The sequence below is a fragment of the Budorcas taxicolor genome, chromosome 1, assembly GCF_023091745.1.
Source record: "Budorcas taxicolor isolate Tak-1 chromosome 1, Takin1.1, whole genome shotgun sequence".
NCBI classification, from domain to species: Eukaryota; Metazoa; Chordata; class Mammalia; order Artiodactyla; family Bovidae; genus Budorcas; species Budorcas taxicolor.
In genome coordinates, this window is record NC_068910.1 from 181271652 (window position 1) to 181343740 (window position 72089).

Consider the following 72089-nt stretch of genomic DNA (forward strand, 5'->3'; position numbering starts at 1 on the left):
GCATAGTGCTTTAGTGTTAAATGGAGGTGAAGAAGGTTGAAAGCTCTTCCTTTTCTTCAGAAAGTCCACCTTCTCATTTCTGTTTTAACACAGAAAATTCTTTTATTATATAAGTGGAATTAAGGCTCATTTGATCACCCTGGGAGAGGTATGTGTATATGTGTGTATAAATGTGTGTGTATGTGTGTGTGTCTGGGTGTGTGTGTGTGCTGTGCTCAGTCATATCTGACTCTTTGCGACCCCATGGACTGTAGCCTGCCAGGCTCCTCTGTCCATGGAATTTTCCTGGCAAGAATACTGGAGTAGGGTGTCATTTCCTTCTCCAGGGATATATATACACACATATATGTACATACATACCTACACACACACAGATATTCACATTTTTTACAGCATTAATAGTTGTTGTCAGAGCCTCTTCTAATGCCCAGTTTTGATTGGGAAAGATCACGGAAACACAAAAAACCACCATTTACCTTTCATTATGAGAGGGTGAAAAGGCACAGATTTATAAGATGAAAGCACCAAATGTTACCTTCTGCCAAATTTGCCAATAATAGAGTTTCTTAGTTGAGGTTCTTGTAAGGAAAAAAAAAACACTCTAACAAATCAAAGAACAGAAATGGAATATGTTGAAGGAATAAGGCATCTCACAGAATACAAAGACTTGCTGAACTCCAAGGATCCCAGGGTTTGTGATTGGTTCCTACAGACCACAACCACTAACAGGATTCTCTAACCATCATATGACTCTTCAGTTCAAATGCATATTCCCCAAATAAACAGTCAAGCCTACTGGGGACAAGATTCTATGTCTGAACCAGCTATGATTGGGATAAGGTCACACGCAGATATATGGCAGCTCACTCCATGAGAAGAGCAGGATGATCAGGTTTCGAGAAGGTACAGCATACCTGAGCTCCCTCCATGCATTACTTCCCAGCCATGTGGCTCTTCACCCTTTATGAAGTCCAAGCACTTCCCCATGACTATTCTCATCCTCAGTTATCAGATAAGCAGGCTAAGCAGGGACTCTTTAAGATGCAATGTTGCCTTCTTCCAGGTGAGGAAAACAAGGCTTACAAAGCTTAGTGGACTTAACCCAAGATCATAGACAGACTAGGAGAGGAAGTAGGACTTAAACCTATGTCTCTCGAGCTGTAAAACCAAACTTTGTGTGTGAGAGTGGGGGAGACAAATGACTACACGGGTAGAAATGCATGAATAATAGGTGAGTGGGTGTCTGGATTGGAACCACCAGAACTGAAGGAATGTAGTCACTTGCACTCTCAAACTAAGCTATTTACAAGATGCCAAGGAAAAGGGGAGGAGGGACTGGAAGACAGATGGAGGAAAGAGAAAAGCAAGAAATAGATTCAGATCAAGAGGGAGACTTCTGGAATCTGAACATAAACATATCTATCTTTTAATATAAGGTATTAATGGAAGAGGCTATTCACTGTCTCCCCCACCCCACCATGGCCTCTCTCCCCTTACAATATAGTAAAAACATTCTTAGTAGAATGAATGGTTGCCCAGTTAGGGGTTTCATTTCCAATCTTCTTTCCTAGATGATTCTAGCCTTTAGGACATGAGCAAGAGTGACCTGTGCAAATGCCATGTCATGCTCTTAAAGGGCCTGTCCTTTCTTCCTTCCCCTTTCTACACTCTGGAATACGGAGTTAATGGCAGTAGGTGAAGTAGCCATATTGGACCATGAGGTACAAGCCAAGTATGAGGATGACAGAGACGCAAATGGACAAAGCCTGGGTTCCTGATGATTAAGAAGCCACTATACCCATCACTGCAGATGGTGACTGCAGCCATGAAATTAAAAGATGCTTACTCCTTGGAAGAAAAGTTATGACCAACCTAGATAGCATATTCAAAAGCAGAGACATTGCTTTGCTGACTAAAGTCCGTCTAGTCAAGGCTATGGTTTTTCCTGTGGTCATGTATGGATGTGAGAGTTGGACTGTGAAGAAGGCTGAGCGCCGAAGAATTGATGCTTTTGAACAGTGGTGTTGGAGGAGACTCTTGAGAGTCCCTTGGACTGAAAGGAGATCCAACCAGTCCTTTCTAAAGGAAATCAGCCCTGGGTGTTCTTTGGAAGGAATGATGCTAAAGCTGAAACTCCAGTACTTTGGCCACCTCATGTGAAGAGTTGACTCATTGGAAAAGACTCTGATGCTGGGAGGGGTTGGAGGCAGGAGGAGAAGGGGACGACAGAGGATGAGATGGCTGGATGGCATCACTGAGTGAACTCCGGGAGTTGGTGATGGACAGGGAGGCCTGGCATGCTGCGATTCATGGGGTCGCAAAGAGTCGGACACGACTGAGTGACTGAACTGAAACCAATCACTGCCAACCCAGACTTGTTTTCAAGCCCAAGAAATAATTTTATTACAGTTATATTGGAAAAAATAATATAAGACCATCCATCATCCAGGAGGCACTGGTAAATGCTAAATATTTATATGATTAATATGCAAGCTTAATAAAAGCTGGTACATTTGGCTAGGGAATTAGTTGCAAGTTCTGTTTTCTTTTTCTATTTACTGTAAGATTTTACATAATTATATATCAATAGCAAAATTATTAATAAACTATATTTCAGCAATTGAAATTTTTTAATGCTTACAGGTTTTAATACGGTTATTTCTCTTCAAGAATTTTTTTTTCTCATAGTGAAACTTTTTACCAGAAATTTCTATCAAAGACACAATAACTATAATTATATACTTTTGGCTCTTGTGTAAGGTTTTTTGGACTAAATTCCTTTAAAAATACAAATTTTAAATTACTGTTTATGAACACAGATATTTTAAACTTTTTATTATGGAAAATTTCAAATATACACATGATTAAAGAAAGTAATATAATGAAGCCCTGTTTACCTATTACATGTCTTCAACTGCTAACTTTGGACCAACTTTCTTTCATCTATATGGACTCATCCACTTCAGATCCTCCTAAAGTGGGTTATTTTGAGGCATATCCCAGACATCACATCGTTTCACCCGTAAACATTTTAGTATATATCTTAGGATAAGGACTCTTCTTAAAAAACACGATCATATCATTCTATGTTATTATGATCAAACATACAGTATTTATTCACTTTTTAAAACATATAGTATTTAGTTTCCTCCATAAATTTTTTTGTAGGATCCAAATAAATTCCTTATATTGCAATCGGTTGATATATCTCTTTTAGTATATAGGTTACCTGGAGTTTACCAATGATCTTCTGGCTTGTTTAAGCCACATACTTGGAGTCTCTCCATCAAGGCAAGGACATCCTAATACCTTCATGTCTCCTCTAGACCCCCAGGGGGTTTAGCCCAGAATCACTGCAGGTCATGGCTCCCAGAGCAGGCGTGTGGCTCATTACCTTGGTCCCCAGGCCTGGGCCAACCCAGACAAGGGCAGGACCAGAGTCTAGCACCCAATCCTGTCTTGGGTTGAGATATTTCTAGTCCTTATCAGGCCATTCATCAGCCACGGCAGTAATTAGGACTTGTTGGGAGCACTAGACAACCCAGGTCTGTTTCACCTAAAGCCTGAAATTATTTCCCAGGTTAAGAAGCTTCTATGCTGAGACTTAGTCAATTTGTATAGTGACTAAGGCACAGCAGTCCCCAACCTTTTTGGCACCAGGGACCAGTTTTGTGGAAGACAATTTTTCCATGGCCAGGGGGACGGTGGTGGGGAAGGTTTCAGGATGATTCAAGAGCATTACATTTATTGTGCACTTAATTTCTGTTATTATTACATAAACTCAGATCATCAGGCATTAGATCCCAGAGGTTCGGGACCCCTGGTAAAAGACCATCTAGGTCAGGGGTCACTGAACTTTTTCCGTAAAGGGCCAAATAGTAATTATCTTAGGCTTGGAAGGCCATTCGATCTCTGTCACAACTATTTAACTCTGCTGTTGAGTCTAAAAGCAGCCATAGACAGCAAATAAATAAGTGTGGCCATGGTCCAATTAAACTTTATTTCTGAACACAAACTGGGATTTCATATAATTGTCATAAATATGATTGTGCATATTACATAATTACACTATTAAATAGTCAAATATTTTCTGTCATGAAATATTATTCTTTTAATTCATTTTCAACCATTTTAACACGTAAAAAGCATTCTTAGTTTGCTGGCCACACATAAACATATGGCAAACCAGATTTGTTGGTCCATGGGCTGTCATTTGTGAAGCCCTGTTCTAGCCGAACCTTCTCATCTCTTTTAACTGAGAATTCAACTGAGGACCAGAGATGTGAATTAATTCACCCAAAATCACACAGCAAGTTTGATGACAGAGGTCAAATTAGAACCCCCAAGGTACTAAAGAGTAGAATAATATGCAAGAAGAGTGCACTCAAGGACCATTCGAAAAACCAAGGACAAAGAACCAGAGCTTATACTCAATGCCATATGGATACATAATGACAATAGACAGCCTGACTACAGTGCCCGTTTCCTAGTAACCACAGCCTCTCTGATGAAAGATTGCTCCCACTTGTTATTTATAACTTATTTCCCAATAGGGAGGGTGAGTGATTTGTTTATATTTAGTTACAAGAGCCAGGGAAACCCTGATCTACCATCTCAGGATAGACACAAACCTTATAGCCACAGCTGCCAGGAGACGGGAGAAAGCAAAGAAAGCTGCAGTGTACAGTGTGGTCTCTGTTACCAACAACAGGGGTCACATAGAGCAATTACCAACTGCCTGACACAAATAACAGATGGTGTGAGGGGAGACAGGAGGGAATGGATGCATTCCTGTTTATGCTCTATGGAAGCAGTCATTACGAAAAAACCTTTCTACACCTTGTTCATTACTGGGAGCATCTGTTAATTTTGCCTGCCTTTTGACTTTGTTAGCTTTACTTTGCTTCTGGCTCCTAGAATTATGCTTCTGAGAATGAATCCTTCTGTCTTTGAAGGGGTTTTCTTGATTCCATAGAAAATTGGATGACCTAAAGTCCAAGAAGAGAGCTCCAAGCATTACAGAACCATGAACAGCCTATTAAATAGAAGAGAGTTAATAGGCCTGAGTCAAGAGTTTCCAGGTGGAGTTGGGTAGAATTGACAAATGAAGCCAAAATCAGAGAAGGAATGCACTGAAGGGGTTATCTGGATATTACCTAGTGTTGTCCAACATCTTATTTTACTTCTGCAGGCTCAGAGAGGGTAGGTGACTTTTGTAAAATCACACAGCAATTTGAGTATGCTCTTATCTCATTACTTGCTGCCCCATGAACTTTCTGCTGCCTGAACAGCCTTTAAAACAAGGCAGAAAGTATTTCAAAGCAGGCAGAGGTGGAGTGTCACCATGATGAATAGGTGCAGAGCCTTCACTTCTTTTCATCTACAGATGTAAACAGACAATTATGTGTCACTGCACAATCATAGGAAAGTAGTCAAAAAGCAACTTATTTTTACAAGACTGAGAAAGACAAGCCCTAAAACAACAACCCACCACTATTTGTGTGGTGCTTTTCAGTTAACAGAGATCCACATCCCCCTGAGTTTTGTAAAAACTCTAAGAGGTCAACAGAGCAGGAATTGTCCTTGTTTTGAAGAGAATCCACTAAAAGTCACAGACATTTGCTATGTCCCAATGTTCTAAATGCTTCTTAGGTATGAATAAATCCTCATAGTGATCCACTAATGCATTTAAAATTATTATCCCCATTTTTCAAGGTTAGAAAGTAAGGCAGAGAGGTGAAATGATTGGTCCAAGATCACTGCCAGTATCTAGATATGGTAGACACACCCTAAGGTGACCTCCCCACCCCAACAAGTCAAAATTCTGTATGATACTTCTCCTTTGAGTGTCAGCGGGACTTACGACTTGCTTCTTATCAACAGAATATGGGATACAGAAGGATATTACCTAACGATAAAATGGTCAATTCTCCAAGAACACATAATAATTCTTAATATGTATGTGCCTAACAACAGACCATGAAACTTCAAGAGGCAAAAACTGATAGAGCTGCAAGGAGAAATAGATGAATCCACTATCATAGCTGGAGACTTCAATACCCGCTCCCAGAAATGGACAGATCCAATAGGTGGAAAATCAGTTAGGACATAGTTTAATCCAACAATGCCATCAATCAACTGGATATAATTGACATATAAAATACTGCATCCAACCAGAAGCAGAATATATGTTCTTCTCAAGCTCACATGGAATGTTCACCAAGATAGACCACATTCTGGGCTAGAAAACACACCTAACATACTATAAGTGGAGAAGGCAATGGCAACCCACTCCAGTACTCTTGCCTGGAAAATCCCATGGATGGAGGAGCCTGGTGGGCTGCAGTCCAAAGGGTTGCTAAGAGTTGGACATGACTAAGCGACTTCACTTTCACTTTTCACTTTCATGCATTGGAGAAGGAAATGGCAACCCACTCCAGTGTTCTTGCCTGGAGAATCCCCGGGATAGGGGAGCCTGGTGGGTTCCCGTCTATGGGGTTGCACAGAGTCGGACACGACTGAAGTGACTTAGCAGCAGCAGCAGCAGCAACATCCTATAAGATATTAGGTTGGTGCCCACATTCTATTAGGTATTCGATAGGCCATGAAATACATTTACCTGGTCCACCAGTTGAACTTTTACATTTGTTGCAAAAGCTAACAAATTTAAAAGAATAAAAAATATACACTGTCTACTCAGACTACAATGGAATAAAGTGAGAAATCTATAATAGATAACTGGGAAATCCCCAAATATGTGGAGATTAAACATACTTCTACCTAAGACATGGGTCAAAGAAGAAATCTCAGGACAACTAGATAAAAATAAAGCACAACGTATCAAAATCTGTGGAATGCAGCAAAAGCAGTGTTTAGAGGGAGATTTATAGCATTGAATGAAAATGAAACTTGTAGCATATATTAGTAAAAAAAGATCTAAAATCAATCATCTAAATTTCCACTTTAGGAAACTAGAAAAAGAAGAGTGAATTCAATCCAAAGCAAGGTAAAGAAAACAAACAATATATAAAACTAGAGCAGATATCAATAAAATTAAGAACAGGAACTCAATAGAGAAAATCTATGAAACCAAAAGCTGGTTCTTTGAAAAGATCAATAAAATCAATTAAGCCTCTAGCCAGGCTAAGATAAAAAAGAGGATGCAAATAACTAGTAGCAGAAATTAAGGGGGGACATCACTGCAAATCTCATGGACATTAAAAAGGTAATAAAGGAATACTATAAATAACTCTATGCTCACAAATTTGATAACTTAAAATAATAAAACTGACCAGTTCCTCGAAAGACACAATCTGCCAAAACTCACACAAGAAAGAGACTCACACAAGAAAAAGCCAACAAACCATGGCAACGGTGGTAGGATGTCTCTCTCATAATTATGTTACCTGATATGGCAAAGGTGAAGGACATTTGCAGATGTAATTAAAGTCCCTAATCAGTTTGACTTTCAGTTAATCAAAAGGGAGAGTACTCTGGGTGGGCCTAGTCTAATCAAATCAGTTTTATTATAAGAGAACTTAGGCTTTCCCCAAGATCAGAAACTTGAAGCAGCAGAACCTCCCTTTTTCTTTCTGGTCTTGAAGAAATAACTTCTACAGTCACAAGGAGATGAATTCTTCCAACAACTAGGTGAGTTGAGAAGAGAAGATGAGCCTAGATGAGAATACGAGGCCTGGCCAACAGACTTGTGAGACCCTAGGCAGACAATGCTACATCATGTCTAGACTCCTGACCCGGCGAAATGGAGATAATCTCCTTGGGTCAGGAAGATTCCCCTGCAGAAGGAAAATGGCAACCCACTCCAGCATTCCCGCCTGAAAAACCCCAGGGACAGAGGAGCCTGGTCGGCTACAGTCTGTGGGGTCGCAAAGAGTTGAAGATAACTGATGCGTGCATAGAAGAGGAGCAAAAATTCCCACCCACTCTGACCCCAGAACATGTGCTTTAAATACTGGATCTCAGATTCTTGCTGACACCAACTGGGAGACCTTTTCTCCCCAAAGAAACGAATTCTCTGTTTCTCCAACACCACCTAGGTGTTCTACAGCTGAAATACCAAGTATTTTAGGAATTCTTTGGACAAAGACCAAATATATTTCCTATCGTGCCACATTGGTCTTTAAGACCTTTCAGAGCAGGACTATGATCCAACAGGAGTGTCTAAGTGACCAACCAAAGACCACATGCCCACTGGTGGAGGGACCAATGCCCCAGTCTTCATGCTTGAGCACTTTTGACTTCTCATTGTATCCCTAGCCTGTGCTACCACCTGTAAAATGCATATAGGTAGGAAAAAGTAAAACTTTTAAAGGAGAATTTTTAATATATAAGAGGCAAGAAAACATGGATAAAAGGTTAAGAATTTTCACGTAAGTCATATTCATTATGATTCTTTGAGTCAAAGGAGACTCAGAAAGTGAAGCTCATAGAAATGAAGTAACTTCTCCAAGGTTAAGTTCACGAGGGAGGCTCTAGCATTTGACCTTGGGCCTGACACTCTCTTTCTCTTCCTTACCACACCACCAAGGAACAAAAGGGGGAATATATCAGCTATCTTCTAGTTTCCAGGCCTTAAGGAAGGACTTAATCAAAAAATTTCTATCTCCACAGAAAGAAGAACTAAAGAAAATGAGATTAAACTGCAAAGGATTTAACTTAATCCTAAGGAAGAGCTTTCCATGGGTAAGGTTAATTAAAACACTTAACAAGATTTTATTTAAGAAAAAACACCAAAAGGCAGTCAAATTCTCCTTCCAGATTTCTATATATAAAGCCTCCTATGAAAACAGCAAGAAGAAAAGTTGGGGATCATTTTGCAAGCTGGTCAAAACACTTGCAAGCACAAGGTTTTTCAGATTTGACCGTAAGGATGAACTGGGTAACACTATAAAGATCAATCATAGTTTGCTTAGAAACTACAGCAAATAGTAATAACATTAAGTGATCACATGTTAATTTCCAAGTTTGGAATAAAAGCTAGTTTTTCTCATGAAATCATTGGAATTATCATTCAAAATTATCAACAAAGAAAGCAAATGGATTCACGCACAAGTTTCTGTACTTACATAGTGTATTTCCTTTATAGGCAAATGATTTCAGGCCCTCCACCATCCTCCCTAACCCCCTGACTCCCTGCAGGGTTGCAAAACTTCCCTCCTCTCCCACAACCCTGCTTTGTACTCAACTTTTGCTGCTACGCATCCACTGCTGTGTGAGGCCTTGTATTCAGGCAGGATGCTTTGATACACCATAGGCAGTCTAGGGAGATTTAGGTGACTTCACATGGCATGTGGTGGGAACAAAGGTATTAAAAAGTGAGGGGGGACAACCCTAAATTCTACATATTTCTATACCCCTCTCCCACCTTCTCTCTCCAGATCTGGCTCAGTTCAGTTCAGTTCAGTTCAGTCACTCAGTCGTGTCCGACACTTTGCAACCCCATGAATCGCAGGACACCAGGCCTCCCTGTCCATCACCAGCTCCCGGAGTTCATCCAGACTCGCGTCCATCGAGTCAGTGATGCCATCCAGCCATCTCATCCTCTGTCGTCCCCTTCTTCTCCTGCCCCCAATCCCTCCCAGCATCAAAGTCTTTTCCAATGAGTCAACTCTTCACATGAGGTGGCCAAAGTACTGGAGTTTCAGCTTTAGCATCATTCCTTCCAAAGAAATCCCAGGGTTGATCTCCTTCAGAATGGACTGGTTGGATCTCAAGATCCCCCAATTCCATCTTTTCTTTTCACCCTACTTCTTATACCCAAGCTCCTGCTCTAAGTTCTTTGACAAAATGCCCAAGAGAGACTGCCTTCCTCTGAATATAGCTAAATCACATTCTTAACTCCTGATGTCATCTACAGACCAGTCCTTTCCATTCTAGAACCTTTATCAACATCTAACTGCAAAGAAAGATAAGAGAAGTAAAGACAGCACTTTCTTATTTGAAAAGAATGGGACCACAAATTCCATTTTAGGAATACAAGGAACAAGAGGGACTGGGCAAGGGATGCTCACAAACAATGGTAAAACTTGGCATTATGTAGCAAAAGTCTTTAAATAACCATATCATTTGGTTCAGGCACTCTACTTTTTAGGATTAAACAAGATAAATAAGACCTGTGTAAGTAAGTGATATCAGAGAAGGCAATGGCACCCCACTCCAGTACTCTTGCCTGGAAAATCCCATGGATGGAGGAGCCTGGTAGGCTGTAGTCCATGGGGTCGCTAAGAGTCGGACACGACTGAGCGACTTCACTTTCACTTTTCACTTTCATGCACTGGAGAAGGAAATGGCAACCCACTCCAGTGTTCTTGCCTGGAGAATCCCAGGGACAGGGGATCCTGGTGGGCTACTTTCTATGAGGTTGCCCAGAGTTGGACATGACTGAAGCGACTTAGCAGCAGCAGCAGCAGCAGCAGCAAGTAAGTGATATACCATTTTCATAGATATGCAACTATTCCCATTTTACAGATGAATAAACTGGCCACAGAAAGGTTAAATAACTAGTCCAAGGCCATACAGCTAGCAAGAGGTGAAAACATGATTCAAAACAATTGGGGCCCAGAGGCCATGCTCTTTACCACTCTGCTCTCGTACCTGTCCCCTGCATTCCCATAGTTCCAAGCCACCATTAAAACTATAAAGGAGGAAATGAAAAAGAATTTCTTTATGCCTCTTATGTTTACAACAAAAATACTGAACCCAAAGGAAGTTTATGAGACATCTGAACATTAAGTGGTTAAAACAATCACTAAAAGTTAGTTTAAGAAAACTGGAGGTAGAGCATCCTCGAGCAAAAGTGGTTGATGTGGTATCTTGCTGCATTTCCATATACAATCAGTCCCCTCAGCTCTGACCCTCACTCTAGTCGTAATAAATCCACATAGCCTCTTTGCTTTGACCTCTTAGTCTTCCCAAGATTTTACAAACCTTATAATCAGAAATGTCATAGAGAAAGTGACCTCCTGCTTGAGAGGTTCAATTTCAAACAGAAAAGATAGGAATCCTTTTCTGATAACCAGTATTTGTTTTTGATTGGAAAAAAAAAAAACCCACTGTATTTCTCAGCATTCTCCAGAGAAACAGAACCAACAGGATATAAGAATCTCTCTCTTTCAATTTGTATACACATATATATTGGTCAGGGCTTCCCTGTTGGCTCAGACAGTAAAGAACCTGCCTACAATGTGGGAGACCCGGGTTCTATCCCCGGGTCGGGAAGATCCCCTGGAAAGGGAATAGCAACCCAGTCCAGTATTCTTACCTGGAGAATTCCATGAACAGAAGAGCCTGGCAGGCTACAGTCCATAGGGTTGCAAAGAGTTGGACATAACTGAGTGACTAACACTTTCATGTATATTGGCTGCACGAATGTGGGGACTGACAAGTCTAAAATATGCTGGGCTGGCTGGCAGACTGGGGGTCCAGGAAGAGGCTGACACTGCAAGTTCAAGTCTGAAGGCTGTTTACAGGCTGACTTCCCTTCTACTGTTGGGGATCTTGGTCTTTTCTCTTAAGGTCTTCAACTGATAGGAAAAGGCCCACCCACATTATGAAAGATAATCTCCTTCACTCAAAATCTACTATTTAAATGTTCAGTTCAGTCGCTCGGTGATGACCAACTCTTTGCGACTCATGGACTGCAGCATGCCAGGCCTCCCTGTCCATCACCAACTCCCAGAGCTTACTCAAAATCACGTCCATTGAGTTGGTGATGGCATCCAACCATCTCATCCTCTGTCGTCCCCTTTTCCTCCTGTCTTCAATCTTTCCCAGCATCAGGGTCTTTTCAAAGGAGTCAGTTCTTCACATCAGGTGGCCAAAGTATTGGAGTTTCAGCTTCAGCATCAGTCCTTCCAATGAATATTCAGGACTGATTTCCTTTAGGATGGACTGGTTGGATCTCCTTGCAGTCCAAGGGACTCTCAAGGGTCTTTCCAACATCACAGTTCAAAAGCATCCGTTCTTTGGTGCTCAGCTTTCTTTATAGTCCAACCCTCACATCCATACATGACCACTGGAAAAACCATAACTTTGACTAGATGACAAACCATGGTTTTGTCTGCAAGGTAATGTCTCTGCTTTTTAATATGCTGTCTAGGTTGGTCATAACTTTTCTTCCAAAGAGCAAGAGTCTTTTAATTTCATGCCTGCAGTCACCATCTGCAGTAATTTTGGAGCCCAAGAAAATAAAGTCTCTCACTGTTTCCATTGTTTCTCCATCTATTTGCCATGAAGTGATGGGATCAGATGCCATGATCTTAGTTTTTTGAATGTTGAATTTTAAGCTACCTTTTTCACTCTCCTCTTTCATTTTCATCAAGAGGCTCTTCAGTTCCTTTTTGCTTTCTGCCATAAAGGTGGTGTCATCTGCATATCTGAGGTTATTGCTATTTCTCCCAATAATCTTGATTCCAGTTTGTGCTTCATCCAGCCTGGCATTTTGCGTGATGTACATTGCATATAAGTTAAATAAACAACATACAGCCTTAACAGGCTCTTTTCCCAATTTGGAAACAGTACACTGTTCCAATCTGGTTCTAACTATTGCTTCTTGACCTGCATACACATTTCTCAGGAGGCAGGTCTGGTATTTCCATCTCTTGAAGAATTTTCCACAGTTTGTTATGATCCACACAGTCAAAGGCTTTGGTGTAGTCAATAAAGCTAGGTACCATAGCCTAACAAGTTAGGTACATAAAATTAACCGTCACAACCAACAACATTCTTCATTATGCCAGTTATTAAAGCTACAATTCATTCAGCTAACAGGAAGAGACATACTTTTAAATTTATCCCAGAAAGAAATCAAACCAGTCCTTCTTCAAATTGTGTAAGGTTTCTGTGTGCTAAAATCCATATCAAGTTGGCCTTGATACGGCCAGTTTCTTCCTCAGCCAACACTTTACCCAATAGTAGTTGATACTGTTTTTCAATATCATCATGATGGCTTTTAGTCTCTTTGACTACACATTTTCAAGGAGGCAACACAGCATAAGATGCTATCACATTCCACTAACATGATATCTCTCATCAATTAAATTATCCCAGTTGCTTTGATACAGATAAGTAATTGCAGTTCTTTTGTTTATAAATCTGCGTCTTGGATTAAACATTCATGGCATCCATACAGTGAAGAAAAACAGAGAAGTATTCCACCCCTAATGAAAGTTTAATCATGATCTGATAGCAAGGTCTTACAAAAAGCCCAGAGCTGCAACTGCGTGGCATGATCTCCTCATTGGTCAAAAGGTAGGGACTGCACATACGTCACCTGGGCATCTTTGCCAGCCAACTCTTTTCACTGCCAGTCCGCTCTCTCTCCCATTTGAACAACTTCCTTCTTCCAATTCTTTACACTATCTAATAGTTATGGAGCCCTCAGATGAGCCACAAAACTCCCAAGGGCTGGATTTAGAGGAGATAACTAGAAAGATTTTATTTCTTGACAAATGGAGGGAAATCTTCAGTTGTCACCGGTAAGATGTTCTCATTTTCTCAATCCTCTAGAACCAGAGGGATTTCTTTTTTTTAATTTTATATATTTATTTTTGGTCTTTTGGGGGTCTTCTTTGGTACACTGGCTACTCTCTTATTGTGGTGCGCAGGCTTCTGATTGCAGTGACTTCACTTGTTGCAGAACATGGGCTGTATGGCTCCTGGGCTTCAGAGCAGAGGCTCAACAGTTTTGGAGCACAGCTCCAAGGCATGTGGGATCTTCCTGGCTCAGGGATGGAACCCCTGTCTCCTGCATTGGCAGGTGGATTCTTTACCACTGAGCCACCAGGGAAGCCCCCCTAGAACCAGGGGGATTTTACGTGGCTAAACAACCAGCTTTTATGCTCGCTATGTGAGAAGTCTCCATTACAGACTTACATTTAAAATGCTTCAGGTATAACTGTTTGCAGAAAAAGCATCCCAAGCAAAGTGGAGGTTTGAGGGAATAAGGGTTGAATAGACTGAGTAATTTTCTTGATGTTTTCTCTTTCATTTATAGGTTGGGAACCAATAATACAACTTCTCAGGTAATTACTTTTCTCAAAGCCAGAGTGTTTTCCTCTAGTTGCTTCTTCAAACAATCACATTAACAGCATAATCTCCATTTCTTCTGTGCATGTAATGTCACTCGGGCACTTGGCATTTACTGTGTGAAAACACAAAACTGGAAACCCTGTTGGAGATCTTTTCTTGTGCTTTCTTTTTTCATAAAAATCTCTTCTTACTTTTACTAGCTACTTTGCCCATATGGTTATTATTTTCAAAAATAAAAATCATATGAGAATCTAGAGTTCCTACACTTGTGAAATAGCACTAGATTCTGACTTCCAAGTGCTTCAGTGATCCTGAAGAAAAGTAGTTCTGAAAATAGTTATCATATTGATTCAGCTCCTGAAAAATTGTTTTCCTTCACCATCTTCAAATAAGGAAAAGATGACTGAATTCAGCTGTTAAAAGGTATTTTAAAATCTGTTATACAATATAAGATGAAAGATGTTTTCCTCTCCTGTTACCTGAAAAGGTTAGAAGGTAACAGGCTTTGTATTTCAGATATTAATTCAATCACTGAACAATCTCTGCACAAAATATTAAGGTGATTTTCCTGGCATTAATGTATAATACAGTCAAACAACTGAATTATTAATATTTTAACTATAGCACTGAAGCACCTTGCTCCAAGTAACATATGATCATAAACCTTATTATTTCTGCTGAAACTCTCTTAGCCAGTCTACATTACAGTCAGAGAGAGAATACTTCTATTTCAGTCCTAGAAGTATTAAATGGAGCTAGATATCATTTGGGGGAATAGAATAGTCAAAAGATAAAACAATCTTTGCAAGGAAAAAAATAAATAAATGTTGAGTTAAGCTTTCCACAAGGTGGGGGAAACCCCCTGCTACAAATGTAAAGATTTTCCATATGATTTACAAAATGCATCTTATCCCATTAGCAGTCTATGACTGGGATGCTGTGTTTCTGAGATAAAGTATCTTAGCCTCTAGGAATCCAGAAAACAAGGAAGGCAGTTTCCTTCATGTTTCAGCTACCAATTGGTCAGACATGTTTCATGACATTAGGATAGAAGTCTAAACCAAATGGAAGAAGAACTGATGCTATCTTATATTTAAATGCTGTAAGAATCAGTTAAGAAAAGTAAAAATGGATTTTTTTTTCTTAAAGATAGGGAGTGGTTTTTTTAAGGAAGAAAATCATTGCACTCACTTGCTAGGGATCAGGAATCTGAGAGACGAATTAAAAGAAGGTAACCTGACTTTGTTTACTGGCCAGTTAACAATATAATGAGAAATACTTAGTATAGACTAGAGAGATTCATTCTTGTTTATAAAATGTTGTCTCCTCAAAATAAGAGACAGTAACATTTACAACTGTCTATAAACATAACTTCAAGTCAAGGTCTTGAAAGCATTAATTATGTTTCCATAGTTACACTTAACCTCATCGAGTCACATAAAACTTGGGAGAACCCCTTTGACACAGACACTGGGATTTTTCTGCCTCTTTTATATCTATTTATGATCATTTTCAGACATCTCTAAAAGGGAGACAACATTTTATGAACACTGATATTTCAGGGAGAAAGAGAAAAGAAGGAAAGCAAAGTAAAAGGTCATCACCAGCTGTTTGCTTTGTTTTTGGTGGTGGTGGCATTTTACACAGAATCATGAAGGTGACCGTGTATCTGCTGGTGAAACTGAAGATGGAACAGGAAGGCCTCAGCCAAAAGGACAAGGACATTTGCCATCAAGTAGCCTTTGTTCTGTTCCCAAACCCTCTATCATCTCTTCAAAATCGGGCGGCTTTCCTGTCTCCCTAGCAATGGCCACGGTAAGTATAGCTTGTCAATTAAACATGAGACGAAACGTAATCTTCCCCAAACAACAAGGCTGGGGGAATCTAATCGGCTGTCATGTGAGAGTATTATGGAAGATAAGACGACGGACAGTTGTTATTGCTAAAGGAGAATATAATGAACATGACTTATGCATGGTATTTTTCAAGGACACTGGTGATGTTACAGTCTTTCCTTCCCAAACTCTGAGAGTCTCTCTTTATTGACTGCCTCAATATGACAGCTAAATGTGAAGGCATGAAGGTGTTAAACTCAAATAATTGACCATATGAGGTAGGATGGGGTAGATGATAAAGACGACAAAGGTGGAAAAACGAGGTAGATGTGGGAGACAGGACCCCTGTGCTGTGTGGACAGGAGGAAGATGGGGACCCTTCCCCGGCTCAGTCCTGCAGCAAGCACACAATCCCAAGGAGGAAACACTTTCTGGGGTGCCAACTAATAGCCAGATTTGAAGCGAACCTAAAAGTTTGAGAATCCAAGTGGATCTGGAAGCTGCTGTTACCAGGGACCATTTGCTCCATTCAGACCTTGACCAAGGTGGGGGCGAGGGGCTGAGGCAGAGACCCAGCCACAGCTCCTTGTGTGGGCTGGGGGCAATGTCTTGGCAAGTGGCCAAAGAACCAGCTGTTATGGTAATGAGGCATGGTTGGGACCTGGGGAAGCAAAGCTAGGGATAGAGGAAAGGAAAAAAAGCACCAGTGAGGCTGAGCGATCCTTCCAACAGGATTGTCCTCCAATATCGCCCTTTCAATCACAGTGAACATCAGGGATCATTTCTCCACATTCAGCCCATCCCCTCAGACTATATTCTAGAGACCTAGGCAGAGGCCTCTCCTTGAGGCCCTAAGAACAAAAGTAGGAAGAGGTGCTTTCTTCCTGAGGACACGCTGCCCTGCACCTGGATGTACTCTGAGAACACACCCAGGACCAGCCTGACCGTCCAGGCAAAGACCAGCAAGGCTGCAGTCAGGCCACCATGGACAGAAAGTTCCGCAGTCTGTGCCCCACAGGCAGGATCCCTGCTGGGAGGACGGGGTGGGGGCCGGATCCCTTTATGGGGGAACCTCACAGTCTCCACCTGCCTTGTGAGCCCCCAGAGGCCAAGCTGGCCCTTACTGCAGTATTTCCAACCTCAACATAACCCATAACTGTTCCTCAGACTCCCAGATGGGACATCATCACACACAGACTATAGCCCCCATGTTCTTCACCTTCACGCACATCCTCACAGGCTTCACGGAGCAACTCTCTCCACTGCCGGAGTTGTGGTACAAACGTGCTGGGAGGCACACATGCTCTTTTCCATCATCACAGACCTTTCTGCCTCAACCCACCTTCCCCCTTATGCTCGAATGCCGGATGCCCCAGGCAGACAGGCTGGCAGGGCCCTCAGAGATGCGGTACTTGGCTCATTGGTGGCCCAGTCCCTGGAAGGTGCTTTAACTTGTATCTCAGGCATCTAGCTCATCACTCTCCTTTTGAATAATTAAGACAGGTAGTGTCATCCTGTTAGAGTCTCCAGCCTCCAAGGTTATTCTGCCTACGATGTGCTATAGGAACAGTAGTTAGGGCAACTGAAGTCATCCCTCAGTATCCTGGGGGATGGGCTTCAGGCACCCCCAGAAGAAACCAACCTCCACCACACTCAAGTCCCCTATATAAAACTGCCTAGTACCATCGGTCCCCCAGTATCCTCAGAGACAGAGGGCTGAGTGTATCTGTATTTTACTGTACAAGGTCTTTAATGAACAGTCTTTGCTGTTGTTCAATCACTCAGTCATGTCCAACTCTGTGACCCCATGAACTGCAGCACGCCAGGCTTCCCTGTCCTTCACCATCACCTTGCTCAAACTCATGTCCATTGAGTCGGTGATGCCATCCAATCATCTTGTTGTTTGTCGTCTCTTTCTCCTCCTGCCTTCAATCTTTCCCAGCATCAGGGTCTTTTCCAATGAGGCAGTTCTTCACATCAGGTGGCCAAAGTATTGGAGCTTCAGCTTCTGTGTTAGTCCTTCCAATGAATATTCAGGGTTGATTTCCTTTAGGACTGACTGATTTGATCTTGCTGTTCAAGGGACTCTCAAGAGTCTTCTCCAACATCACAGTTCAAAAGCATCAATTCTTTGGCACTCAGCCTCCTTCTGTATGGATGGTCCAACTCTCACAAGCATACATGACTACCGGAAAAACCATAGCTTTGACTAGATAGACCTTTGTTAGCAAAGTAACATCTCTGCTTTTTTTTTTTTCTGCCTAGGTTTGTCATAGCTTTTCTTCCAAGGAGCAAGCATCTTTTAATTTCAATCTTTAATAAACAAGTATTACTAGCCACCAATGAATTTCTATGGAGAAGGTCATTTTACAATTTACACATATCAGGAAACAGGAAATAGACTATCTTTTATATGCAAAACAGAGAAAACTATGATTCTATACTAGTACTGTATTTGCCTGCAAATGCACACAGAATTTTCCAGAAGATTTCCTAAAATGTGACAGTAGTGGCAGGGGGGAGGCGGGGGTGGAGGGACAAAAGACTTAGGGCAGGGAGAAGTCTCAGCATAGTTTTTTGTGCTCTCTGGATTTTGAATCATGTGCGTGGACAATCTATTTTTTAAAACACCATTATAGGACTTCTCTGGAGGTCCAGTGGTTAGGACTCTGCACTTCCAAGGTGGGGCATGTGTGTTCCATCCCTGATCAGGGAACTGAGATCCCACATGCTGTGTGGCACAGTGCACTGTCCCTCCCACCCAAAAAAACAAAAACTGCATTTTTAAAAATGCCTTTATGCATTTTAAAAACAGGAAAAAAAAAAAAAAAAGAGGCAGTCACCAATGTTTCCAAAGTCTTCTAGTTGCTCTCTATACTGTGGAGGCCAGTGAGCCTGGGTCTGAATTCTCCCACTTGTCTACAAACACAGACATGATGCAATTGGAGACCTCCTCAGTGACTTTTCCAAGATAATTCTCTCCCTTTGAAAGAGGCTTGGAGACAAAAGAATCAGACTTGATGGAGTGTTAAGGAAGTCCCAGAAGAAGAGAGAATTGATTTTTCTTCAAAAAAGCTGAATTTGGACCAATTCCAATTATCAGGACCAAATGATAGTGTGTCCTTTAAACAGCAGCAGCATTAATTAAACACACCCTGGGATTTCAAGATGATGAGCCTTGGGACTCTGAATACGCATGTCCAGGAGTCAGTGTAGAAGCTTGATCAGACCAGTTGTAAAGGACGTTTCGGCAGTGTAGCCGCCTGGCAAATTTTCAGAGTGATTGGATCCTCATTCTCACATGAGAGCGCCTTTTGTCAGCATCCTGCTACTCTCGCTGTCCTCCTCCACTTGGAATTGGGATGCATGGGACTTCCTGACTGGAACATGCTTTTTGCTGGGAATCTGTTGAAAAAGTAAGGAGCAGGCAATGCACAGAAGGCCCCTTCACTGTCACTAATTCTCCTGTTTCTTGCTTTTTGCTGCCCTATATCCAGTTCCACAGCCTTCTCCCTTCCCCAGCCTCACATCTTACAGTGTGTGTGGTGTAATGAATGGCCGGCCAGGCTGGCGACCCAGGAGAGATCCTCGGAGAAGGTGAGAGTCCTCCTCAGGGCTCATCCCCTCCCCCCATCTCAACCCTCCCTCCCCCCTCCCCCCTACTGCTGCTGATCTTCCCACCAGCAGCAGGTTCCATCCTCCTCCAGAGCCAATCCTTCTGCAGAACCCAGCCTGGAACACATTCTTCTTGCTTCTTTTATCAGCAGCCAATAAACAAAACTAGGGGTTTGCCTAGTGGTTATTTGGAATGCCACCCAGCAGGATCATCTAAAAAATGTAATATGGGAGATCAAAATATTCTGGGGGAGACCCAGACGAGTGAAGCTCTAACAGAGGATAACAGGCAATGGGTTGGCTTTGGGTTACCAGAGCCTGGTGACTCCAGCATGTTGTTATTATTCAGTTGCCCAGTCATGTCACACTCTTTGCAACCTCATGGATTGCAGTACACCAGGCTGCCCTGTTCCTCACCATCTCCCAAAGTTTGCCCAAGGTCACGTCCATTGCATTGGTGATGCCATCTAGCCATCTCATCCTCTGACGCCCTCTTCTTCTACCCTCAATCCTTTCCAGCATCAGGGACTTTTCCAATGTGTCTGTTCACATCAGATGACCAAAATACTGGAGCTTCAGCTTCAGCATCAATCCTTCCAATGAGTATTCAGGGCTGACTTCCCTTAAGATTGACTGGTTTGATCTCTTTTCTGTCCAGGTGACTTTCAAGAGTCTTCTCCAGCACCACAGTTCGAGGGCATCAATTCTTCATTGCTCTGCCTTCTTCATGGTCCAGCTCTCACAACTGTATGTGGCCACTGGAAAGACCATAGCCTTGCCTATACGGACCTTTATCGACAGCGGTCTGGCTGACCTTCGTCAGCACAGGTCTAATAGATGGTCTAGAGCAGATGTTTATTTAATTAATTAATTCACTGCCTCTGGACAATCTCCAAGAGAAGCATCTCAGTACAGGAGAGTGGATATCATCCGTGTGCCCCTTCAGACACTTGTTCTAACCGCTTGCCACTCTGTTTCCTGCCCTGGAGACTGAGCTGTACTCACTTCATCAACAGGGCTCCCTCCTCTGACTTCCTGTCGAGTTTGAACAATGGGAGCCCTGGAGGGAGGGATGGGAATGAAGTCAGGTTGAGCAAGCTGGCAGAATCCCTCTCCTTTGAAGGCAGTGCTCCCCCAGGACTCTTCTCTTCCTTCCCCACCTCCAGGTCTAGGAGACATTCTCATTCTTGGTAGCTCTGGCACTCTACATTAGCCCTTGTGGTTTCCCCACATGCAGCCATCATCTTTGTAAACAGTCCCTGAATTAAACTTTCCTCAAGTCGATTATCCTGACTTGAGTGCCATCTGTTTCCTGCTAGGACCCTGAGTGGTGCCAGCTGAAAGGTTTGCATTTGAGACCTGGCAGTACCATTTACTAGCTATGTGACCTTGGGCATGCCACTTCACTGTTTTGGGCCCCAAGTTCTTTAACTGTAAAATGAAAGGGCCAAATCAGATTTTTATTCAACAAATACTTCTTGCAAGCCTACTGTGTACCAGGTACTGCACCAGATGTTGAGAAACGGACAGTGAACATGACCAGGTCTAGAGATTACCACTCTACTTGGGGGGCTGATTTAGAAATGTCTTAGGACTCACTAGTTCTACATTCCCTGATTCTACAATGGTCCAGCAATTTCTAAAGCAGGAAAGGATTCAGGGAAGGAGCTTCAGAGAGAATTATTCTACTTCAAGTTGTGAAGGATGGTGATGTGGCTGAGCAATGGATAGAGACAGGTGGTCACAGGGAAACTCTAAGCCCAGGGAGAAGGGACAAGGCAGTCAGGGTAAGGAAATGAATCTGTTGGGAAGAATGATCTGTGGGTGCGTGCGTGTGTGTGTGTGTGTGCGTGCGTGCGTGTGTGTGTGTGTGAGAGAGAGAGAGAGAAAAATAATGATCATTATCCTTATTATCATCACAGCAATCAGGAAAGAGAGGTAACTATTCCTGGAAAACTAACAAAGTAAAGAGAGAAAAACTACAAACCCCACTGGACTGTGTTAAACAGTAACACTCATTACAGTCATTTATTAGGACAATTTACCATTTGTGTCTAGTTACAAGGCAGCATAAAATATATGTATTGTTTACTGTGTGTCAGGTTAATCTTGTTATAAATTATATTGATATGAAAGTCAGTGTTGGGGGGGATAAACTGGGAGAATGACATATACATACTACTATATATAAAATATATATAATATAAAGATACTCTGGGTCAGGAAGATCCCCTGGAGAAGGAAATGGTCTTTCCTTCTCCAGTATTTTTGGAGAAATATTTCCAGTATTTTTGCCTGGAGAATTCCACAGATAGAGGATCCTGGCAGTCCCCAGTCCATGGGGTTGAAAAGACTCGGACACAACTGAGCGACTATCACTCATATATAAAATAGATGTCTAATAAGGGTCTATTGTGGGTTGCCCTGGTAGCTCAAATGGTAAAAGAATTTGTCTGCAATGCAAGAGACCCGGGTTCGATCCCTGGGTTGGGAGGATCCCCTGGAGAAGGGAATGGCAACCCCTTCCAGTATTCTTGCCTGGGAACTCCTAAGGACAGAGAAGCCTGGTGGGCTACAGTCCACAGTGTCGCAGAGAGTCAGACATGACTGAATGACTAACACACACACATAGACACACACACGGGGCCTATTGCATAGCACAGGGAACTCTTCTCAATACTCTGTAATGACATATGGAAAAAGAATCTAAAAAAAGAGTAGATATATGCATGTGGATAACTGATTCACTTTTTTGTACACCCGAAACACAACATTGTAAATCAACTATACCCCAATAAAAAAAAAAATTTTAAGTCAGTGTTACATAAGTAAGGTGGGTCATCTTCATTGCCATGCTGGCCAGTGGGGGCTGCTCCAAGGGGCCTGTAGCCCCTCTGCTCTAGGCCTCCCCAAGATGCATCTGGATGGCAATGCTCCCTAAGTTGGAAGGGGCAGCTGGCAACATAAACAGGAGTTTGATTTGGCTTACTGAATTTTTCAGTTGAATTTGAATTCTAAGCTTTCCTAGTTCTGACGGTCTCAGTCTGTCACATTACCCACGGTTTCTCCTCCCTTACTCCTGCCAGTCTCTGGTCTTTTTCCATCTGGGCCGAAACTTCCTTCCATGCAGCATAAGACGTTCCAGCATAGACAGACTGTGTTTTCACAGAGGTAATAACAGCACTTATGGTTCCCAGAGTCCTTTCCATACATCTTCTCTTGTAGTGGGATAGTTTTCCATTTTAGGGATAGAGGCTGAGCCAGGGGTTATCCCCATTTCAGAAGAAGCAAAGAGAGTCTTAGGTTTGGCAATCGGTCAGCAAGGAGCGGAGCAGGGGCTTCTCAATCCTGGAGTCAGGAGTGAGCCATTTTCCTTCTGTGCTATGCAGTCTTGATGTCAGAGAAACACTTTCCATCCATGTGCAGTCCTCTGCCCAGGAGTTGGTGGCCCTTTTTGGTTAGAGTGCACACCAATTCTGTCTTCCAAGAGCAGCCTTTGTGTCGTCTGCTCCCTCCCCTTGACAGACACGGGACACATCATTTTCCCTCAAGGGCAGTTTTGGGTTCTTACTCACTCTGAAACGTATCTGCCTCTTTTTCTCTGTCGTTGTTCAGTCGCTAGGTCGTGTCTGATCCTTTGCGACACCATAGACTGCAGCATGCCAGGCTTCCTTATCTGTCACCATCTCCTGGAGTTTGCCCAAGTTCATGCCCATGGTATTGGTGATGCCATCCAACCATCTCATTCTCTGTGGTCCCCTTCTTCCCCTGCCTTCAATCTTTCCCAGCATCAGGGTCTTTTCCAGTGAGTTAGCTCTTCATATCAGGTGGCCAAAGTATTGGAGCTTCAGCTTCAGCATCAGTCCTTTGAATGAATATTCAGGGTTGATTTCCTTTAGGATTGACTGGTTTGATCTTTCTGTCCAAGGGACTCTCTTGGTACATACAGCCTTTGATGGCCTTGCTGTACTCCTTTTTCTCTGTCGAGACAATCTTTTCTTGCAAAGGTAGGAGCGGGGTGGCCAGGAAATAAACTCCAGCCACAGGTGGCACTAGTGGTAAAGAATCTGCCTGCCAATGCAGGAGATGCAAGAGACATGGGTTCGATCCTTGCATCTGGAAGATCCCCTGGAGAAGGAAATGGCAATCCACTCCAGTATTCCTGCCTGGAGAATCCCTTGGACAGAGGAATTTGGTGGGCTACAGTCCATGGGATCACAAAGAGTTGGACACAGATGAAGCGACTTAACATGCACAGATGCGTGGAAGCAGACCCTGGTCAGACGTTGAGAAGACTGTTCCAGATGCACGCTTCTCCTGCAGGTGTCCTTGGAAACCATCAGGGTTTGCTCTGCGCACTGAGAAGAGGTACTCTGGCTCTGGATCAGTTGTGCTCCATGTTCCATTCGTCCACACTCTTCAGCTAGCTCCAAATGCCTGAGCGTGCTGCTCAAAACACTCCAGAATCAGATTCAAGGTACTTTCCAGTCTGAGCTTCCACTGACTTTCTGCCCCATGACCCTGGAACACACACACACACAATGTTCTAGTCTCACTGACTGCTCACTGTCTCCAGATACCTTGGTACCAGGTATGTGCATTTGTAGGTCTTCCTCTCTGTCCCACCTCCCCTCCTTTACAAGTGACAGGCCATTGTGTGGTCTGTTGCAGAGTGTGGGACGTGTCCCTGAGCTGGAGTACGGGGTGTTTGGGCCTGCGGCATCAAGTGACTTTGAATAACGTGGTTGCGTCATGGAGATTCAGGCCCCTCTTCACTCTGGCAGGCCAGGGAGAAGACCAGTTAAGGGGCAGGACATGTTCACGTCTTCCTTTGTAGCTCAATCGGTAAAGAATCCACCTGCAGTGGAGGAGACTGGGTTTGATTCCTGGGTCAGGAAGTGGCAACACACTCCAGTATTCTTGCCTGGTAAATTCCATGGACAGAAGAGCCTGCTGGGCTATAGTCCATGAGGTCACAAGAGTCGGGCATGACTTAGCTATTAAACCACCACCACCATCTCCCTTTTTAATTAAAAAGACTGCAGGGTTCAGTCAGAGACTTCATAGAGAATGGTTTCTAGCATGATTCAATAAGATCATTTTATTTCTATTATATATTTATATATTTACTTTTGGTCACTGTTCTGTATAGTTTTTTATTTTTAATTGGATTATAATTGCTTTATAATGTTGTATTAGTTTCTGTTGTACAACAACATAAGTCAGCTCTATGTGTATATATACCCCTCTTCCTTGAGCCTTCCTCCCAGCCTCCCCCCATCCCACTTCTCTAGGTCATCGTGGAACACTGGGCTGAGTTCCCTGTGCTATATAGCAGCTTCCCATTAGCTATTTTACACATGGTAGTATATATATGTCAGTGCCAGTCTCTCAATTCGTCCCTCCCTCTCCTTCCGCTACTGTGTTCCCAAGTCCATTTTCTATGTCTGCGCTTCTATCCTGCCCTGCAAATAGGTTCATCAGTACCATTCTTCTAGGTTTTGTATATATATGCATTAACATATGGTGTTTGCTTTTCTCTATTTTTTATTATGGCAAGTGACTTTGATTCCCCATTAAGGACATGGTGTAAAGGGTCCTTTTAAATATTTAAGTAAACATTTTAAATGTTTTCTAAATTACCAAAGAGTGGCCCAAGCTAATGAGTGACATGAATTCAACAATGATCAGTACCTAACAATCACAGCAGTCATAAGGAAGGCGCATACAGGATTGAAGCTGGGAGGCGGCTCAGTCCTGTTAGACCGGGTGTGCATCCTAGCTCGGCGGCTTCTGGCTGGGTGATCTTCTGCAAATACCTTCCTGTAAAAGGAGGATAATTATAAAATGGTCATTTTATAATGGTCAATTTAAATGGTTAATTATAAAATGGGACCTTTCTCAAAGAATTAAATTAACATAATGAACGCAAAGCCCTTAGCCCAGTCCTGGTGCACAGAAAATGCTCAATAAATACTGGATGCCATTTGCCAGCCTCGTTCAAATGCCACCTCTTCCACGAAGCTTTCACTGACTGCTTCAGTCAGAAGTCTTCTTCACTCCTGGCAGTTTGTCTAATGGAACGTCACACATTTTTTATTGGACGTGGTTGCAAAGTTAGACTCTTTACGCATCTATACCCCACATAGGACCTAACACATACTAAAAGATTCTTGCATCTCTGGTTATAAAGGCATTCCCTTTTTGTCATATGTTTGGTTTACAAAGGCTTGTATCAAGCTTTCTGGGATTTTCTAAAAGGCTCTCTCCAATCTCAACATGCTGCAGAGTACCCAGAAAAGAATATAAAGATTCTAGGGCAAGAACAAAGGCTGCTTGGTGAATACCATTTACACCACTATCACACTCAGGTTACAATCATAGAGGCCTGCCTATTCCCTTTTCCCGGAGCAAGAGAGAAAGACCCAAAGGCAGGAGAGGTAGAGGTTCCAGAGTCATGGCTGGAGGGACAAGAGGCATGAAAACAGAACAGCAGTCTTATCATGGATGGTAAGAGCGAACAGGGAAGATGGCTGGCAATGGAAGGTGAGACAGACACAGGGACAAAACTCAGATGGGGACAACAGGTGCAGAGTTGACACTCTGGGCCTTCAGGATAAAGTGTCCTAAGTGAACCTGATGCAAACCTTCTGCAAAGGGCTGGACAATCACGCTCAGAGGCACAGAGTAATATGCTAACCTGACTTTAGGAAAGGGACAGGCCCACCTCCGTGATTTCACCACCTGGCTTAGGGCTGTTTGCTAAAGGCCGTGTCTAGGAAGAATACACTTTGAACCATTTGTTCCCCTTTTTCCAGAAACTGCGCCAGACTCTCTTTGGAAATACCATCCCGGTCTTCAGCTCCGACTGGACAAAGGCTTATTTCCAGTTTCATGAGCCTTTTTCTGACCTGGCTTTCACATTGCAAGTGGGAAAGGTAAGCGCAGGTGATCTCTTTTTTAATCCTATGCTCCCTGTGTTTCCTTCCATCCTCCTCCATATAAATGCATGTTTTCATTATAATCAAATGTAGAAACATGTTTATAATTTAAAATGTAAATTTAAATGATAACAGACTTGGTGTGTTGAAAATTCTAAGACGCTATCAAGGATGTACTAAAGTCTCAAACTCCTCCCTACCCTCTTGCAAATTCTGCTTTTCCTAGCTCTTCTTTCAAAGTCCTAAGCATCACTAAGAATTTAGAGGTAGAGAGATCTAGGAATTTCTGACTTGTTTTAAAACCTCAATAATTCATATCATTGATCGTTAGCCACACAGAATTTCAAGAGCTAGCCGACTAGTTCCTTACTTCCTGCAAATCTCGAAGCTGAATGTGAGACAGGAGCACAGTGAAGGTGGGACAGAGGAAGACAGACAGCCTGGGGTGCTGGCTATAATGCTCCACAGAGAAGCAAGTCACTGCAGGTTCTAGTCTGGCTACGGCACCCAGCCATACTCCATGGAGAGGTGTGGCATTGTAGAGTGCAGTGTCCTCTTGCTAAGCCTAGGGATGCTGTGCATCAAGAGGGAAAAGGCTGCCAAGAAGAATAAATGATGACATCCGTTTCCAAGAGTTCATTTTTATAATGTGGTCCCTAAGTGTTCCAATACCACTGTAAAGCCCTGCTCCTCACTATTCATCCACTCCCATTTCAGGGAGGTGTCCGAAGCATTCAGATGGCTGTACAAGGATCCATCATTAAATACCTGCTGTTTACAAGGAAGGGAAAAGACGGTAACTTCCTCAGGTAAGAGGCCTATAATAAGGACTCGAAAAGAATTAACCATTTTATGAAAAACTTTATGGGCTAAACAATCACCAGGGAAAATCCCCTGGGGTGCTTCAGGAAGGAGACTTGACTCAGAATGCAAAAAGTGGGGACTTACCTGGCAGTCCAGTGGTTAAGACTTTGCCTTCCAGTGCAGGGGATACGGGTTTGATCCCTGGAGAGAGAGCTAAGATCCCACATGCCTCACAGTCAGAAAACCAGAACATAAAACAGAGGCAATATTGTAACAAATTCAATAAAGTCTTTTTAAAAACAGTCCATATTAAAAAGAATCTTAAAAAATAAAAAAAGACAGAAATAGCCTTCGTTCTCCCAGAGGGGCTGGATTTCACAACTGGGGAGGGCTCTCCCAGAATCCCCCTCAATGTTCAGCTGCAGGAATAATGCTGACAGTTTTTATGCTCCACCGCAGACCACCCTGACAGGTAAAATGAAGCACCAGGTCTCCAGGTGGGCTCAACTGACAACATTTGATGGGAAGCCCCAACCTAACAATTCCAGAGAGAGAACAAAAGGGGCGATGAAAAGCCTCATAAATAGAGAATTCACCCTCCCATTTAATCAGGCTGACAATGCACAGTGTTTGGTGGCTGTCTATTTGTTTTAAAGTCAGTTCAAATTATTTTGTTCTTAGATGCTAACAAGCCCCTATCATGTGCAAGGCTATATGATTGCTATTAGGAGAAACAGAAATAATTAAAAGGCACCTACCTACCCTCGAGCAAGATAAGTTATCACCCAAAACAGGAACTGAATATCTCATCTATCCTAAGAACATGAATTGCCAGGTTCCTTAGAAGTAGAGCCAAAGATGGAAATTCTTTATGCAGATGATTTATTAAGGGAATGAATGTCCTCAGAAGAAACCCGTAAGAGAGCAGAGTAAAACAGGCTCAGGAAGGAAGAGAAGTGGAGGAAGCAGGTGGTTGCCAGTGATGGCTAGGCTCCGCCTGAGCCATCGGAGCTCTCAGCGGTGGGGGTCAGAGGGGGGAACTGCACCATTTTCAGATAAGGAAGTGGGGCCTTTTCACCCCTCACCCCCGCTTAGGCATCTACTATGTACGCTCCTATGGGAAGGTGGCACAACTCCTAGTCACTACCAGGGAAGATGGCTCCAGGTCTTCAGAAAGTTCAGAACTATAAGTCACTAGCAGGAATACCCAAAGCAATGGCAGGATGTATCCACCAACTGAGTAAAAGAGATCCCAAGCAGTCTAGATGAAACACATACATTTGCTATACAAATAGAAAGCATTTAGCACAGTACCTGGTATTAAGTCAATGGTAATGAATAACTGCTAGTATCCACCATTTCCACGAAGCCTTCTTGAATGTTCCCAGGCACAAGTTCTCTCTCCTTCCTCTGTAGTTTCCCAGCACTTTGTTTTATTCTCATTCTACTTTGCACTGGGGTTTTGGAGTATGAGGCTCTTGTTACTCATTTCGGTATCATCATAGAGCTAGGTGGATTTTATAAATCATGGCTGAGTTCATTCACTAACCTCTGTCATGTGTTTCTTCATTAGGACCACAGCTGTCAATGTTAAATATTTAGAAAATGAGCATAGCACAGGTCTCTGATGTAAAGATTGGCTCTCATTTCCAGGGAAGTCGGACCCATTGGGATTATTTGACAGGGCTAATGGTTGAGGATAATCTAGTGGTTAAGTCAGGAGGCACACTGCCTGCATTCAAGTCACTGCCCTACTGCTGTAAAGGCCGAAGACTAGGGGCAGACTCCTCGACCTCCCTGTCTTCCCTTCCTCACCTCTAAAATAGGAGAAATAATAGTGTCCACCTCACAGCTTGTTGAAAGGATTGAATGAGGTGATATGCGTTAGGTGCTTAGGACAATGCTGGACCCAGAGAGTGCCAGATGAGAGTAAATTACAAGTCACTAAGGGCAACCTGAAGGTGGCCTCAAATGACATGTAGGATGTGATCAGGCAGAAAGCACAGACAGGACATGCATTTTAAAGGCAGTGCATGAGAAAAAGCATAGAGGTGGAATGCAGAAACAACATCCAGGGGACCGGTCCATCTGGGGCAGAGGGTTTGCAAAATGGAAGTCTGGGAGATAAACCTGGGAGGACTGTTCGGGGTTGCACTTTGGAAGGGCCTGTGTTATGGGGTTAGAGAGTTTGGATGGAGCCTGACTAGAGTTCAGGAGCAAGGACAGTGTGGGGATTCGGTGGGGACCGTCATGCACAGGGTGGAGAACCAAGAGGAACAGTGTGCTGGGATGAGGATGCCCGCTCCGTGGGGGCGGAGAAGACGAGACCCCCCTCGACATTCTCAGAGTGCAGGCTGATGAAGGAATCAGACAGAGCCATCCTGTACTCAGAAGCGTTCCTGAAAGTGGAGGCCCAGGCCCTCGGCTAGGTGGTGTTCTTTGCCACGTGTTCCTCCCCTCCTTCTGTGTTGAAGCTTGTGCAGGATAAGCAAGCTCGATCAGGACCACACGCTGGCGGCGGTACTCGCAGGCATCCTGTGGGCTGCAGGAGCAGCTCAGAAGGCCACCATCTGCCTCATTACTGAGGACACTTATGTTGCCCCAACTCCTGGCTACTCTGGGGACGGTTTCTCTGAACGGGTGAGTGTGCTCCTGCCCGTCCTGCCAGGTAAAGGTGATGGAGCCTAGGTGAGTACTAGACTTACTGTGGCAGTGGAGTTGGAAGCCCACTGCTGCTCTGGGGTGGACCTCTACAGTGTAAGCATCTGATGTGACCAAAGAGGCAAGGATCAAGGCCCTGAGGAACCCAAGCAGCCAAGACAGAGATGCTTGCTGTGAATTTCTCCTTCCAAAATTTACCATGATCAAGAATATTCCAGGGCCTCCCTGGTGGTCCGGTGGTTAAGACTTCACCTTCCAATGCAGGAGGTGTGGGTTCAATCCCTACTCCGGGAGCTAAGATTCCCACATGCCTTAAAGAACCAAAACATAATAGTATCACAACAAATTCAATAAAGACTTTAAAAACAGTCCACATCAAAAGAAACAAAAAAGTATATTCCATACCTAACAGAAAAGAAGCAGATTCACAGAACACAAAGAACAAAGCAGTGATTATCAGTGGAAAGGGAAGGACGGAGAGGCAACATAGGGTTTGGGAGTTAAGAGATGAAGACTATTATGTATAAAATAAGCTACAGAATATATTATACAATATGAGGAATATAGTCAATATTTTATAATAACTATAAATGAAATATTGCCATTAAAAATTGTGAATTGCTAGACAGTACATTTGTAATTTATATAATACCATGTATTAACTATAACAAAAACATTTTTAAAAAGAAAATCTCATGCCTGAAATTATCATAAACTACACTTTCATAACTAATCTTTTAAACCTGGCTAACTTCTACCTATTAGGGAAAAGATGTGTTTATGATTTTCCTTCTCAAGATACCATATTGGTTTAAAACTGAGGAATGCAAACTTGAGACCAGCGGCCACCCAATTTTACCATGTATGTTTTACATGACCTTGGGTAAGATAACATGTCAGTTTTTAGCACTGTGATTTTGCAATGAAACAAAGAACTCCCTTGAGGTAATAACAGTGAGCTGACATCTTCTAGATGTGACTTTCATCTTCCTTTTCATTTTTATCTTCTATTTCTGACTTATAGCTCCAGCTGTTTGAACTTTCAGACAAAGAAGCCACTGAGAAATTCATCTATGATCATTTACAATGTGTAAGTGTTTAAGTATTGAGGTAATTCCTTTATGTTGAACTGATCTTACAGGAATTTTCTTCCTTTTATAAGTATATTTCTAATGATGCTTGTTAAGAAAACCAGGTCATTTTGAGGACTAAGAGAGGGCGGAATGAGAGAAAGAGAAGCCTGTCTCTCCCTCCCCACAATCTAGAGAGAGGCCAGATCACACACAGGCCTGCTCACAAATGCCTCTTTCTCCTTGGCTAATCAAACCCAAAGAATAATACTATAGAGGGCATATACAGCAAGATGGCTTTTATGGGAAGAAAAAATTTTACAGGAGTCTTGCCTCCTCTGAGGGATAAAACATAAAAATGGTAGTCTAAATTGCCAAAATGACCATTCACATTGGCTCAGAAAAATGACTTTCCATCTGAAAAAAGTGCCCCCCCCACCTCTTCTAGCAGCCCCTTCTACACAGTGCTCTCCCCTGCAATGAGTCTTCTCCACCCCCTGGGTAGGCATGACACAAAGTAGGAGACAGCGATGGCTGAAAATGGAAGGTGCTTTTGTAAGATTCCTCTGCGGAGAAAGAAAGGATAGTTGGTTTTCCAAAGAATCAGAACCTTACAATGTAGCAGGGTAACTATAAATCCATGTGTATGTGGCTTGTATGGAAAGGGGAAATGTGATTCATGAAACTCAAGAGCTCCATGCCTTTCAAAGGTCACAGTGATGGAAAACTTCAGCATGAGTTCTCAAACACACACTAGCAATAGATTCTTGGGTAAACTAGTCACCCCAGACCTACCTCCTCCATCAGCTCTTGAGTCCATGTGGTAGGCAGAACAGTCTCCTGAAAGATGTCTATACTCTACCACCTGGAACCCATGACTGCTTCATTACATGGTAAAGGGGAATTAAGGTTGCTAATCAGCTAACTTTAAAATAGGGAGATTATCCTGGATTACATGGGTAGGTCCAGTGTAATTACAAGGGACCTTATATGTGGATGAGGAAGGCAGAAGAGAGGGGAAGAGTGGTGTCATATGAAAAGAGTATCACCCCTGTTGCTGCTTTGAAACTGGAGGCCATGAACCGAGGAATGTGGACAGGCTGCTGCAAGCTGGAAAGGGCAGGAAACGACTCTCCTCCAGAACCTCCAGAGGGAATGCAGGGCTGAAGACAATTTTTTTTTCCTTCACTTGGGTATAGTTGTTTGGGGCTTCCCACGTGGTGCAGTAGTAAAGTACACTCCTGCCAATGCAGGAGATATGGGTGCTATCCTTGGGTCAGAAGATTCACTGGAGGAGGAAATGGCAACCCACTCCAGTATTCTTCTCTGGAAAATCCCATGGGCATGGGATCCTGCAGGCTACATGTCCATGGGGTCGCAAAGAGTCGGACATGACTGAGCACACACACGCACACACATAGTTGCTTTACAATGTTGTGTTAGTTTCTACTAGAGCTGCTGCTATCTCAGTTTTAGACCAGTAAATCCCATTTCAGACTTCTGACCTCCAGAACTATAAGATAATAAAATAAATCTGTATTATTTAAGCTACAAATTTATGGTAATTTGTTCCAATAGCAATATGAAAGCAATCAAAGCTGTGTGATAGATTTTAAATTATCTGACGTGAAATGTTAGGCTAGAAGCCTGCTTAGGGACTCTCTGTTGCAGAGGGAGATGTCTAAGGGGCCACACAGAGAGGAACCATGTAAGAAATTACTTTCCAGGCCAAGAGAGGGAAACCCTTCCCTCTCTACCTTCCACCTCCTCAACTCAGCCCTGGGAGAGTCTGATTCAATAAGAAGGACTTTCACATCTGCAATGGTTTCTTAAGTGTAGCCAGAGCTGACAATTGGAAAATCAGAGCTAGAGCTATAGGTAGGATATCCCTTCAAAGGCTAAGGGTTGAGCTGGAATAAGTAATAAACAGAAGTGAAATCAGACTGCACAGCACAGGTGGGTTCTGCACAAGAGCTACCCGTGTCAAGCAGACTCAAGCTGATCATTACCGTAGCTATGCTGGGGAAGGGCCAGCGCCATTTCCTGAGTGAGGAGGGATCTTGCTGCATAGATACCCCTCTCAAGGGCACTCCCAGACCAGGGGCTGCCTGTGTGACCAGCCTCCATCCAGACCTTCATCCAATGTCATTACTATCAAAAAACAACAGTTCTGGAGGTCGGCCGAGGTGTGGGAGATTGGGACTGACACATATACACCACTGATACTATGTACAAAATGGACAATGAATGAGGACATACTGTATAGCCCAGGGAATTCTACTCAATGCTCTTTGGTGATCTGAATGGCAAAGAAATCCAAAAGGGAGGGGATATATGTATATATATGGCTGATTCCTTTTGCTGTACACTAGAAACTTAATACAACCTTGTAAAGCAACTATACACCAAATAAAAATTAATTTAAAAAAACATTAAAAAAAAAATCTCTGTGCCTATCTTGAGGCAGGGATCACAACTGAAGAACTGAGGGCTACATGTGCAAGCAGGCCTACTATTATTATGGGTTGACTTCCATCACCCCCCTAAAAAAATGTGTGTGCCCCAGCAGCTGCGAATGTATTCTTACTTGGCTAGAGGGTCTTCGGAGATGTCATCAAGTTAACATCAGGTCATGCTGGATGAGGGTGGGCCTCAATCCAATGACTTCTGTCTTTATAAGAAAAGAGAAATTTGGTCGTAAACACTGACACATGCAGGGAAAACACCATGCAATAATGGAGACTAGAGTGATAGATCTCCCAAACCAAGGATGCTGAGGACTGCCAGCAGCCACAAGAAGCTAGGAAGATACCAGGAAGGTTCCTTCTCTTGGGCCTTCAGAGAGAGCATGGCCCTCCTCTGACACCTTGATTTCAGACTTCTAGCTTCCAGACGTGAAAGAATAAACTTCTGTTGTTTCAAGCCTTTCAAAGAATAAACTTGTGCTGAATTTCTGGCCACTTGTAGGGCAGTTGTAGGAAACTCATACATCTACCACATAGGATGGGCAGTGTCAGTTCACCTGGCGTTGTATTTTTAAAACCTTGAGTCAGTGAACTTCAAAAAGAATCAGAAAATTTCATGTCAAAACCTAAAGGTTTAGCTCCTTCTGGCCAAATCAGAAAATCTGGCTGCACTAGACGTATATTCTATCTAGCATGCCCTCCGTTAGTTGATATGGGGAGCAGTGACTCCCATTAAACAAGTCGTGATAGACTGAATGATGTTACCTAACTGGTCAAAAGGAACTGCAGATGAGATAAAACTCATAGTCTCAGATGGAAGATGATTCTGAATTTCTCTGGTGGGTCTGATTAATCATAATGGTTTTAAAACAGAAAGAGGATGGCAGGAGAGTCAGAAAAAAAGGATGTAATAAGAGAAGCAGAAGAGAAGCTATGCAATGTGGGGTCACGAGCCGAGGAATTCAGACCACTGCTAGAAGCTGGACAACACTAGGAGATGCCATTTCCCATAAAGACTCCAGAAGGAACAGGGACTGACCAGCAGTTAGGATCAAGTCCAGAGATACCAAGGCTGGACAGCCAGCCTCGAGAACGCTGAGATGATGGATTCCCACTATTTTAAGCCAACGAGTCTGTGGTCATCGGCTAAGACAGCAACAGGAAACTGACCCAACAGTGCTCGCCTCTGCCTCAGGCTCCACCTCTCCCCTTTTCTCTCACGCCCTGCAGTACAGCCATTTGGGTTCCCATCTGGCTCTGGTGGCACTGAAATTTGTTCTCCTGCATGAGATTCCAGCCCTTGTTAGCACACAGATAGTGAAGCACAGATTAACTCACAAAAGGGAAAGCATATGCATTTTCACAGAAACCTTCCTGACACTACGCCTTTAAAGAAAAGGCTTTAACCCTGGGCACTTTGAAAGCCAGCCAAGGAGCTTCTTCTCCTCAGCAGGTAGAGTACTGACACAAAGCCAAGATAAGGCCAACCAGTGGGAGGCCCTGAATGTGGGTGGATTATATCCTGGAGCTCACAGGGCACCTTCAGAAAGTTCAGAGCAGAAAAGTAACCTGGCCAAGAAAAGAGACAGGGAGAAGTCCCTTAGAGAGGGACAGATAGTAATTTTTCTGTGGTTCTATTAATAGCATGTTCTAAGAACCAAGGTGAGCAATGCCAAAAAAAATAGAGGGAAACAACAGAATGGGAAAGACTAGAGATCTCTTCAAGAAAATTAGAGATACCAAGGGAATATTTCATGCAAGGATGGGCACAACAAAGGACAGAAACGATATGGAACTAACAGAAGTAGAAGATATTAAGAAGAGGTGGCAAGAATACACAGAAGAACTGTACAACAAAGATCTTAATGACCCAGATAATCACGATGGTGTGACCACTCACTTAGAGTCAGATATCCTTGAGTGCAAAGTCAACTGGGCCTTAGGAAGCATCACTACAAACAAAGCTAGTGGAGGTGATTGAATTCCAGCTGAGCTATTTCAAATCCTAAAAGATGATGCTGTGAAAGTGCTGCACTCAATATGCCAGCAAATTTGGCAAACTTGGCAGTGACCAAAGGACTGGGAAAGGTCAGTTTTCATTCTAATCCCAAAGAAGGACAATGCCAAAGAATGTCTAAACTGCTGCACAATTGCACTCATCTCACATGCTAGCAAGGTAATGCTCAACATCCTCCAAGCTAGCCTTCAACAGTACATGAACTGGGAACTTCCAGATGTTCAAGCTGGACTTAGAAAAGGCAGAGGAATCAGAGATCAAACTGCCAACATCTGTTGGATGATAGAAAAACCATGAGGACTCTAGAAAAACATCTACTTCTGCTTCATTGACTATGCTAAAGCCTTTGACTGCGTAGATTGCAACAAGCTGTGGAAAATTCTTAGGGAGATGGGAATACCAGGCCACCTTACCTGCCTCCTGAGAAATCTGTATGCAGGTCAAGAAAACAGTTAGAACTGGACATGGAACAGTGGACTTTCAAAATTGAGAAAGGAGTATGTCAAGGCTGTATATTGTCACCCTGCTGATTTAACTTATACACAGAGTACATCATGCGAAAAGCCAGGCTGGATGAAGCACAAGCTGGAATCAAGATTATTGGGAGAAATATCAATAACCTCAGATATGCAGATGATACTACCCTTATGGCAGAAAGCAACGAAGAACTAAAGAGATTCTTGATGAAGGTGAAAGAGGACAGTGAAAAAGCTGGCTTTAAACTCAAAATTCAAAAAACAAATATCATGGCATCCAGTCCTATAACTTCATGGCAAATAGATGGGGAAACAATGGAAACAGTGAGAGACTTTATTCTCTTGGGCTCCAAAATCACTGCAGGTGGTGACTGCAGCCATGAAATCAAAAGACACTTGCTCCATGGAAGAAAAGCTATGATCTACCTAGACAGCATATTAAAAAGCAGAGACATTACTTTGTCAACAAAGGTCTGTCTAGTCAAGGCTATGGTTTCTCCTGTGGTCATGTATGGATGTGAGAGTTGGACAATAAAGAAGGCTGAGCACTGAAGAATTGATGCTTTTGAACTGTGGTGTTGGAGAAGACTCTTGAGAGTCCCTTGGACTGCAAGGAGATCCAACTAGCCAATTATAAAGGAAATCAGTCCTGAATATTCATTGGGAGGACTGATGCTGAAGGTGAAGCTCCAAAGTTTGGCTACCTGATGCGAAGAACTGATTCATTGGAAAAGACTCTAATGCTGGGCAAAATTGAAGGCAGGAGAAGGGGATGACAGAGGATGAGATGGTTAGATAGTATCACTGAGTCACTGGACATGAGTTTGAGCAAACTCTGGGAAATAGAGAAGGATAGGGAATCCTGGTGTGCTGCAGTCCACGGGGTCACAAAGAGTAGGACATGACTGAGTGACTAAACAATGACCAAAAAAAAAAAAAAAAAACCAAGGTAGACACTGTACATTATTTCCTTCAACTTTTGCAATAATCCTAGGGAAAAGGTATTTTTATCTGCAATTACAGATGAGACTGAAACTCAGAGAAGCGAGTTGGAGTTAGTATAATAGAACTGGTTTTGAATTCAGGTTTCTGTAACTCCAAAACTATTTCTAGAAAACTTCTCTGCTCCCCCTGAGTTTAACAGGGTAATGAGGAGGAATGCAGTGACTGAGGGCGGCTAGATAAAGGCCATCCAGAGCAACTCCGAAGGGCTGCGCTAGGATGGATGCTGGAAAAACGGAGAGGGAAAATACACTAAGTCTTAGCCATGAGTCAGAGAGTCACGTGGTTTAAGCCGAGGAAAGAAAGACGGGTTGAAAACCAAGAGCATGATGGTGCCACTGGCAGGCCTGAAGCAAGGCAAGAGGATGCATTTGAGGGTGGAGATGACCTAGGGAGGCAGAGAGAGCTTCCACTGTCCTTCCGTCAGCTAGAAAAGATCCCTCAGGCTGTAAATCCTTGAATTCGTGCCCACAGGTATGCAGAGATGCACTGCATTTAGACAAATGTGTTTTTCCTTTGTTTTCCAAATAGTTCAAAGGAGAAGGATGCCATGGTGTCATCTTATTTCTTTACAGCCTGATCTTCTCCAGAACATTTGAAAGGTAAATGCTACAAATATTTGCACAGATATTTCCTATAGCTCTGGGGTCACATGAACTATGTTCTCCTGTGTTGGAAAGTATTTTCAGGCCTTATTGGAAACATGAGAGCTTTTTTTTTTTTTTTTCTAATAGACACTCTTCTGTTGATGCATCCTTTTCTGTAGTGGGTTTGGCCATATTCATGGGAAAGCGGATGTCATCAGAAAAGTGTGAATCTACTTTTCTCGCACTGTGGGAGGTTCCTTCTTGTGGTTATAAATATTGGCAGATATCATTCAGGCTTATTTGTACAACTTTCATAAATGAAAACAATTCATGATTTCTATATACAATAAAATATATACCCACAAATATTTATTTTGTCCCCATGAAATGCAAAGCACTGTTCTTGGCGCTGTGGGATATGCAAATAAAACAGGATATGGCCCTGATCGCCTCTCAGGTTCTAGTTTGGCAAAACCCAGGTATACACATCCAGAGACTGGGCAAGTCCCAGATGGTACTTGGTGTGTCAGATGGTATGCAAAGACAATGACTCTTAAGGGATGCTAGAGGAGGAAGGGTCCCCAACAGATAGGGTAGTCAAGGAAGGCTTCTTGGAAGAAGGAGACCTTCTTCTGGACCCTAAAAAAGGATAAGCTTTTGCAAGTCAGGGGGAGAGAGAAATACAAGACTTCCAGAAAGGAAAAATTTCAAACCTTGAAGCAGTGTTCCTGAAACTTATCATTTGCATATCATACTTTTATGATACATTATTATTTGCTTAACAATTTCCTTAAACCAACACACCTTTGGGATTTCCCTGGCAGTCCAGTGGTTAAGACTGTGATTCCACTGCAGGGAGCAAGTTTTCTATCTCTGATGAGAGAACTAAGATCCCACATGCTCCACGGTGCAGCCAAAAAAGAAAAGAAGAAAAATTCAAAATCAGTACACATTTAAATATCCTCGTCTTAAATTTAATATCTTCAAATATTAATATGTTAATATATATGATCTAAATCATTGATTTGCTGTGCTAAAGAAAAAAAATGTATTAACACATAAATGTGGAATTTTTTAAATGCTCATATCTATATCAACTAACATCAAGCCATACTTTAGGAAACACTGCCCTGAATTATATCTGATGCTTCACCCATGTCTTTAGGTTTGATTCACAGAAGCATCTGACCTTCCAACCCTGTGACTAGGTTCATCCAAGAACACATAAAACTCACACACTCAGCATCTCCCTCTGGGTTACAGCTGAAGCCACTTTCCACCTTGATATTACATCGCCCTGGGTAGAACCCTGATCCCTGGTGCCCGATGAAACAGTGGAAACTGTAACCAAGAAATGGGCTTAATGCCAAGCTGATGTTTTCCCCTTAAACAGTCTGTTCAGCTCTGCCTTGGGCCAGCACTCTCTGGAGTGGTCACAAGTCACCACCCTAAGCCAAGCATCCCCTGGGATTCAGAGCAAACAGTTTCTCTGCTGAGTCCAGCATCCCCACAGAGCCCATACCGAAAGGTTGTCACATGTGAGGTCTGTCACTTCTTCCTTCACCCTCATCACTTCTCACTGGCTTCCCTCAATGGCATCAGAATTTCCCCAATCATCTCTACGGCCCCAGTCCTAGAAGCTTTCCAGGGGACAGATGGAAACACACCAGGCACAGGGGAAGGACAGTGACCAGACGAGCTCATGTTAGCGCTGCTCTGTGTTGGGGGGTGAAGGCAGGAAAGGCTGTGGGTCCCTGAAGCAGTCATGGTCTCTGAGTGCTGATGGTTCCTCCCATTCCGCAGGCTTCAGAAGGAGCTGGACGTCTCCACCACTCACCTACTACAACCAAATGCTGGAGGTTTCCTGTGCAGGCAGGTAGGTTGTAAGACTACCTTTTTATTGTAGAATCTGTTATTTATTTTATTTTAAAATAAGGCTTTAATTTTTTTCAGTTAAGTATATTCTCTCCTTAAGTGAAGGATGATCAAATTATCTTTGAAATACTAAGATGCCCCCCCCTTTTTTTTCCATTTTCCATTACTGTCCTTTCTAGCTTACCTTTGTGAGTCTGCCATCCCTGAGAGTCTAGATGTTAGAAGATATCTTGACAAGACCCTCCTCCCCGCCAGGAATCCCTCATAACTGAAAGGAAAGCACTATAAAAATATCTTAGTTTCATGCATCTTAAATCACAATTATAGAAACCAAAGTTTAAGAAAATATTAAGGGCCCATGGGGAGTTATGGGGCATGGCTCAAGAAAAAAATTAATAAACTCCTATTTTGACTCTACCGAACATTTATAACATATGTTTTTCCAGAATTATATACTGTGGGATTTCATTCTTTTCACTAAAAATGGTAATCTTTGTGATTATGAAAATAAAAAAATTAAGTCCTTGTGTCAAGGTTATCTTTACACATATTTGTAAAATATGTCATCTAGGCAGTTTTGAACCTGATTATAACTGGAAGAGCAAGTCCACACATCTTTAACGGCTGTCAGAAAGGAAAGTCTCAAGAAATATTACATGGGGTCCTGACCCGCAGCGACATCGGCTATTTGCAGTGGGGTAAGGACACTTCAGAGGATGACAGGCTTTCACAGGTAAGTGTGTTCCAGTTCTCAGCCACACCACCAGTGTCTCTATTTGGGCATTTTGTTAAGTCTCTAGATTGCATGTGTCCGTACTCAGCTGTGTCCAATTCTTTGAAACCCCGTGGGCTGTTACCCGTCAACCTCCTCTGTCCATCCCCGTGGGATTCTCCAGGCAAGAATACTGGAGTGGGTTGCCATTTTCTCCTCCAGGGGATCTTCCTGACCCAAGGATCAAACCCACGTCTCCTGCACCAGCAGGTGGATTCTTTACCACCAGCTCCATCTGGGAAGCCCTCATTCAAATCTGAGCTTACTTTTTCCTTTACTGCTTTACTGCATGCCTCTCACATGCACATACAGACACACACAGAGATTTTTCTGGGTCTAAACAGAAATACATGAGCCTTGCTTTATATTTTGCTTTATCAATTTTTATGTGCATAGAGTACAGGTGATACAAGTAATATGCAAATCATTTTTTAAAACAATACTTGAAGTATACAAATAAAGTCCCCTAACATCCCCACTCATCAGAAATCGATACTGTCAGCTGACAATGAGTATCTTTCCAACCCTTTATTTAGGCAAATACAAATGCATATATTGTATCTATTACTCAGAGCTTTAAAAATCACTGAAAAAAAAAAGGGAACCTCACTTATGCATGCCTCTCAAAACACTTTCCAGCTCTGAGGATTTATAACCTCTGCCAACCAGAATGTAGACTCTGCTGTTGAAAAGCACAACCAGAGAATTGAGTAAGATGTGATTCTGCAAAAACAACCAGTAAAGAGAGTGAGGAAGCAAGCACACCCACCCGAACCACAAATCAAAGATGCTTCTGTGATATTTTCACAAAAAGTTCATCCTAAAACCTAGGGAAGGCAAGGAGGTTCTATGAGAAGCAACGCTTCTCTGGAGCAACCCTGAAACTAGCTGGGATGGAATTCAATACGATGGTGATAAATGCTCCCAGGTTCAAGGCCTATCAGCGCCAAAGAGCCCCATTGCTCAGAGCCTGTCCTGTCCTTCACTCTGCTGGTTCAGGCTCAAAGTCTCTTTCACATGTACGGGACTTTACACTTAAAAGGTCTTTTTACATCTATCGCTTCATCTGGCTTTCCTCCTACTGTTGGGTCCAGCTACAACGTGTTATTCGTGAAATCAGCACATCACAACACACACAAATCATGTCTGATGGTGTTGGGAACGTGGCATCTGACTGTCACAGAATGACTGTATCTTTCGTACAAGTATGTCTTCAAAGTTTACTAAGTATTCCTTGAGTTTGAAATCTAGTCCATCATAGAAAAATGACAACAGAAACTAACATAACATTGTAAATCAACCACACTTCAGTTTGAAAAAAGAATAAATGAGAAGTGACAGATAAACTAAACGTAAAACAAATGAACCCAATCCATCACCCAGGGTCAGTTCTCTCAGAAATGCTTCCTTCTCTTTCCCATATAAATACGTCCTATTTTACTTCTCCTGAACCCTGTCTTTCTCATGTAATACAAATGTCCTTATATGTCAATGAATATGTGTCCTTCATCATATTTAATGGATGCAAACATTTCCACTATATGAAACTGAAAAACTGTACTTTGAATACGTCCTAAACAGAGAATGGATCTGTTATTACTATAAAATTCCTAATTGCTTGTCCCTGATAATTTGGGAATTCATCTTAGAATTTGATGTATATAATAACAAGGAAAACTAAGCCAAAAATAGGGGACTTATAGATTTCATTATACATAGTTTTCTTTCAACCGCACAAGGTCACTTAATGTCCTTGGTTAAGCACTCTGTATCTATTAGAATCCAGGAGTAGGACAAGACTCAGTCTGGTAGGATACACTGGGAGCAAGTTTCAAGGAGTGAGGTACAAATTATTATAAAGTTCTTTCACAATATTATTTCACCATATCCTCACTACAAACGACAAAGATTTAAAACAGTGTTTCTCATAGTTCTGTCATCTGAGTAGGTAATTCACAAGCTTTGTCATATCTTCACACCACCTCTGTTGTTATTTGCTTAATATTTTCCTTTAAATGAACTCACTTTTGAAATTTGAATCTAACCTTTGCTATAGTGGGCTTCCCTGGTAGCTCAGCTGGTAAAGAATCTTCCTGCAATGAGGGAGACCTGGGTTCAATTCCTGGGGTAGAAAGATCCCCTGGAGAAGGGAAAGGCTACCCACTCCAGTATTCTGGCCTGGAATCCATGGGGCTGCAAAGAGTGGGACACAACTGAACAACTTTCACATACATATATACATTTTCTATAGCAGTAACATAAGCAATGGACTTGATACACTATTTCTTTCTAACACCTATTAAATAAATAGGTAACCAGTTTTAGGTCAGTTAAAGCAGTTGTTGGAGAAGACTCTTGAGAGTCCCTTAAACTGCAAGGAGATCCAACCAGTCCATCCTAAAGTAAATCAGTCCTGAGTATTCATTGGAAGGACTGATGGTGAAGCTGAAGCTCCAATACTTTGGCCACCTGATGGGAAGAGCTGACTCATCTGAAAAGACCCTGATGCTGGGAAAGACTGAGGTGGGAGGAGACGCCTGATTGAAGGGGACGACAGAGGATGAGATGGCTGGATGGCATCACCGATTCGATGGACGTGAGTTTGCGTGAACTCCAGGAGTTGGTGATGGACAGGGAGGCCTGGAGTGCTGCAGTCCACGGGGTCCAAAGAGTTGGACACGACTGAGCGACTGAACTGAGATGAAAGCAGTTTTAGGTTTATAGCAAAATTGTGTGGAAAGCACAAAGGTTTTCACATATTCCCTGTCCTTACACACGCATGGTTTCCACATTTTCCTCTACCCGAGTGGTATATTTTGTTACAGTTGATGAACCCACACTGACATGAACTAAGTTCATAGTTTATGCTATGGTTCACTCTTGGTGTTTACACTCTGTGGGTTTGGACAAATGTATAATGACATATATTCACCATTATAGCATCATACAGAGTAGTTTCACTGCCCTAAAAACCCTCTGTGCTCTGCCAAGTCAACCCTCCATCTCCCTCAATGATGGGTCTTTTTACCGTCTCCATAGTCCTACCTTTTGCAGAGTGTTATTAATACATAGTTGGAATCATAGTATGTAGCCTTTTTGGATTGGCTTCTTTCACTTAATATTAATAATATGCCTTTATATTTTTCCATATATTTTCATAGCTTGATACCTCATCTCTTTACAGCACTGGATAATATTCCATTGGAATATTGTGAATCATATTTCTGTGAACAAATATTATTCCACTGATATATCATGGTTGATTTAGCCATTAACTTATAAAAGTACCTTGGTTGCTTCCCATTTTGGCAATTGTGAATAATGTTGCTATAAACATCCATGAGCATGTTTCTGTGTGGACATAAGTTTTCAGCTCTTTTGGGTAAATATCAAGGGTGGGGGGGGGCAATTGCTGGATCACATGGTAAGAGTATGTTTAGTTTTATAAGAAGCTGCCAAACTGCCTTCCAAGGTGGCTGTACCATTTGACATTCCCACCAGCAGTGGATGAGGGTTCCTGTTGCTCTGCATGCTTGCCAGCATTTAGTGTTGTCAGTGTTCTGGATTTCAGCCACTCTAATAGGTATCACATTGTTTGCTTATTTGCATTGCCCTGATAATAAGCATATTCTTATTTGCCATCTGTCTATTGTCTTTGGTGAGATGTCTGTTACTCTTAGGGAGCATCTAAAATTATTGGTGCTCAGGTCATCCTCCAGAACAGTGTCAGCTATATGTGTGTAGGACCTGTGAACACACAGCCCCACACTTAAGGGTCTGCTGTCACTGCCTTAAAATTCTTAACATTTTTTGAACAGAGGCCTCCAGTTTTTCATTTTGTACTAGATCCCACAAATTGTACAGCTGGTCCTAACCAATGACTCTGGTTTATCTGGCCTGGAGACTGTCTGGTAATCAAGATTTTTTAACCCCTCAGGTGCATCCAGAGTTAGAAATCTCTGTTCTAGAGAAAGGCTGCTTAACCTCAGCACTACTAATACTTTGGAATGGATAATTCTTTGTGGTGGGGGCTGGCTTGTGCATTATGGGATATTCAACAGCATCCTGGCTTTTACCCACTAAATCCCAGTAGTACTGCCCCACCCCATGTGACAACCAAAAATGTCTCCAGATATTGCCAAATGTCCCACATTGGACAAAACTGTCCCAACTGAACCACTGCTCTAAAAAAGGTGTGTGAGGGGAGAATCTCATTAGACTTAACTGATTAAATCCATGGTATACAGAATTAGAAAACTATCATTTCAAGTGAAATTACAACAAAGAGTATCTTCTTTCAATACTGATATTTCCTTCAAGTATGAGAAATGTTGACAGCTTTCCATTCCTTTTTACCAAGGTGTCAGGGGCAAGTTTCAAACCTTAAAATTAAACAGGCATTTGCTAAACAGTGACTAAGCTGCTCTGAGAAAAGGGACTATATCAAAGGCTATGCACCACAGCCCCAAAGAAAGTGAGATTGAGAGAAAAAGAGAGCTTCAGAGAATCAAGAATTCATAGCAGTCCAGCGCTACCATTTTCCCTGGATCGCATATCTTTCAATACAAGTTAGCTCTGACCAACAGTGCTGCTAAGTCATGCTCTAAAGAAAATTACCCGCAGAGCCTAAAATATCTTCCAGTAATAAAATGGATGTTTGTTGGGACCTTAAATTCTGTCAAGAAGCCAAGGTCTAAGGTTTTAAAAAAAAAAGCGAAAGCTTTCTTGCTGGGAAGAGGGCAAAATGTAGCCAACCTCAGGATCACCATCCAAATGCCTGCTCACAAACTGGAAGTAGGGCAAAGGATGGTGAGATGCTGGGTTAGCTTTAAAATCTACATAAAAATCACATCTACAAAGCTTCCATCTTTTCAAAAAGTGACTAATGTGGCTTTTCATCTTTCCTTCTTAGAGTCAGTGTTCTCTCCCCAGGGAGATGCCTATGAATCCTGCCCTCAGTGAAAATTGCCTGAAATTGTACACTAATGGCTTGAAACCCAGAGGATGTTTATTATGTTGTCTCTGACGTGCACTTGAAGTTTGGTTTCAGAACAAATGTATTAAAGAGCAAATATAGGCTGGCAGGTAGTTTTACTTGAACTGCTGAGATATATGACTCTGTTAGGCATCTACATATGTACATATAAAGTTTATTTAACCTGAAGGTGCTTTTTTATTCTTTCTAAGGCAGCTCATTATATTCTGGGAAAAAAGCAATCTATAACTCACCAAATATTATCAAAATAATTTTTGTATATAATGATTTTATATCTATAAGAATTTTATATTTTCCCATCGCTCCCAAAGCTGGCAATTAAAGTATTTTTCAAAGCTCAATCACTCCTGAAGACGGTATCTTTTAAAGCTCATTTAGTCATTATAGTCTAACAGCCACTTGTGCAGAGCACATACTGTGTGCTGGGCTCTCTCCAAGTCATTGGTAATAATATCTTCTTTCATTTAAACCTCATTTCTACTCACAGTTACAATCGGTGTTAGTTCAAGTACAGGGGCTGTTGCGTGATCATTCATTTTTTTTCTTTTTATTGGGAGTATAGCTGCTTTACAGCGTTGTACAATGAAGTGAAACAGCCATATGTGTACATATATCCCCTCCCCCTTGACCTTTCCTCCCCTCCCCACATCCAACCCCTCTAGGTCATCACAGAGCACCAAGCAGCTGTTTGTTTCAGAGATGAGAAATCCCAGACTGAGAAAGGTGTAAGAAGGCCACCAACTAAGGAGGTGTCAGGGCCAGGATTCTGAGCCCAGATCTATATATGTTCCAAGGCACTTTCGGCCCACTGCCTGTCATGATCATCTCTACTTGTTTCTGATAAATACAAAACGTTTGTTCTGGGTAGGATATCTTTCAGAGGTGCTTCTGTAATCAATGTGCTGACATAAACATGTATGTTTGTATATAAGATCTATTACAGATCCTGCCCTCAATCTCCTCAGCATCAGGGTCTTTTCCAATGAGTCAGCTCTCTGCATCAGGTGGCCAAAGTAAAGACCAGGGACAGGAGGAGAAGGGGGTGACAGAGGATGAGATGGTTGGATGGCATCATTGACTTAATGGACATGAGTCTGAGAAAACTCTGGGAGATAGTGAAGGACAGGGAAGTCTGGCATGCTGCAGTCATGACTAAGTGACTGAACAATAAATTACAGATCCTCTGATGCTGGACTACAAATGGTTAGATAGTGGCAAAATCATGGCTCGGTCTTAGAATGCATGATGGTTGTACTCAATATCTAAAACTTTATCCACTGACTACTAGGTTAAAGCAGTGGTGAGTTTGAGTTGATTGTGAACTGCAGGTACTGGTGGCACACACCCTTTCAAGTATCTGTCACCCTTCACCTGTGGTTTGGCAGACTGTGTCTGTCACTATGCACTAGGAGAACAAGCTCAGTGGTGCTCAGAGATGCGCTAACCAGAAGACTCATCTGATGGCAGTGCATACAGATATCTAATATTTCATAACCTTCTATCATAAAACTTCTTGCAGCACAGCTGTTTGCTCAAAAAAGAACCAGATGTGGTTCGAGGGCAGTGCTTTAAGCATCATTGGATTGAGGACCTCACAATTACTCCCTGCCCTTTCTGCTCTGAGGCATGGTGACTCTGAACAAGGATACGCCAAATGCATATAGGTACTGGAGCTAAGTGGTAAGAACCTGCCTGCTAATACAGGAGACATAAGAGACGCAGGTTCAATCCCTGGGTCAGGAAGATCCTCTGAAGAAAGGCATGGCAACCCACTCCAGTATTCTTGTCTGGAGAATCCCATGGACACAGGAGCATGGTGGGCTAAAGTCCACATGGTCAGAAAGAGTAGGATATGACTGAAGCGACTTAGCTCGCACATAAGCATTTTTTGGGTATTTAGGGACTCCTGCCTCGGGTAGGCCGGAGGAGGCAGTGGCACCCCACTCCAGCACTCTTGCCTGGAAAATCCCATGGATGGAGGAGCCTGGTAAGCTGCAGTCCATGGGGTCGCTAAGAGTCGGACACGATAGAGCAACTTCACTTTCATGCATTGGAGAAGGAAATGGCAACCCACTTCAGTGTTCTTGCCTGGAGAATCCCAGGGATGGGGGAGCCTGGTGGGCTGCCGTCTATGGGGTCGCACGGAGTCGGACACGACTGAAGTGACTTAGCAGAAGCATCAGCAGCCTCGGGTGGGCATTCTAAATCGGAAGATTATATGTAAGCACTGGTAAGAGAAACCTAGTATAAGAAGTTTTCTGAGTTCAAAAGAAAATCAATGTGCTGCTTGGCAGAACCTGCTGTCGCCATGAAACCCCCTCATCTGCCACTGCATCTGTCTTCCCTAAGTGAATCTCTTCTAACTCGATGATAAAATTGCAGAGATTGCAAAAACGCACGTCTTTCGGTCCCAATGTCACAGCCCAGTAGGTGAGATTGAAAAAAAAAAAAAAGGAGCTCTCATTAGATGACATGCAAGCCCCCTAGAACCCACCAGACTGACAGTTTGTGCAGCACACAGCCAGCTCCCTGCAAGAAGAGGCACTATTTTGAAGCTTCTCATCACTTTTCTATTTGAAGATACAGGTTTGAGTGTGCAGTTCCAATATCTAAGTGAGAACATAAAGTAGTTTGAGTCTAACACCATCTGGAAAACCTTAGGAGGTTCACATTATCTTTGCACCTGCCACCGAGAAGAAAAATCAACTCTGATTTTTAGAAGGAACGGAAGCCATTTAGGTCTTGCTGGAATTGTTCCCCCGACAGCCCTGGCAGAGCGCATCACCTCTGAGTCCTACCTTCTTCCCTCTTTACATTTTTCCCTTTAAAGAGACTGACGGGAAGAAATCCAACACTCAAAGTACCAGATGAAGCTCCACCCACTTGTTCTCTACCCCTGAGTCGCTGGGGTAGCGCCTGGAAAACACGACAACAGCCCTGCAAACTGGCTAAGAGAAGCTACATCAACTCGTGTTCCGGGTGGCAGAGATGAGAGCCAGCCTGTGAAGAGCCACGCGTGTGAATTGTCACCAGGAATTGGCGAAGAAAGCACAACATTTCCACACCTTTCTCCCAATCAGATCACCGGAAGCGGGCCCTGGGACTTCACCACCAAGCTCCTTACGCAGAGGCGCATTCCCAGAGCCATTGTTCTGGAGCCGGCCTGCGCCTGCGCTCAGTCACTGTCCTGTCCGACTCCTTTGCGACCCCATGGATTGTAGCTTACCAGGTTCCTGTGTGTATGAGATTTTCCAGGCAAGATACTGGAGTAGTCTGCCGTTTCCTCCTCTAGGGGAATCTTCCCTGACTCAAGGATCGAATCAGGTCTCCTGCATTGGCAGGCGGATTCTTTACCACTTAAGCCACCACATGGACAGATGGATCCGCACTCTCTGGTGCTTAAAATTTGTCCCTTCTTCCTATCTTTGTAACTTTACCTTCAATGACACCTGCTATGAAAGGTTTGATTGCCGCATGGAAGGCTGAACTGACTGGGCTTATTACACAATAAGTGAATTTAAGGAGAAAGGTGTTTTATTTATAGCACCACTCTATCACAATTTAATTTCCTTTTTACCATGGCAACTTGAGGCAACATGCACAAATTCTGCATTGATGACATCTCACCAGTAAAACATACTTAGAATTCTCTTTCGTGGGGAGGTTAGCTGATAAATTGTGTCTATCCCAAAGCAATACAAATTCTTAACTGAAGATGCCAGTCAAACAGATTCCATGGTGCACTGAGGAAAGGGCTTTGATATTTGATTGGGTTCAGTTGGGAGGTGCTCAGTTTTGGTTCTGCAGGACTCCCTTTAAACCAAGCATGTTCTACGCTGTAACCTGAGGCTCACTTCTTGGAATTAAAACCCAAAGTGCTGTGACAGACATATTTCTCTTGACCAGAATCTCTCAGGGCAAGTGGGACTCTGCCTGCTCAGTGTAGGGTCTCCAAATGGTCACTTTGAGTGCTGGAGATTGTTACATTTATGACTCCTTCGTTTTCCTCCTCCTTTAGTAAGATCATGAGTAGCTTTGAGTTCAGGAGAGAAAACTGTTGCACTGTTGCATAAAATCACAACAGTGCAGTGGCCACACCTTACAGAGTATGAATCTGAGCTCCAGCTGAATTTTGTCAACGTCACAAAGATTTTGTGAAACAATATCATGTATGTCTACAGTCAATTACATCCACCCACACATCACTTACAGGAACTTTCGCTGATTTAAAATCAGCCAGAATATGCATCTGCAGTTAAAATGGAGTGGCATTTTATTACAAACAGCCCTCAGTTTCCTAATTAGCTTATCCATATTTTCAAACTTAATAATTCCAAGTCCTGCGGATCATATTTTGATTATACATAACCTTAGTACTATCGCAAGAAGGCCTAAGAAAGAGCTTATTTTATAACTAATGAATGGTGATGACGTTCTTTGGAACTTGGGGGGTGGATTCTGGGATGTAAATACATGGGGTTGCTTCAATGGCACATCCTCTGTGTTTTATTTCCAATGTAGCCAGTGGGAGACTTGCCCCAAGTTTGGTGTATTATACTCATGTTATACTCAGTCCAGGGAGGGCTGGTGTTGATGTGAGCAGATGAGCATGCCCACTATGAGCATGTCCAGACTGGGGTGCTGGGCTTACACCCCTTTTTTCAACTATAAACTAAAACTGAGGTCATTTCTTTTAATTTTTTCTCCAGTAGCTAAAGAGTAAAGTTTAAAGACAAAAGCACCTCTGATTCACCCACTCACCCACAACTGAAGAATTTCAACTCTAGAAGAAGGAAGGGATTTGAATAGAATGATTGAGAAATCAAAATGTCAAGCCTTTATTACTTGGGTTGACAAAACTCTCAGTCATTTTTTCAAAGCTGGAATTTCCATGCAACAGACTTTGTTCCTGAGCACACAGTACGACTCCGAGGACCGAGAAGAAAAGAAGCAGGATAGAATTCTTTTGTTATGGGAAGATATGCCACAGCTGAGGGTCCAGAGCTCTCCCTGGCATCGTGGGAAATGATGGGGGTTTCCATGTAGCTCACGTTAATCTCTTTATGTGTGTGTGTGTGTTTAAAGTGTTTTCTAAAAAACATTAATAAGTTTCAATGGCATTAAAAAAATATGTGCTTCCCTGCCTCTTTAAACAAAATGGGAGATAACATCAAGCAAAACACTATAATCCTGATTCCCTCATGTGTTTGGACTGCAAAGAAATCAAACCAGTCAATCCCAAAGGAAATCAACCCTGAATATGCATTGGAAGAACTGATCCTGAAGCTTCAATACTTTGGCCATGCAAAGAGCTGACTCATTGGAAAAGACCCTGATGCTGGGAAGGATTGCAGGCAAGAGGAGAAGCTGGCGACAGAGCATGATATGTTTAGGTAGTATCACTGATTCAACGGACATGAGTTTGAGCAAACTAGGAGACAGAGAAGGACAGGGAAGTCTGGCATGCTGCAGTCCATGGGGTCACAAAGAATTGGACATAACTTAGTGACTGAACAGCAACAACGAACCTCAGGGGTTACTGGAGTATGCAGGATCCTTTACAAGTGAGCCTCCCAGAGTGGTGCTTTGGTGAATCTAATTCACTGGCCTGAGAATTCAAGGCTGAATTGACAGTTGCCTGGAAAAACCAGAAAACAAGCTGATTAAAACACTGAACTTAGGCTTCCCTGGTGACTCAGTGGAAAGAATCCACCTGCCTATGCAGGAGATACAGGTTTGATCCTTGATCTAGAAAGATCCCACATGCCACAGAACAACTAAGTCCGTGCACCACCACTATTGAGCCTGTGCTCTAGAGTCCAGGGGCTGCAACTACTGAAGCTCATGTCCCTGAGAGCCTGTGCTCCATGAGAAGCCGCTGCAAAGAGAAGCGCATACACCACAACTAGAGAGAAGCCCCCACTTGCTGCAACTAGAGAAAAGCCCACGGAGTAACAAAAATCCAGCACAACCAAAAACAAATAATTTTTAAAAATAAGGAACTTAATATTATACGTAATATTGAACTAGTACACTCAGCTCTAAGTACATCTTCACAATTGATCTACACGTTAACACGAAGATATGTGTATATCTGTGAGCGTGTTTGTGCGTGTTCCACTCATCTCCCAGAAGCTTTTTTCTGTATTCAAAATATCCTCTCTTTCCATATTCTAGGCTCTTTTTCCTATGATCTAAATGGTTAGTGCTGCCAGAATGACCACCTGCTGAATGAAATACTGTCCTATCTTGGGAACAGAAATAAGTACACTAGTCAACAAAAAGACCAGTTCAAGTTCTCATATTCCATTCCCACACTTCTATTTCCGTCTATTTATTCTTCATCTCACTAACAAACCAAACTGAGATGGTTCCACCAGCTCCATAAACCCACCCTCAAAATGTTTTAAAATAAAATCCATGAAGAGAAAAACTGGAGCATCACCACCACACCATTCATAAATGCAAATTCATTCACGAGAAAGCCTTTGTTTGAAATCTGCCTGCATGCACAGTACCCTGCCCAGCTACAAGCGCAATGCCAAGTCTCTGAGCTGCTTTAAAAAAAATTTTTTTAAGGCTTTATTGAATTTGTCACAATACTACTTCTGGTTTTTGTGCTTTTGTGTTTTGGCTATGAGGCATGTGGGATCTTAGCTCCCCCTTACCAGGGATCAAACCCACACTCCCTGCATTGGAAGGCAAAGTCTTAACCACTGGACACCAGAGAAGTCCCCAAGCTGCTTTTTGATCCTGGTGACATGTGTTCTCTCGTAGGCAGCCAAATCTAATGTTCATTTGCGTTCCTCTCTCCTCTTGCAGGTGGGCAGCATGCTGAAGACTCCCAAGTTACCTGTCTGGCTGTGCAACATCAACGGAAATTACAGTGTCCTGTTTAGCACAAACAGGCAGCTCTTATCAGACTGGAAAGTGGAGCGCCTCTTTGATCTGTACTTCTACAGTGGCCAGCCTGCACAGAAAAAGCCTGCGCACCTTACCATAGGTGAGCGCTCCAGACCCTAGTGCTCTCAGCTTAATGTGCTCAGAGAGCCGAGGCTGTGCTGGCTTACAGCTCTGTGGATGCTTGGGCTAGCTCTGCAGGAGGATGTGGAGGCTTGATCTCTAAAATGAAACCTAGGCTTCAGCGTCATGGGTCTAACCTAAGCATTGTAACCTTGGGGTTCCAACTGATGAATTCTAATCCCAAGATAGAGTATCAGATGACTGATCATCCCAGAACACAGTAACTAAGCTGAGAGTACATTTGTATTCAGATCAGTTCAAAAAGCATTTTTGAGGCCTACTAAGCACCAGGCATGTGCCAGACACTAGGAAAGCAAGAAGGTACAGTCTTGGCAGAGGTTCTAGTGTGATCATACAAGCCATTTTATTCCAATTCCCACCATGTTTAAAAAAAAAAACAAAAACCACGAGAAAAAAGATTAACCTTAAGATGTCTTTAAACACTAGCCTTTGGGACAAGGGAATAAACATGATGAAACCAGGAGCCCGTATATGCTACCAAGGCACCATGCATGCAGCCTTGCTGATTTGGTGTCTGACTGTTTGCATTTAGTATCACAGGTCTGCCTTTAGCCAACTTTTCATTATTATGACTGCATTTAGAAGAGTATTTTAGTGACTGTTTTGTCTGCATAGCTCCTAACTCTTTTTCTTTAATTATGAGAAATTTATATTTATGTGTATTTGTATACACATACATGTGCTTAGTCGCTCAGTCACGTCCAATTCTTTGCAACCTCATAGACTGTAGTCTGCCAGGCTCCTCTGTCCATGGGATTCTCCAGGCAAGAATACTGGTGAGTTGCCATGCCCTCCTTCAGGGGATCTTCCCAACCCAGGGATCGAACCAAGGTCTCCCTCATTGCAGGTAGATTCTTTACCATCTGAGCCACCAGACAAACCCAATACATACATACATACATACATATATATATATATATATGCACAGGCATGCATGTGTATATATATATATGTATATATGACCCCAGAAAAATGTATATTATATATATACACACCCATTTCATTTAGTGGAACATTGCCAATACATTCCTTAAGATACATTATTGTTTCTACTTTTCTACTATTATTGCTTCTACTTTACTCTCTTCTTTGAGGAAAGCACTGGGATTTTTTTGTTTTGTTTTTGTTTTTTATTAGCTCACACGCACAGCAAGCATTGTGTTCCAGGCACTGTGTTGAAAGCCTTACATACATTATTCCATTAAATCCTCCTAACAGTCATCTAAAGTAGACACTATGATACTTATATTACACAGAGGAAACTGAAGTGGCCAAAAAATGATTTCTAATGGATGAGGTTGAGAGATACTAAGTACCTTTCCAAAGGTCATTTGCGACAAACTTGGGCCTTGAACTCAGTTCTAGATCTACTCACGAGAATACTTGCACTTCACCCCAGAATGCAAATGTACTCTTAGCATTGAGAAGCTCTCTCTTTTCTTATTTTTCCCTGACAACATTCGGTGATTTATTGATACACCTAACTCTATGTGTTCCATCACGGGGCGGGACCACACCATTACATGACATCAATACTGAGTTTTCAAAATCTACAACAACCCAGACTATCATGGACATGTCTTGTATGGGGCATATCTACACACCATCTACTGGAATCCCCATCAGCTCACTCACTTCTAGGAACACAGCTTGCTGAGCCCAACTCCTGCCCACTCATCCTATTTTCCTTCCTTCCTGGCTGCTTCTGAAATGGTATACATAGGCTGGGGTCTAAATGTTGACTATTCCTTCTCAGACACTCACTCCCATCACTGGGAAAGTGTCCAACACGAAGATGAACACAGACCAGGAAGACGGTTTTCCCCACTGGAGATGGTGATCAGAACCAAGTGGAGAGATGCCACCATCAACTGGAATGGATCTGTTCCCTTTTTCTAAAGAGGAAGCCAAGATGTACAATGAAGTCTGAAGCATCAGCACTATGGGGACACAAAAGCCTAACTTGGGGAAGACCATTTTAAGTTTATGTTCCTTATTCAGAAGCCCCACCCAAAACACCCCCATAAGCAGTATGTTCTTTCTTTTGTCTCTATGAACTCTCTGCAGTTGCTATTGGTATTGTTGGAGACACACAGAACCCTTACTTCAGGGTCTGGAAGGTGTATCCTTTTTGCTCATATAGACTGGTTCCTCATTTTTATTCAAAAGAAAAACTGAAGTCTCTTTCCTCCAAGTTATTTCCAAATTCCTCTCTCCTCAGTGTGATTCTCCCTGGGGATTATGGAAGGAGGGGGCTAGCTTTCATCTGGGGATGAAGTCATCAGTAATAAATCATTGGATTTTTAGTTATGGCAAGAACTCAAGCCTTCTCAAAGATTTCCTGGTATGAAGAGCATTCCTTTCCAAGGTTACATTTCAAAGTGCCCACATTAGCAAGTTCTTGTCATTAAAATAGTAAATGGGCTTGAAGCGGGGCCTATTCCTGGTAGGCTGGCTATTGTAGTTGGCTGTGGGTACAAACCATCCTGTGAGCACACAGGAGACTTTCTTTCCATCAGTGCTATGTTTGCTTAATTTCTTTATAAGTTGAATGTAAATAATGGGTGTGTGCTCAGTCAGGTCGAACTCTTTGCGACCCCATGGACTGTAGGCGGCCAGGCTCCTCTATCCATGGATTTTCCAGGCAAGAATACTGTACTGGGTTGCCATTTCCTTCTCCAGAGAATCTTCCTGACCCGAGGATCAAACCCACGTCTCCTGCATTGGCAGGTGGAGTCTTTACACTGAATCATCTGGGAAGCCCCTGGATATAAATATACAGATGGACAAACATACACTGAGAAGCCTGATTCCTAACCAAAATAAAGTTATATTCAAAAGTAAAATCTCTTCTTCTGTCAGTGTTCAAAGGGAAACCAATTCTTTTTAGAACTTGATCTTTCCCTGTTCTGTTGAATGCCTATACTTTTTCTGAAGAAATACACAGAGCAAGATATATATTCTTTCTAAAAGAAGCCCATGGGAACCATTTAGACCTTTCTCCTACCCACCCCACTGGTCTACTGACTCACAGATGTAGGGTTTCTTATCCACAAGCCAAACTTTAGTTTGCAAAGAACAACTTTTCTGCACCCATTTCCAAATTAATTTGCTAAATGCATTTTCTTTTGGCCCCAAGAACAATGTTTTAACTTAGGAAGCATGTAGAAAATGAAACTTCAAGGTGAATCATAAATTATGTCAAAAGAGAAAGCCAATTTGGCTTCGATTGCTGATTTCAGTATCCTTATCACTGATGCTTCTATTTGGGATTTTAAATACATCAGACAAATGAGTGGATCCTAATAGATTCTCAGCATATTTCTTAGTCTTAGCAATATTGTGCTTTTCCTGAGGTGCAGGCCTGTTACAGTTTTATGAACACTGACTTATTTCTAATTAAATCTCCCTTTCGGTGTGGACTACTGGGAAACTTAGAGCCTAATGAGAACCATGGCGAGTATATCAGTCAGAAAGCTCCCAGCCACAAGTAAGAGAGCTCACTAAAAGTGTCTCACACAGTGAGGACATTCCTCTCTAACAGGAATGAGCCAGTTAGGGATCCATGTGGCTCTCCCAGGTCAACCGTGGTTCTCCTCCAGGCCTGAGCACAGAAGTCTCAGTGCCAGGACATAATCAGAGCTCTATAGAAGGAAAAGGGGCAGGATGCCTGTGGTGTAGACTATGGTGTGGCAGTGTTGCCTGGCAGTGTATTAGTCCTTACAAAAGGTGCTTTTTCGATTGGCCTCATATCTGAATCTACTTTTTATTTCTATTCTATTTTTCTTTGGATTTCTTAATTGATTTACGTGTGCATGCTCAGTGTGCATGCATCCAACTCTTTAGGACTCCATGGGCTGTAGCCTGCCAGGCTCCTCTGCCCATGAGATTTTCAAGCAAGAATAGTCGAATGGGTTGCCATTTCCTCCTCCAGGGTATTCTTCTGACCTAAGGATCGAACTCATGTCTCCTGTGTCTCCTGTATTGGCAGGCAGATTCTTTACCACTGAGTCATTGGGAAATTGATTTATAATTTATGTATTTTGCCATATTTTATATGCTGTTCTAATGTCTTATTATTCCTGGAACAAACGTATTAATAAGCAAACTAATAAAGATTAAGAACATGTTTTATATATAGTTGTATCATCATTTGGACACAGAAAGGTATTAATCACTTTGTATGTCAATGTTCTGTGAAATGAGTATTTATTTCATCTTATAAACAATATTTTTACTGTTTTGGTAAGGTGGAAACATGTTTTTTTTTTTTTTAAGTCGCTAGAAATTTCCTAGGACCATCAGTTCACCTTTGAACTCTCTGTCTTTTGAGATAAATGACTTTAATTGTCTTGTCAGCTTCTAAAACATGAAGCAGGAAAACGCTATTCACTTGAAGACAGAGATGATAATTTTTCTGAATAGTTACTAAACTGAGTGTCTCCTTAGTGAGACCATGTCCCTGAGGAGATGGCAAATCCTTTTGGTTTGTCCCTCAAAATTATTGTTTCTTCTTGGCAAAGACGTATGTATCATTTTGTCACGTGTAACTTCACCAATGTCACAAGACCAGGTGGGACCAAGTCAGGTCGCAGGCAGGCCTGAAATTCCCTGGTCATCTCTAGGTTATGTGCAACCTTTAGTTACACCTGAGCCTAATTTTATCTACGAGTGAGTAACACAAATTATCCGCTTCATCGATCACAGCTTTGACATGGCAAAGAGACTGTGTAACTCAATGAAGCTAGGAGCCATGCTTTGCAGGGCCACCCAGGCCGTACGGGTCATAGTGAAGAGTTCTGACAAACTGTGGTCCACTGGAGGGGGGAATGGCAACCCATCTAGTACTCTTACCTGGAGAACCTCACAGACAGTAGGAAAAGGCAGAAAGATATGACGCTGGAAGACGAGTTCCCACAGGTCAGAAGTTGTCCAGTATGCTACTGGGAAAGAGTGGAGGGCAATGACTAACAGCTCCAGAAAGAATGAAGTGAGTGGGCCAAAGCAGGAATGATGCTCAGCTGTGGATGTGTCTGGTGGTGAAAGTAAGGTCTGATGCTGTAAAGAACAATATTGCATAGGAACTTGGAATGTCAGGTCCATGAATCAAGGTAAACTGGACATAGTCAAGCAGGAGATGGCAAGATTGAAAATCAGCGTGGGAAAGATTGAAGGAAAAAGGAAAAAGGGGTGGCAGAGGACAAAATGTTTAGATGGCATCACTGACTCAGTGGACATGATTCTGAGCAAACTCCAGGAGATAGTGGAGGACAGAGGAGCCTGATATGCTACAGCTCATGAGGTCTCAAAGAGTCAGACAAGACTTAGTGACTGAAAAATAACACAGACTATGGGTATACGCCGTGGACTGTTGTGATCGCCTTGTCAGGGCTTTACACATACAACTGTTCACTCATTCAGGGAACTTTTTCAACATCTCCCATGTACCAGACACTCACCTGGGTGCTAGAGAGATACAGTGAGCAACACCAGCCACAGGCCCTCTTCTCTCTGGAGCTCTTCTGAGGTGAAGGCACTCATCAAGAAACCACTGTGATGAATAAAACTTGAAAACTGAGATAAGTGTTCAGAGGGAGGGGATTCATGGCATGCAAATAGCTTGTAACAAAGGCCTGGAAGTTCAGGGAAAGACATCTCTGAGAAACAGATAGTTAAACTGAGGTAGGCAATGGCAACCCACTCCAGTACTCTTGCCTGGAAAATCCCATGGATGGAGGAGCCTGGTAGGCTGCAGTCCATGAGGCTGCTAAGAGTCGGACACGACTGAGCGACTTCACTTTCACTTTTCACTTTCATGCATTGGAGAAGGAAATGGCAACCCACTCCAGTGTTCTTGCCTGGAGAATCCCAGGGATGGGGGAGCCTGGTGGGCTGCCGTCTATGGGGTCGCGTAGAGTTGGACACGACTGAAGTGACTTAGCAGCAGGGAGGCTAAGTGGTGAGAAGCAGGAGAGGGGCAGAGGGACGAGCAGGTGCCAATCCCTGCCTCGGACGAGTTCAAGAATCAGAGAACCAGTGGGACTGCCATTTGCAGAACGCGAGGTGCAGCGTGGCTAAGAAGCAGCTGGAAGGGCAGGGAAGGACACACCCTAGGCATTGTAGATGAGGAGGCATGGGCAGCCTTGGAAGGTTAAGTGGCCTGGGAAGATGTGCGTTCTGAGATGTCTCCGTGGAGAGTGGAGAGTGTAGAGAGCCCACAGTGGACATAGAGACTAGTTAGAAGACTACAGCGGGGATCTAGACAAGAGGTGACCAGAACAGAGCGGTGGCAGTTAAGGCAGACCAGAGTGGGCCACTCAAGAGAAACGACTTGTGGGTAAAGCAGAGAAGGCCGAGGCTGAACTGGGGCTGGGTGGGGCAGGACAGGAGGGAGAAGGAGGCATCAGGAATAGTTTCTTAGTTCCAGGCTTGAAAGTTGGATGGATGTTTGTGCCTTCATTGAATTTTAAGACACACTAAAAGAATAGCAGGTTAGGAGGGAAGAAATCCCAAGCTCAGTCTTGGATGAGAAACCGTGACTCACGTGGAGAGGTAGAATAGCCGGTTAGAAACAAGGCTATGGATGTCACAGGAGAGGTTTGGACCGCAAAAACACATTCGGGAGGCACTGAGGGTGAGGAACACGGTGGTAGGGAGGGAATCTGCCTGAGGAGAGTATTTAGAGAGATGGCCTGAATCTGAGCCCGGAGGAACCCCATTGTTAGTGGTCACCTAAGTTCCAATGAGCCTGGAAAAGAAGCAGAGAGGCAATAGCTAGAGACACAGGAGGTGACCCTCAACTGGTATCTAAATAAAAGGTCTTTTCAGTGACTCTTTATGTCAAAACTCAACCAGAAAGAAGGGGGTCAGGAAGATCCCTGGAGAAGGAAATGGCTGCTGCTGCTGCTGCTGCTGCTGCTGCTAAGTCGCTTCAGTCGTGTCCGACTCTGTGCGACCCCATAGACGGCAGCCATGGCTACCGCTCCAGCATTCTTACTTGGAGAATCCCATGGACAGAGGAGCCTGGCGGGCTATAGTCCACGGGGCCGCAGAGAGTCAGACATGACTGAACTCTTACGTGAGGTTCAAGGCTGAAATTAATTCTGTTGAATGCATTCATATCCCATCCCTTTCCAAGAGGGACACGGGGTGGCTGATAACTAGGAAACTTTCAGGAGAATTTGGTATGTCCTGTTTTTTTTTCAGTTATTAAACCCAATTTTAAAAACATCTCACCACTGTCCACAAGGTGGTGCTATGAGAGTGACTTTTTCAATCTCATCAAAAATAATTATCAAAGTAAATGTGGTCAATTCAGGTACCATGTTTAAAAAAAAGCAAACAATTATAAATGGTGTAATGGGTATTAATCTTTGTGATACTTTGAAGTGCTGTCACTAAGCATGGTGGGTAGTACTGCTCTTGTCTTCCTTTCTCTTCCACTCCAACGGGGGCTGAAAGAGGGTGGGTAAGGCACAGCAAGAACTGTAAACGTTAGCTCTAAAATTCCCCCATTTGCATCAACACCTTCTTGGTGCAGACACCACTAGACTATTAAATAACTGCCCAGGTGTTACCCTCACCTCCTTTTTTGTCCCCTTCTATTAATAATTGTTTTTCAACACAATAGTCAGTTATCTTTTAAAATTTTGACTTTGATCATATGATAGAGCTATTTTTATTGACCTTGGACAAAAATGCCAAAAATCTTAACATGATCTCCAAGAGCCTGTGAGATTTAGCTTCTGATTCATCTCATGCCCGACTCCTGATCATCACCATGTTTTCACCCAAGCCAAGCTCACCCCCAGTTGAGGGGCTCTGCACATGATTTTCCCTGTGCCAGTAATGATCCTCACCCTGATCTCACTCTGCAGATGTCTACTTAAAATCCACTTTCTCAAACGGGCCTTCTCTGACAGTATTCCCATCTAACATCCCCCAATTTGCCTCTCTTAGCACCTTGTTCTACTTTTTATCACTCTCTGTGGGGGGTTATAATTACACACTTATTTATACGATTCTGTGTTAAAATGCCTGACTACACCCTAGCACAGTGGTTCTCAAATTTTTTGGTCTCAGGACCCTTTTATGTTCTTAAAAATTATCAACAACCCTGTTTATCAGGGTTATTCTATTAATATTTATCCTATTAGAAAGTAAAGCTGAACATTTGTTTAAAAATCTATTCACTCATTTTAAATAACAATAATAAAGCTATTATATGTTAACCTAAAATAATATCTTATGAAAGTGAAGTGAAAGTCGCTCAATAGTGCCCCACTCTTTGCAACCCCATGGACTATACAGTCCGTGGAGTTCTCCAGGCCAGAATACTGGAGTGGGTAGCCTTTTCCTTCTTCAGGGGATCTTCCCAACCCAGGGATCAAACCTAGGTCTTCCTCATTGCAGGCAGATTCTTTACCAGCTGAGCCACAAGGGAAGCCATCTATGAAAAACAACTATGAAACAACATCTTATGAAAACAACTGTTTTCCAAAGGAAACAGTAGCATTACTTTACATTTCCATAAATCTAGTCAATGGCTAGCTTAATGTGAGATGGCTATATATTCTCATATCTACCTCTTACTTCAATCTGCTGTGATTTGCTTCTAGGCTGAAACACATGAAGAAAATCTGGTCTTATGTATTTAGCTGGAAAACAACGGAAAATGTAATAGCCTTGTGGTTATTCTTCTTTGATACTACACCAAAACTCTACAAGTAGTTATTTCTTTAAAAGTTCATTGCAATGTTGAAAAGCAAACTGTATTAATGAGCTTTTCAAACTCTGTTATATTAGAACCTATTGGTGTTTCTTACACTCCCAATCCATCTTTCCCATGCATTAGTCATTTGGAAAATACTGGCTTGTTGAATTATGAAGATCAAGAAATGTGGTCATATTTTATAATGCCATATCAAAAACTCATATTAGTTACTAATGAACTATTGCTACATGAAATAACATGGATGGAGCTCATAAACATAATGTTGAAGGAAAGAAGCCAGACAGGAAATACGCTATATGGTTACACTTATATATAGTTCAAAAATGGACAAAAAAATTAGTCTGTGGTAATAAAGGTCAGGAGGGTGGTTACCTTTGGGAGCAGCAATCAGGAGGGGTACAGAGAGTTGTGGGGTGCTAGCAATATCGTGAAGATTCAGACACGACTGAGTGACTTCACTTTCACTTTTCGCTTTCATGCATTGGAGAAGGAAATGGCAACCCACTCCAGTGTTCTTGCCTGGAGAATCCCAGGGATGGGGGAGCCTGGTGGGCTGCCGTCTATGGGGTCGCACAGAGTCAGACACGACTGAAGCGACTTAGCAGCAGCAGCAGCAATGTTAAATTACCAGGTCTGGGTATTGGTTACACAACTGTGTTCACTTGCAAAAATTAATCAAAACTATACATTTAAACTTATGCTCTTTTCTATATATATATATTGTAATTAATAAAAAATATTTTTTCTGGATTAGGACATTTGAGGATAGACAAATATATCAATGGAAAGGAATTATGAGTTCAGAAATAAACCCTGAATTTCATTGTCAATTGATTTTTGACTAAGAGGACAAAACCATTAAATGGAAGAAAGAATAGTCTTTTCAATAAATGATGGTGGGACAACTAGATATTCACATGGAATAGATGAAGCTGAACACCTGTTTCATATCTCACACAAAATTTAACTCCAAGCAGGTCACTGATTTAAATGCAAAAGCTAAAACTATAATTCTCTTAGAGGGAAACATAGGAATAAATCTGTGATTTCATACTAGGCAATGGTTCAGTTCAGTTCAGTTCAGTCGCTCAGTCGTGTCCGACTCTTTGCGACTCCATGAATCGCAGCACGCCAGGCCTCCCTGTCCATCACCAATTCCCGGAGTTCATTCAGACTCATGTCCATCGAGTCAGTGATGCCATCCAGCCATCTCATCCTCTGTCGTTCCCTTCTCCTCTTGCCCCCAAACCCTCCCAGCATCAGAGTCTTTTCCAATGAGTCAACTCTTCGCATGAGGTAGCCAAAGTCAATGGTATCTCAGAAAAAAACTGGCTTAAAACTCAACATTCAAAAAACAAAGATCATTGCATCTGGTCCCATCACTTCATGGGAAATAGATGGCGAAACAATGCAAACAGTGACAGACTTTATTTTCTTGGGCTCAAAATCACTGCAGATGGTGACTGCAGCTGTGAAATTAAAAGATACTTGCTCCTTGGAAGAAAAATTATGACCGACCTAGACAACATGTTAAAAAGCAGAGACATTACTTTGCCAACAAAGGTCCATCTCATCAAAGCTATGGTTTTTCCAGTAGTCGTGTATGGATATGAGAGTTGAACCATAAAGAAGGCTGAGCACCGAAGAACCAATGCTTTTGAACTGTGGTGCTGGAGAAGACTCTTGAGAGTCCCTCAGACTGCAAGATCCAACCAGTCCATCCTAAAGGAAATCAGTCTTGAATATTCATTGAGAAAAGATTGATAAATTGGGCCTCTCAAAATTAAAAACATTTGTTCTTCAAAGAACACCATCAAGAAAAGTCAACCACAGACTGGGAGAAAATATTTGCAAATCATGCATCTAATAAGAGACCTGTACCCAGAATATATAAAGAACTTGTACTGTATAACTAACTCAATAATAAGAAGACAATTCAATTTTAAATGTGAAGTGATTTGAATAGAGATTTATCCAAAAAAGATGTACAAATGGATAAATAAGCACACAAAAAAAGATCTTTAACATCATTATCCTTTAGGGAAATTCAAATCAACACCACAAGAGACAGTACTTCACACCCACTAGAATGGATGTAATTAAGTGTTGGTGAGCATGTTGATTGCTTTATGCTGGTTGAAATGTAGAATGGTGCAGCCACTTTGGAAAGTAGTTTGCTAGTTCCTCAAAATGTTAAGCATGCAGTTACCGCGTGTTTGTGTGTATGTGTATGTCTATGCTCAGTCATGTCCAACTCTTTGAGACCCCATGGACTGCAGCCCACCAGGCACCTCTGTTCATACTAGTGTAGGTTGCCATTTCCTACTCCAGGGGATCTTCTTGACCCAGGGATTGAACTCACATCTGTTACATCTCCTACATTGCCAGGTGGATTCTTTACCACTGAGCCACTGGGAAGATCCCACTTTACAGTATTAGTTAGCAATTTCAAATTTCACCCCTAGATATGTACCCCAGAAAAACAAAAGCCTATGTCCACACAAAATCTTGCACACAAATGTTTATATCAGCATTATTTATTATAGTCAAAAAGTAGAAACAACTCAAAGGTCCATCAACTGACAAACACATAAATGATACATTGTGTTGATAGATCATACCGTGGAGTCTTATTCAGCCATAAATAGGAATGGCATACATAGATAACCACATCACAGTTGACTATCACATAGATGAACGCCAAACAGTTATGCAAAGTGAAAGATGTTAGTCACGGAAGACCACATACCGTATGATTCCATTCATATAAAATGGCCAGAATAGGCAAATCTATAGGGGCGGGAAGTAGCTTAGTGGTTTCCCAGGACTGGGAGGGGCTTCCTGGTGGTGCAGATGGTAAAGAATCAGCCTGCAATGAAGGAGACCCGGGTTTGATCCTTGGGTTGGGAAGATACCCTGGAGAAGGGAATGGCAACCCACTCCAGTGTTCTTGCCTGGAGAATCCCCATGGACAGAGGAGCCTGGCAGGCTACTGTCCACGGGGTCGCAAAGAGTTGGACACGACTGAGCAACTAACACTGCCACACACTAGGGCTGGGAGAAGGAGAAGGTAGGCTAGGATAGGGGGAGGGTGACTGCTAAAGGATACAGGTTTCATTTCAGGATGATGAAAATGTTCTAAACTTAGGTCACAGTGTTGAATACATACTCTGAATATATACTGAAGAACAGCTAAACAGGTACACTTTAAGGAATGTACATTATATCTCAATAAATCTGTTTGTAAAAAAAAAAAGAGCTATTTATTAAGGGTACTATTAATAACACCATTCATTTGAAAGGGACCATCGTAAAAGAATAAGGATCTGACAGGTCTGCAAAGACAAAAAGCCTTTACCTCTGACCAACACGTTTCGAGAGGCATGACTATGTCTAGGGAGGAAGAGGGTGAAAATTTCAACATCACTCCCTCCCCAATATAACCACACAGTTCCCTGAAAACAAACTGGCATTTGGTCTGTTTCACACCTGAAATCAGACCCTCCCCTACTTGATGAAGCTGCTTCACCTCTAATTAGCTTTTATTTGGCATAAAATTATAAACCCATGAAGAGGGGGGCAACCATGCAAATGGTCCCTTCCTCTCCCAGAGGACCCCAGCCTCACTGCACTCCTTTCCCTTCCTGCCCTGGGTGTTTGAATGGCTGACCACCATCCATGAGAGAAGTGCTACAGGGAACACACAGGTTACCCCTCAGCCCAAGAAGCCACAGGGTGCAAGAACTAATCAGACTTGACCAGACAGAAAGACAGGGCCGCCTTGAGAGGCAAAACGAAAAGTAGCAGGTGAGCAACCTGCTTGACTGCTGCTTAGAGGTAAGATAGAGTCGCTAACTAAGCAACTTTAAATCACCAGGGAGGACAGAGATACGCAAACGAGCTGGCTTAAGTGAACTCAACTGTCACCATAGAAAGTATAATAGCCTCTGGCTATGGGCCGCCTCCTAGGACAGTCTCGGGGTGCACCCAGCACCAGGTCACTGGGGAGGTAGGGTGTGAGCAAGCGCACTATGAGTCACTTCTGAATGCTGAATGCAGCCAAGAGGAACATCAGAGATACTTCAGAGCCTGAATTCCCAGGGTAATAAAAAGGCAGAAAGTTGTTACGTGCCCATAGCTGTAATTACCACTTAAAGTCATTAGCAGCTGCCCCGGCTATTGGTGTGCAAAATGAAAAGCCAATTTGGAGTCTTTTCCATAGAAAGAGATTTCCTATTTCAAAAAGGGAACAGTGCACCACAGAAAATACATTGCTCCCTGTAATGATCTAGGTCACCTTGCCCTGTGTGCTCAGGTTGCGGCTGCCAGCATAATGGAGGAATGAAATCAGTATCCAAGAATTTAAGAGATTCAAGGATATAAGGTGTGATGGGACTCCTTGCTCTGTCCCTCGTGTGCTACCCCTTCCCAGGAGCAATCAAAGAAATTTTTGCAAACAACTGCCAATCCGATTTACAGGCCATACCTGCCCTGTTTTTTTTTTTTTTTTTTCCACTTTGTATTAAAATATATATTATTTTTCTGATTTTTTTCTACTGTAGGTTATTACAAGACATTGAATATAGTTCCCTGTGCTATCCAGTATATCCTTGTTGCTTATCTCTTTTATATTTAGTGTGTATATGTTAATCCTGAACTCCTAATTTACCTTCCCCACTTCCCCTGCTATCCCCTCTGGTAACTGTAAGTTTGTTTTCTATTACTGTGAGTCAAGAACCCTTAAAGCCGTCTATCCCCTCCCATTCTTCTCTTTTCACACACTGCCTTATGAGTCATCTTTGCCCTAACAGACAGATACATTCAATCAGTCATTTGATGTTGATAGAAAGACATTGTTCAGTGGTCTAATCAAGACAGTTCACTTTTTGGATGAAAAGAATAGGGAATAAAGCAGGGGTGCTGCTGATGGGGGTGTGTGTGTGAGAGACAGATAAACAGACAGAAAGAACCTTCAGGAGATCTCAAGACAGACTGGTAAGGGGCAAGCTGCCCAGAGAGCTAAACTGAGAAGAAAGAAAACAGCAGAGCCAGTAAGTGCACGTGTGTCTTTTAGAAAAGACACAGCGGATACCTGTTGAGTCAGAAAAGCTGACTTCTTGTAATTAGTCTGCCTTGATATTTTATACCAGAAGAACATAGTATTCCCTGCTTGAGCTCCAGTTTTCTCATTTTTAAATAACTACAACCCACCTTCTATATCCAAAACCAATAGGATGACAGCAATTACAATAACTACTTTACACTCCTTCAGACAATAGTGAAACCACCACCAAAATGAAAGTCACTCAGTCATGTCCGACTCTTCGTGACCCCATGGACTATATAGTCTGTGGAATTCTCCAGGCCAGAATACTGGCGTGGGTAGCCTTTCCCTTCTCCAGGGGATCTTTCCAACCCAGGGATCAAACCCAGGTCTGCTGCACTGCAGGCGGATTTTTTACCAGCTGAGCCACAAGGGAGGCCCCCAAGGAAAGGAAAGAAAAAAAAAGATTCACGCTTTAGTGGAAGTTTAATAGATAAGAACTTGGCATACATTTTAAAACACAATGTGTCTGTACTTTAAACACAAAGTGTTAAAGAGCATAGTGCTTCCCTGGTGGTTCAGTGGTAAAGAACCCATCTGCCAATGCAGGATGGTGCTGGAGAAGACTATTAAGAGTCCCTTGGAAAGCAAGGAGATCAAACCAGTCATTCCTAAAGGAAATCAACACCTAACATTCATTGGAAGGACTGCTGCTGAAGCTGAAGCTCCAATACTTTTTGGCCACCTGATTCGAAAAGCCAACTCATTGGAAAATACCCTGATGCTAGGAGAGATTGAGGGCAGGAGGAGAAGGGAGCAACAGAGCATGAGACAGTTGGATGGATTCACCGACTCACTGGACATGAATTTGTGTAAACTCCAGGAGATAATGAAGGACATGGAAGCCTAGCATGCAACAGTCCATGGGGTTGCAAAGAGTTTGACACAACTCACGGACTGAACAGCAAACAAATGCAGGAGATGCAGGTTCAACCTCGGAGTCAGGAAGATTCCCTGGAGAAGGAAATGGCAACTCATTCCAGTGTTCTTGCCTGGAGAATTCCATGGACAGAGGAGCCTGGCGGACTACAGTCCACAGGGTCACAAAACAGTCGGTCATGACTCAGTGACTGAACAACAAATTATTAAAGACTATACATAATGTTTCCTAACACTGACTCAAGTCCACACTCTGCCAGTTGCTCTCTCTCTCCTCCCCACTCCTGCCTTGCCAGGTATAAAGAGTGTTTAACAAATTTAAAAGTAACCATTTTATTCATGCAAATGCCTTGACATAATTTGGATGTTTTTAGAGCATCAATAAACACTCCGCACTGCCCATGAAATGATACTAGCATTGTGGTAATGGGAACATGATGATCCAAAATTAAGTTTGTTATGAAGTTACAACAAGGGGCACCTTGTGTGTGCAATTTACAACTGGAGGAAAGGGCTTTTCCCTTAAACTCCACAGAATGGAATTTGATGCAAGACAGCAGAAAGGTTGAGACTTATAAAAAGGCCACTGTCCACATGGACTGGATACTTCCTCCAACACTCCTGCACTTGAATCTTCTGCAAACACACCCCACCTCCACCAGATTCCCACACCCTGGGAACACCTCCCTTCCTTCTAGCATCCAGGAACAAAGAAATACCCGCTGCAGCCTTCCTACTAGGTCAAATTCCAAGAGTCCGCTGCTAGAACTGGAGGTTCACACTCAATCAGAAGTCTCACACTCCCACTGGCTACTATATACATTTCTTTAATCTCCGCTTTAAATCCCCACTTGAAAAGAACTTCAGAATTTAGCGTTCTATTGGAAATGCTGTTTACAGGGCAAGGGAATCACAAAGAAAGCACATGGTGAATTTCCAGACTAACTAATCTCGGCACTATATTTTTTAGTTCATAATCAAAATGATATCAAATGGATGGCATTTAAATTGTGTTAGGTTTTCAAAATGCTTTCCCATGTATCAGCTATTGTAAGCTTCACAGTGATCTTGAAGTTAGATTTAATATTCTGTTTTCCAGTTGAGGAAGTAGATTCTGAGAAAGTAAGCAAGCTAACTGAAGCCTTAACATCTAATGAATTGCAAGGCCAGGACTTAGAGTTTCCGGTTCCCTCCAGGACTCCCTTCTTTATCCCTCCCTCTGCCCTCTAATCTATGTGCTCCATTAGTTCAAGGTACATGATTCACAGGGTAAGGCATGGGGACGAGGGGCTAGCTCATCTTCTCTAAGGACCTTTAGACGAGGGTACCTGGCACTGCTCTCGAATCGCTAAGTCTGAGTCTTGATGGCTGAGGGAAAAAGGGGGACTTCAAAGCTGAGTGCTGTTCTGCCAGCTCCCTGACCTCAAACAGTGCCCTCCAAGAGGACAGGATAAACAGCAGGATAACTGGCGTTTGGAACTCTTCTGAAAGATGCCAGGACTCCTCTGATTCCTCCAGCAAAAAGTGAACGCTGCCCCAGCAGGCTATCGGTCCTTGTTTGCACAGACCTCACTCACTCACTCATTGTCTGCGTCTCCTCACTAGGATGTTGATGCCATGAGACGGGAATCTTGTGTTTTGTTCAGAGACAAATCTCAGCACTTACAATAGTGCCTGGAACTTCATAAACTCTTAATAAAAATATGTTGAATCAATACACAGATTATATAGTTATTTTGACTAAGTTACATCTTAACCACCGTGTCTTTTCAAGGCCACGAGCAAAATCTGCAGAAGGAAAACGTGGTGGAGGGCGCTTCCCCAGAAGGGGGCGCTCTCTGTATAGGAACCCCACTAAGGGGGCGGGGGCGGGGAGGAGAGGAGAGGAAAGGAGGTGCTTCAAATGATGGGCAGACTTTTAATTAATTTCTTTTAATTGGAGAATAATCACAATATTGTGATGGCCTCTGCCATACATCAACATGAATCAGCCATAGGCTTACATCTAATAAATGAACACAAAATAATCAACCTCCTCTGAGATATTTGATAAGTACAAAAAACAAAAACAAAAAACAAAAAACCCTGGATACCAAAAGCCTTATTTCAATAACATTTAGAGAATATATTTTTGCTATGATCTCAGTTTTAAAGTATATAATGTACTATACTTTAGATAGAGAAGGACAGGGAAGCCTGGTGTGCTGCAGTTCATGGGGTCGCAAAGAGTTGTACGTGACTTATAACAACAACATACTTTAGTCACTTATCTACTTACTGACTTAGAAAATGCTTCCAGCAGCTCTCTGTAGGCAAAGATGAAAGGTGGCCTGAGCATCTTTCCTGGAGGATGTGGCGTCCCATAGCTGGCTAGACTCCCAGGGCAGAGTGTGCCAACTGTGTGTGTCAGCTCCCAATGCCAAGCCCAGTGGCGTCATCTGGATAGGTTGAAAATGGTAAGAATCCCATGGACAGAGCAGCCTGGTGGGCTGCTCCATGGGGTCGTAAAGAGTTGTACATGACTGAAGCAACTGAGCATACACACACAAGCACACATAGAAGAAAATATACTCAGGTAGTAAGAATGAGTCTCAGGAGATGACGGTATCGCGGATGACTTTCTTTACACTTAATTTTTTACAATTCTATAAGAAAAGTAAATCACAAATGCACATGTGTTGCTGTTGTATCATAAACATTCAAGTTCCTCCTAATAGCAAGAAAATGCTCCCACACCAGAGGGTTGCCCTTTTAGGGCTAATAAGGGAACCACCTGGATTGGACCCTCCAGTTCAGACCTTACCAGGATCTGCTCCACTGCAGGCAGAGGGGAGAACGGCAGTGTGTGGGTGGGTTGGGGGGCTCTGCTGTGGGCAGACTGTGGGCCTTGGGAAGGGATGAGCTGTCACTGGGCTTCAACAGGATAGAGAAGAGAAGCAAAATCACAGCCAAGATCCACAGGCTCCTACATGCAGGCGACACCATGAACGTCACCCACCCTATATGCCCCCTGACACTGCATTCAGAGGGTGGGACTATGGCTGATCTTTGATCGTCTGCTGCAATTTCTTTAATGTCAAGTTCTCACAATTAAACGAATAAAAGGCAAAATCAAGATTGGTCAACAAGTTAACCTTAATAACATTTCCTCTGGGTATTAGGCAGAAATACAGGCCAGGACAGAGGAAAGGACTCTAGGGAAAAGAATCTGAAAAAGAATAAATATATACATATATATATAACCAAATCACTTTGCTGCACACCTGAAATTCTAACAACACTGTAAGTCGACAATGCTTCAATTAAAAAAAACAAAAATTAAAAAACTGTTTTAAAAAGTAGGGAGATTTCTATGGCAGTTCATTGGTTAAGATACTATGCTTCCATTGCAGGAGGAGCATGGGTTCAAGCTCTGGTGCAGGAACTACGATCCCACAAGCCCTGGGGTGTGGCCAAAAAAAAAAAAATTAACTCCACAGTCTAGATGAGACTCGCGCTTTTCTGAGTTTCTGCACGAGATTTTTTTGTGGGTATGGGGTCAGGAGGAGGGACTTTCATCCTCACATTAACTTGACTCTAGAGAAATGTCTCCTATTGCTGAAAGCCATGATGCTCCACCTCCCTGCCTGCTGGCTCCCCGCCCCATTGCTATGCTCTTCCGTGAGAGACAGAGGCCAGGGCAGGAACCACTCAACCGCAGACTTTAATAACTTTCTCTCTCTCCATGCTAACATGGGATCAATGAGATCTAAATTGAAATGTGTGGTTGAATGGCGTTCTGAAAATGTCCCATGCCTCTAAGTCTTTGCAGAAGTTACAATCTCCTTTGGGGAAAGGAGGAAGGTGGCAGCGGGGGGGGGGGGGGGGGGGGGGGTGAGGGGGGGGGTTGGGGTGGGGTGGGAAGGGGGGTACTCACGTGAATGGCTATTGTGCGCCTTTCACAGAGATAGCACAGAGGAGAGTGGATTTATGCTGTGGATGGAATGGCAAATGGGATTAGAGGAAACAAGGTATTCTCCAGAAAGCAGAGTCTGGCAGGCAAAGGCTTCTGAATTTCCCCTTTATCTAGGAGTGGCAACTCCATGGAACAGAAGTGAGGGACATGGGCTGGGGGTGGGGGGAAGGAGGAGGGACACACGAGGGTGTGACACATGGGGGGACACCAGATGCTTGCCCTCCTGCCACTCCTCTGAGAAGCTATTTACAGTGCACCTCAGGACAGTTCACCTGGGCGAGAAAGGGACAAAAATGTGTCCAGCAGCCCTCACCTCAGGTTAAAGGTCCACTCTGGTGGGGAGCATTATCTGCCCTTCTGGTTGTGTATGTGTGGGGGCTTCATAACCTCCCATGCCTCCTCGTCAGCAGGCAGGCAAGAAGTCTGAGGAGCAAGCATGAAGCTGTGGGTAGGAGGGGAAGGGTGGCATAGCTGGTCACCACGGCAGCTGCTGGACCTGCAGACATGGTTTGCTCATCACCTGGCTAACTCCTACAAGTATCTCAAATATCAGGTCAGATGCTTCTCCTCCAGGAAACCATCCCCGACAGGCCACTCCTCCGTGGTTCCACTAAATTGATTCATTTAATAATACATACACTGACCAACGATTCCAACCAGAGAATCACTGAAGGTCTTAGAGTCCATATAGTCAAAGTTATGGTTTTTCTAGTAGTCATGCAGTGATGTGAGAGTTGGACAATAAAGAAGGCTGAGCACCGGAGAATTGATGCTTTTGAACTGTGGTGTTGGAGAAGATTCTGAGAATCCTTTGGACTGCAAGGAGATCAAACCAGTCAATCCTAAAGGAAATCAGTCCTGAATATTCGTTGGAAGGACTGATGCTTAAGTTGAAGCGCCAATACTTTAGCCACCTGATGCAAAAAATTTGACTCATTGGAAAAGACCCTGATGCTGGGAAAGACTGAGGGCAAAAGGAGAAGGGGTAACAAAGGATGAGACGGTTGGATGGCATCACTAATTAACTCTGGGAGATAGTGATGAACAGGGAAGGCTGGCGTGCTGCAGTCCACAGGGTCACAAAGAGTTGGACACGACTTAGTGATTGTATAGCAAACAAGAGTCTGTATATTCAGTAAACTAAAAATTTGGTACTCCAAGTGTTGTTTTAACTTAACATGTTCATGATAGACTCTCCAGTGATTTTA

General features: G+C 42.8%; 1 protein-coding gene across 1 annotated transcript; it reads left to right on the forward strand.

The window, feature by feature from the left end:
* The first annotated feature begins 13389 nt into the window (after window positions 1–13389).
* MINDY4B (MINDY family member 4B) lies at window positions 13390–54108 on the forward strand. The gene is made up of 12 exons (XM_052645500.1): window positions 13390–13496; window positions 14015–14042; window positions 15697–15864; window positions 26318–26437; window positions 27158–27249; window positions 29719–29884; window positions 30930–30995; window positions 37467–37537; window positions 39326–39398; window positions 39969–40130; window positions 51988–52168; window positions 53966–54108. Exons 1-12 carry the CDS (start codon window positions 13390–13392, stop codon window positions 54106–54108), a joined length of 1377 nt encoding a protein of 458 aa, XP_052501460.1.
* The last annotated feature ends 17981 nt before the right edge of the window (window positions 54109–72089 follow it).

Excerpts from the sequence above, each read along its gene's own strand:
- MINDY4B (XM_052645500.1), top strand. The coding sequence starts at position 13,390 with ATGGAGCCCTCAGATGAGCCACAAAACTCCCAAGGGCTGGATTTAGAG. Across the intron at positions 14,043-15,696 it reads CCAATAATACAACTTCTCAG|AATCATGAAGGTGACCGTGT; the intron begins GTAATTACTTTT and ends CATTTTACACAG. Across the intron at positions 30,996-37,466 it reads TCTATGATCATTTACAATGT|TTCAAAGGAGAAGGATGCCA; the intron begins GTAAGTGTTTAA and ends TTTTCCAAATAG.